At 46.9% G+C, this 72,089-nt stretch overlaps 1 protein-coding gene across 1 annotated transcript; it reads left to right on the forward strand.

The window, feature by feature from the left end:
• Positions 1 to 1,930: 1,930 nt before the first annotated feature.
• RMND5A (required for meiotic nuclear division 5 homolog A) lies at positions 1,931 to 29,251 on the forward strand. The gene is made up of 10 exons (XM_063957137.1): positions 1,931 to 2,597; positions 13,595 to 13,740; positions 14,471 to 14,605; positions 23,780 to 23,880; positions 24,837 to 25,003; positions 25,200 to 25,365; positions 26,088 to 26,190; positions 26,710 to 26,876; positions 26,986 to 27,049; positions 28,425 to 29,251. Exons 1-10 carry the CDS (start codon positions 2,456 to 2,458, stop codon positions 28,509 to 28,511), a joined length of 1,278 nt encoding a protein of 425 aa, XP_063813207.1. The 5' UTR covers positions 1,931 to 2,455; the 3' UTR covers positions 28,512 to 29,251.
• Positions 29,252 to 72,089: the final 42,838 nt, after the last annotated feature.

Here is a 72,089-nt window from a genome sequence, read left to right on the forward strand (position 1 = left end):
CCATGCTAAATATTGTTTCTTATTGTACTTACTGGTCCCAGTATGTACTGTATGCAGGGCCATAACTAGAAGTGCACTGTCCAGAGCACAAAGGCTGAGGGGGTGGCACCATTGCTGCCCCCTGGCACATGTATTTGGTGTGTAGGGTGCCTGAAACAGCAGTACACTCCTGCGCATCCTTCAGACTTGACAGGAGCTCATCATTATAGTCCCAGATGGAACCTTCTACAGCTTTGGTGGTATGGATATACCACCAGACCATTCAGCAGGACCCGCTTGGCAGGAAGGAGAATGCACATGGGCGCCTATGCAGGCGTCCACACATGTGCGGCAGTCCCGTCGCTGCTGAATCCAACCGCCCAGCCGGATGGCAAGACGACGGAATTTCAAGGTGAACACATACATTTCAATGTATGTGTTCACTATTGAAATCCCGTGTGTCACTGGCCGGATCCTGTTCTGCGGGATCCTGCAGAACATGATCCGTGTGCACTCAGGATCCGCACTCCTGACCAAGCGGGTCTCATTCAGCGGGACCCGCTTGGCCGCTATGTGTGCTCGTAGCCCTAAAGGCACTCGCGTATTAACCTGGAGAAGGCATAAGGAAGTGATAAACCAGTGATAAGTGCAAGGTGATAAACGCACCAGCCAATCAGCTCCAATATGTAAATTAACAGTTAGGAGCTGATTGGCTGGTGCATTTATAACTGGTTTATAATTTCCTTATGCCTTCTCCAGGTAAATACAACTGCCCCAATTCCACACAGCCACTTCTACCGAGTTCCATTCACTCCAGAATTTCCCCTTTGGTCCCTGTGTATGATCTGAATAAGATATCAAGAATTAAATTGTCCATATTGAATATGTCCATTGCGTTTCCTAATACAACCTGCAGTGTTGGAAGGGAGGTGCTTCTCAGTCTTGCATCGGTCTGAACTTGTGGACTTTTACTGATCGACATGCATTGCAGTGCATTATGTGGGCTTATGTACAGGGCTGAGTGTCTGATGTCACATGGACGTGACCACATAAAATCACAAGGGCAACTTTAAAAACATTCAATAAACATTTGTCTTGGTAATGGATCCAGAAGTCTGGAAAACTTGACCCTTAAGGTACATCCCAGTAGGTTAGCGTTCCCTGGCTCCAGTCCTCAGGGATCCCTAATAGTGCATGTTTTCCAGGTTTCCTCACAGAATCACAAGGGAAATAATTAGCATCACCTTTAAAACCTTTTTTTGTGTGTCAGTCACTTATGCTCCAGCAAGAAGATATGGAAACCATGCACTTATGGCTCCCTGAGGAATGGAGTTGGGAAACCCTAGAGTGGGTGTTCAATGATGCCTGCATCTGGTTTGACAGGTGGCATGGTACAGTATCTATGCAGTGCTGTGTCACCTATTCTCTGGTATTTTCTATCTAGATACTAGCTTAGAACACGCTATGGAACAATATGGAGGTCCTGGAAAAGCCTCCATACCAAACTTTGGCACAATGAGCCATTCAGATCTGATCGCAGCAGCAAATTTGTTAGCTAATGGGCAAATCCATTTGTACTGCCGGGGAGGGGGGGCAGATATAACATGTATTTTGGCGCTGCGGAACCCTTGTGGCGCCATATAAATAAAAAATAATAGTAGAGGGCTCAAACCTATGTGGCTAAAATGACAACTATGTTGTCACAAAAAAACATGGAAATAGTGTACATATTTTGTATGTATTTATCTTATAATAATGTGATACTAAAGAAAAACAAAAAAGGCTACAACAAAATGTCTCCTATAATGATGACAGGGGGCGTGTCCTAGTAACAGACATATTCCAGTGACGTAATGAGGGCAGCTTCTTAGACCACGCCCAGCAACAAGAACCAGGACCCGGATGTAAAAAAAAAAAAAAACCCAGATAGCTGAAAGCCGCAATGGTCGCTGGGAGCCGGAGGAGAGCGTCCGTTGCGTCATCACATGGAACGTTCCATTACGTGTCCTCACGCAGGGGGGAACCGGTGACGCTCCATGTTGTTGTTGCCGGCGGAGAAGCGGTGACTGGTCTCCGTCACGACGTTTCCCGGGAAGCTGATAACACACCGGGGGCGGCTGGGAGAGCAGCGGGGCCTGTGTGCAAACTGTGTGTGACCATAGGGGGGGTCGCCGTATCCGGCTCCCCCCGCCCGCAGGGTGGTGCGTCCCCGGTACAGCCGCTTACCACCGCACCGATAATAACATAAACAAGCGGCGGCTGTCACTGTGACGGTGGCGCCCGGGGAGTGCACGGAGGAGGAGGCCCGAGCGGAGAGACCGGTGACCGGCGGAGAGGCCGCCCCAGTCCCGCATTGGCGGGGGCCGGACCGGCCCGGGCCGAGGAGCTGCTCCTGCTGCTGTCTGAGGAAGAGGAGGCCCCGGGGCCCCCCCGCCCCGCCACCCCGGGCCCCGCTCCCTCCTCGCAGCCCGCGGACATGGAGCAATGTGTGACGGTGGAGCGGGAGCTGGAGAAGGTGCTGCAGAAGTTCGGGGGGTACGGGCAGCACTGCGAGCGGAGCCTGGAGGAGCTGATCGAGTACACGGGGGGGCTGAGGAGGGAGATCCTGCAGGCGGCCGGTAAGGGTCACGGGGGCCCGGGGCATGGGATGGGGGGTGGTCTGGCAGTATGGTAGACTTATTGGAGGAGTGGTGGGGTTAGCAGTATGGCAGACCGGTTAAGGGGAGGGAAGGGTGGGGGGGCAGTATGGAAGACTGGTTAAGGGGAGGGGGCAGTATGGAAGACCGGTTAAGGGGAGGGGGGGGCAGTATGGCAGACTGGTTAAGGGGAGGGGGGGCAGTATGGCAGACTGGTTAAGGGGAGGGGGGGCAGTATGGCAGGCCGGTTAAGGGGAGAGGGGGCAGTATGGCAGGCCGGTTAAGGGGAGAGGGGGCAGTATGGCAGGCCGGTTAAGGGGAGGGGGGGCAGTATGGCAGGCCGGTTAAGGGGAGGGGGGGCAGTATGGCAGGCCGGTTAAGGGGAGAGGGGGCAGTATGGCAGGCCGGTTAAGGGGAGAGGGGGCAGTATGGCAGGCCGGTTAAGGGGAGAGGGGGCAGTATGACAGGCCGGTTAAGGAGAGAGGGGGCAGTATGGCAGGCCGGTTAAGGGGAGAGGGGGCAGTATGGCAGGCCGGTTAAGGGGAGGGGGGGCAGTATGGCAGACCGGTTAAGGGGAGGGGCAGTATGGCAGACCGGTGGAGGGGGGGGCAGTATGGCAGGCCGGTTAAGGGGAGAGGGGGCAGTATGGCAGGCCGGTTAAGGAGAGAGGGGGTAGTATGGCAGGCCGGTTAAGGAGAGAGGGGGCAGTATGGCAGGCTGGTTAAGGGGAGGGGCAGTATGGCAGACCGGTGGAGGGGGGGGCAGTATGGCAGGCCGGTTAAGGGGAGAGGGGGCAGTATGGCAGGCCGGTTAAGGGGAGAGGGGGCAGTATGGCAGGCCGGTTAAGGAGAGAGGGGGCAGTATGGCAGGCCGGTTAAGGAGAGAGGGGGCAGTATGGCAGGCCGGTTAAGGGGAGGGGGGGCAGTATGGCAGACCGGTTAAGGGGAGGGGCAGTATGGCAGACCGGTGGAGGGGGGGCAGTATGGCAGGCCGGTTAAGGAGAGAGGGGGCAGTATGGCAGGCCGGTTAAGGAGAGAGGGGGCAGTATGGCAGGCCGGTTAAGGGGAGGGGGGGTAGTATGGCAGGCCGATTAAGGGCGGGAACAGTCGGTCGTGATTATTGAAGCGAGTGGTCGTCTTGCGTCCAATCTCTCACGTGTTTATTACTGGTGGGGTCATTCTGTGTAGCCAGCAAGTGGAGGCAGTGATACCGCCCGGCTGGATACATTTTCTGGGGAGAACATGGCACTGAGTAGCTGCTGACAGTGTGACAGATACAATGTGGGCATAGAATCTGCTCTCCAGATAGACTGTTGCTGGCCAGAGACACTGATGGGGGTGAGGTGGTGGGACTGTAGCACAAGACAGACTCTTTATCCTGGGAGCTTGCATCAGGATATACCAGAATGTGTTTTATAATGCCATTCAAATACTCTTTGTACTGGGTCCTGTGTTACAGCCCTGAATGTGCATAATTTCCAATGGGTTTTACTTTTTTTTTTGCTACAGACAGATGTTTGGCTTAATTTCCAAATGCCCATGAGAAACTGAAACGACGATATCTGTGTTTTGTTCTTCACATGTATACTCGCATGCAGTCTGTGATCAACGGTTGATCAAAGCAATGGAGTCAGAATGACAGTGTTGTCTGACCTGGGGCCACGGAGTACGTGTGGATCGTTTTTAGTGTCATTGTGCTGTTTGTGTACTAAATACGTCATAGGTGAAATATGTGGGAATCCACATTGGATCTATAGAATAAAGCTGTGGTTCCCAAGCTCTGCCGTCAAGGAGTATTAACACTGCAGGTTTTAAAGATATCCATGGCATATTGATGGAGGGAATAATTAAGGGTGTAATTCAGACTGCGATCGCTGCTGCGATGCAGTCTGAATTACTATGCGCAGTGCGCACGTGGGGTGGGCGCATGTGCATCTCACTGGTGTGATCGCCTCTGCCTGATTGACAGGCAGAGGCGGACGCAGGGCAGGAGGGGGTGCGCCAACGCCGTTGGAACGGCGTTGGCGGGGCGCGGTCCGGACAACGGAGGTTTGTCCGGGCCGTTGGGGTTGACTGCGGCGGTTGCGTTATGTCACGCAGTTACTGCGGCCCTGGACATGGCGGTTAGCCCCCTGCCAGCGTGCAGGAGCTGCTCTAGCAGGGAGCTAGTTGTCGGGTATAAAAGCATCGCTGCCGTGCAATGCTTTTGTACCTGTGCTGGGGGGGTAGGGCCTGACATGCGGGGTGGACTAGTCCAGTGCTGGGCGTCCGTCCCCCCCCCCCTTCTCCCCGCCCCCCGCATGTCAGAGAAACTGATCGTAGATGTGCTAAATTTATACTGCTCCTTAACGCCCGCTTGTCCATTGGTTTTGGTAGTGAATCGGCTCTACGGCCACCTATTAAACTTGGACCACCCCAAGTTTGCTGTCTCCACCCTTGATCTTAACAGCCCACAGTGCAGTATAAAACCCAGTGTTCAGTGTCATTAACGTGATTAGTCTGCATTCAGCAGGGAACACTTCTCCACCAGGTCATCCAATTATAAGAGCTGATGTAGCCTTTGCTGGGATAATTGGGTTGTGTGCCCTCCCATTTAGTTGCAGATTCAATTCACTAACAGTGAGTCCTGAGGTTTGGTATTCAGGGGCAGATGTATTAAAGGGGGGTACACACGGAGCGACATTTACTTAATTTCTAAGCAGTCTGGCTAGATTGTTTAGAAATTACGTAAACATCGCTCCGTGTGTAGTGGGGCTGGCGACAGCGATGGGCGGCCCTGTGTGGCGCTATCGCCGGCTCTAGATTGAGCATACATGAGATCGCTCACTTCACGGGGTGAAGTGAGTTTTTTGTTTTTCTCCTCCCTCGCTCAGCACACAGAACCCACATTGCGCTGTGTGTTGAGCTTGAGAGATGTGTGCTGAGCAATCTTTGCTAGATTGCTCAGCACACGTTTCCGGGACAAATATTCCCATGTGTACGGGGCTTAAGCCTGGAGAAGTGATAGTGGAAGGTGATAACGCACCTGAAAAACGACAGACAGGAGCTGATTGGCTGGTGCATAAGCACCTTCTACTTTATCACTTCTCCAGACTTAATACATCTGCCCCTCAGAAGTCTGCTTTAATGTGTGTCTCATACCCCTTTCAGACATGCAGCTAAATCCTGGGTTTATTCCTATGGACTTACATCACCCGGGATTACTGCATGTGTGATAGGACACAACCCGGGAGTAAGACCAGGGTCATGGAGCTGAGACCCGGGAATTTGCTGGCTGCTAGACCCGGCATATTCCCTGGTCACATGTCTGAGAAGGATATCAGAGGGAGGAGATGTGTAGTTCAGCTCACAGCTTCAGACTAGATGGTAAGTATACTAATACCCCTTTCACGCTGCCAAAAATAACCTGCGTGAACGTGCAGCCACCCGGGTTTTTGTGCAGTGTGAAAGGGGCCAAAGGAAGTATGGCAGCGAGCAGGGTTCAACACGGGTTCAACCTGGGTCACTGTGCGATGTGAACGGGTTGCGGGATCGATGGGATTTGTTCACCGTATCGCCTCCAGTCTGAAAGGGGTCTCAAGCGGGTCGCACCCGAGAAGGAGCTGTGCACAAGTCCTGGGTGAGACCCACTATCTGCAATGCGAAAAGGGTATTATTTTAGGGTGAGATGTCGGGGGGCAGTGTGGCACCCTGGAAACTCTTGTCCCAATGAATGATAATGCATTTAGAGGTTTTTAAATGGTAAAATCTGGCCAATAAAAACATTTTCTCTAATAGCAGAACCGTTTCTTAAATGATGTGGGACATATACTTTGGGTGCTGTATTGATGAATAAGTGGGATCTGAACTTGTGGATGGTAGTTTTTTTTTTTTTGTCACTTCTTACATACTTGTTGTGGTTGGATGCCCGTCCCACATGATAAACTTGTGGCGCGCTCGCCAATATCTAAATAGATGAATATGCACTAGGCACCATGTACGGTAAATGTATGTTTAATAATGAACTGCCCTCCAGGTGGTCTAATGCATGGCTATAGTAAGGTGTCAAATCGAGTCGGAGTCCAGTGTTTTCGTGTATAGATAACCTGTATGAGGGGAGGAAGGAAATTGGGTTTGGAATGTAATCTGTGTTTGTGTTCCTAAGAGGTATATGCAGGGAAGGATGAGAACCATTTGTTCGCTTGAGAAATCAAATGCAAACCTTATATTGAATGTATGTGATAAATATATCAAAGGAGGATTGTAAATTACCAGTTGGTAATGTGAGCTATATTGTGTCTAGTGCAGGCATGTCCAAACTGTGGCCCTCCAGCTGTTGTGAAACTACATATCCCAACATGCTCTGACACAGTTTTGCTGTCAGAGAATGCTAAAGCTGTGTCAAGGCATGCTGGGATGTGTAGTTTCTCAACAGCTGGAGGGCCGCAGTTTGGACATGCCTGGTCTAGTGACTATATGAAAGGCCTGTGTGCCTCAGAGTGTACGTTTTCTGTGACATCTTAATGTGGCGCTGCTGTAACATTGTATGCTGTTCCCTCTGAGCAATGCTTGCAGGGAGGAAGGGATTTCTGTAAGACTGGGAGCAATAAACATCTTTGCATTCAAGATGACTGTTTCTTCATCTTGTGACCAACAGGAATAGGACACAAGTAGTCCTGTTCTCCGCCTGTCCTGGTTTGAGCCCAGCAAGCTCCACCCTTGATAAGCTACCGTGCAGGGGTGGTCTTCAGTATGCCGACTGACGGGATCCCGGCGCACAGTATACCGGCGCCGGAATCCCGACAGCCGGCATACCGATACTTATTCTCCCTCGTGGGGGGTTCACGACCCCCCTGGAGGGAGAATAAAATAGTGTAGCGCAGCGAGCCCGCAAGGGGCTCATTTGCGCTCGCCACACTGTCGGTAAGCCGGCGGTCGGGCTCCCGGCGCCGGTATGCTGGTCGCCGGGAGCCTGACCGCCGGCATACCATACTGAACCCCCGTGCAAACCTGGTCCAGGTCATCGACCATTAGGGGTCATCCTAAGTCAGTCAAGAGGAATGGCAGAAGTGTTGCAATGCATAAACAGCACCAAGTGGTATTCCGGTGCCGGTGGTAGGAGCCTGAGCAGCACATGGTTGCGGGTGCCACATATTAGGAGCCTGGCAGTGGCAGCAACACTGCGTATTATGTGGTGACGGTAACAAGCGGTTAGTGACTGTAAGAGGAAATTCCCTATTGGCCAGGTCCCATGTGACCCTAACCCAGTCTGTCATCACTGGGTGTATGTAGCCTTTGAGGGCCAGCGTTTGGTCACACTTAAAAGTTGCAAAAAAAACCCCAATGTTTGACACCGTATAACTGCATGTGATACTTTGCATATGGCCACTTAAAGCCTTGTACATAGTTCTGCTCTCCTACTTGTCACTATTTTGGGGTTCAGGAGTTAACACGCGTTTGGTCAAAATATACGAAATGCGTGTTAATGTAATGCCGAACTTCACACTACAGCGCTTGTGGCTAATTACACTTCCCTTTAGAGGGGCACATACATAACCTCATGTTCCAATTAGAGAATCATTGGAGATAGTTTGCAAATTGGAAATATCCCAATTCATTGCAGGCTATTTATTTACAAAGAGCTGTGTTTAAGTGCAGTAACGTAATACAGCTCCTGTCTGATCATTGCAGTGTTAGGATGGGTACACACCGGGCTGATGGTAGCATGCAATAGCTTCCGGTTGGCAGTGCAGCAGGGCTGTCTGGGAGATATCAAATGCGACCTGCTGGAGCGCGCTTTCGCGGGTAGAAATACAACACAATGTAGGCGATGTGTCACCCTGATACGGCAAAACATCCTGACATCGTGCTATTCTGTACCCACCCTAACTTGGAGAATGGGAGCCGTTGTTATAGGTTACTGCACACTTGCAGTAACTTTCGCACATAGTTTATAAACTGTTCTGTATCCCTTCTTTAAGTGGTAAATCTGGTTGACAAAGTACATTACAAATAGCTGCATTGTTGAAATGGGCTAATTTTAGTAAATCTATTGTTCCTTTCTTCCTTCAGTTTAAGGGCTTGTGTTATGAACTTGGCAGTAGTTCAGCATAGTTACCATTGTCTGCGAGTTGTTAATTGTGGCCGGTAACAGAACAATAGCTCGCACTGCTGCATAGCAAATATGTCAGCATTACAATATGTTATTACTGGATGATGGTTCAGGCAGGTCAGGTTTGGCCGTTTCTAAGGCTTCCTTGTTCTTTGATCCTTTGAGGTCAAACAAGTCTCGGGGGAACATTTATGAACTTGTGGCTTTTGCACAACTTTCAATTTTGAGGTCACACCCACCAAAAAGCCTTCTCTTCGTAAATGTATCCTCAGCCTTTATAACCGCACACAAGATGATAGATGTCAGTCCAGATCTTCTGATTGGATCCAACAAACTCCTTTATTGTGACCATTAAAGACTCTGGGACGGATGTATTAAGCCTGGAGAAGTGATAAGTGGAAGGTGATAATGCACCAGCCAGTCAGCTCCTAACTGTCATATTACAAACCCACTCTGTAGCTTGATAGTTAGGAGCTGATTGGCTGGTGCGTTATCACTTTCCACTTATCACTTCTCCAGGCTTGATTCATCTGGCCTTTTTCTTTTCCCCAAGTGTTCTTGCTGATCTCTATTCTGGAGGCCATTACCACTTCTTCCTGTATATTAGATACAGCAACTTGTATTAAACATCTCAACCTTTTGATGCTTCCATTCATTAATAATTCAAGGTCGTGATCGTCTCTCTTCTTGGGGTGAAAGTCCTGGGCTTGATTATTATCCTGGCATGTTAGGAAATGGTTTATGGCCTTTTACAGATGAACTTTTACTCCTTATGAACTTAGCATTATTTGGGTTCCCTGAAGCCTATTGATGACTCTTTGCTGCACGCTTTCTGTTCTACAGCTGTCAAATAAGCCTGCAGCTTTGCATGTTGTCGGCTTATATAGGAGCAAGGGGTCATCACATCCACGGCGGCTCTTAACTGTTCTATGCTCCTATTGTTTTTAGAGATTTGGGTCCATTATGTTAAATCTATAGCCCGGCTTAGGTTCAGTAGTGGACTTTACTGTATTTACAGTGGAGCATTGGCGCTTATTGTCACATCTCGTGTATAGCCTGTGAATCACCACTTTGTAACTAAAGCTGGGTACACATGGTGCGATTTTCCTTGCGGTATGGACTATATAGTCCATATTGCAGGAGAATATAGTGCGTATCGCACCGTGTGTATACAGCTTGCGATGCTGTCTCGCGGCATCGACATCACAAGAAAAAATAGACTGTGTCGGCAGGCCAACATTGACTATATCTGTTGTGCCGGGCTCTGGCCACATCACCTAGTCAATGGTGGGTGCTATGCACATCACACCGTGTGTACACACCTATAGAACATGGGTCTTCAACCTGTGGCCCTCCAGCTGTTGTGGAACTACACATCCCAGCATGCCCTGCTCAGTTTTAGCATTCCTAAATAGCAAAACTGTGGCAGGGCATGCTGGAATGTGCAGTTCCACAGCAGCTGGTGCTCCGCAGGTTGAAGACCCATGTTACAGAATGTAAGCAGCACCCTCTTTCCCGCTTTGTCACTGTGTAATTAGGTAATCTGCAGATTGAATTACGGCTTTCTGTAAATTGTGCTCTTCTATATGCCTGTAGACTCTCTTGTAGTGTGTGTATAGCGCTGCGGATCCCTTGCGGAGTCTGCTAAATAAAGTATAGTAATGACCTGTCCAATCAAAGTAACACCACCTAGGACTAATTGCTGTAGTGTCTGTATGGTGTGGATTTCTAATTAGCAGCCATGTCTGTCTCATGTCAAGAAATGACAAGTCCTCTCCAGACTGCTGCTCATTCCATTTTGATGATGCCAAGCAAGCCGCCCTAAACCGATCCCGCTGGCGTACGATTATTACAGATTCTCTGCCTTTGGCTGCCGCAGTGTCGGCAAGCTTACCCTACCTGTGAGAAGGACAATTCAGTCTAAGGAAGTGCGATTCCCTGTTATAGGTCGGTGAGCTTAGCAGCACATGGGTGCTTTGTGTGCTTGCTTATGCTGATTAGCCACATGGGCTGCATCTGCATGCACATAGCCATCTAATTACTCAATAGGGGTAATTCAGGGTTGATCGCAGCAGCAAATTTGTTAGCAGTTGGGCAAAACCATGTGCACTGCAGGGGGGGGGGGGGCAGATATAACATTTGCAGAAAGAGTTAGATTTGGGTGGGTTATATTGTTTCTGTGCAGGGTAAATACTGGCTACTATATATTTACACTGCAATTTAGATTTCAGTTTGAACACACCCCACCCAAATCTAACTCTCCCTGCACATGATGTATCTCCCCCCCCCGCAGTGCACATGGTTTTGCCCAACTACTAACAAATTTGCTGCGAATTAGGCCCAATATCTGCTGCAGTTGAGGCTCTTTGAATCCATGTAGTTTATCAGCCCTTGTTTGCTACATGTGCTGCACCCACCAATATATTTAAACCTCTTAAGGGCCCTACACACTGCGCGATCTGCCGCCGAGCTGCTCGACGGCGGATATGGCCGACGGGTGACCCGGCGGGGAGGGGGCGGGGTGGGATCGGTGACGGGGGGAGTGAAGTTTCTTCACTCCCCCCCCCCTTCCCCCCCCCCCCCCAGCTCCATAGCAGTGCAGGCAAATATGGACGAGATCGTCCATATTGGCCTACATGCACAAGCGACGGGGCACCAGCGATGAACGATCGCGGGGCCGCACATCGTTCATCGCTGGTGCCTCCGCACTGAAAGATATAAACGGTATCTCTGTCATTAATGAATGAGATCGTTCATATCTTTCACTAATATCGCCCAGTGTGTAGGGCCTATTACACTATCTGGAATAGAAAGTGTCTGTTATGTTGTAAAATAGCCTCTGTGGTTCCCATCTTGATCAGCAAGCGACAACACTCAAGCCTTGTGTGTATGTATCATAGTCAAATTTCACAGGGGTGTGGAGTGCGGTTCTCAAAATTGTTAGAGCTGGGTATACCCACTTACTGTGTTTTCTGTATTCAGTAGGAAGGCACAGCTCTCCCCTTACTACAGATCCAGGTACCCATTATCTTGTGCTGGTTGGGGAACAGAAGTGTTTTGTACTGTAATGGCTCATTAGTGGCTTTTGGTGTATCCTAGGAGAGATGTTGAACTTCCTTCTGTCCTGGGATGAAATCTAGGTCGGGATAAGCAATGCAGCTGCTGCACGCTCGCATCGATTTAGCTTAGGGGTGGACAGAATACGTCCCGCGGGCCGGATGTGGCCTGTGAACCGATCCTGCCTGGCCCGCTGCCTCCCACCAGTGCGCAATGACAAGCAGCCCGACTGGCTGAGCTGCTGAGGAGACCCTAGTAGCTGTCTTGTGGTCGCGTCATGTGATACATCATGTCATCTGGCTTTACATTGGGCGGTGTTGGGGGTGGGGCCAGAGCATGGATGCGGGCAGCAAGCAGCGGGAAGTTTAAAGACACGGCACCAGGCACCTGAATCAGGAAGCGCATAAGGTAGACATTTTTCATTTTTAATGAAACATTCAAAGCATCCATCACTGCCTTCTTGGCAAAACGCAATGCTACCTGTCTGTCCTATCCTTTCTCCCCACAGTACTGTGGCCACTGAAGAACCTAACTGTACTATACCAGAAATGTAGCTCGTTTTCACCCCATTCTAATCGCAATTGTGTCTAGGGAGGGAGGCTGGTAATTTTGTTCAGGTAGGGGGAGTGTGGGGTGTTGGTAATTGTGTCCAAGGGGATTGGGGGTGCTGGTAACAGTAATGTGTAAAATGGGGACTCTACCTGCCATAATGTGTAAAATGGGACTCTACCTGGCGACATGTGTGATAGGGGCTCTACCTGGAGTAATATGTAAAAGGGGTCTCTACCTGGAGTAATATGTGTAAAAGGGACTTTACCTGTAGTAATGTGTGTACATGGCGATACTGTGTAGCGTAATTTGAATAATGGAGACTATTGTGCAGCCTAATATGAATCTGTATTATTTTGTGGCCATGTCCCTATATGTTGGGCGCGTGCCTATGGCGGCCCTCGAATCCTCTTTGGAAAGTGTTAAGTGGCCCCTCAGCTAAAATAATTGTTTAGCTCCTGACCCTCCTGCCAGTAAGAAACGGTTACTAGTAGATGCTGGAGGGCACCACAGGGCTGGAATGAAAGCTTGCCGACATTCCTCCAGGCGGATTGTAATTTGTAGTCTCTAACCTAGGACCTTATTCTAATGGTAACCCATCTATTCATGGGGGCTTGTAGGTCTACAAAACATTGTCGCCTTCTGTGATTAACATGAATGGATAACTACAGCAACTGTCAAATCACGTACATGGCGCCATTATCACATCCCAGCCGCGTTCCTCTTGTACTGTCCTCTTTCAGTATGACTGCTTACACACACTGTAATGGCATGCAGAGATAAGCAGGCAGACAGGTTAGGGAGGAAAGTATAAAGAACTGCCTAAATATAGTATCTGGAGTGTTTACTTTATTCTACTATGCTTTTCCCTGTAGACAAATGTACAGGTGTATTTATCTGACTACTCTGTAGTTTGTGAAGCCAAGATACCCTTGGGTAAGGAGTGCGCTGAACCTATGGAAGATAATGAAAGTAGAAGTAAAGACAGCCTCCTGTCCAGGCCCCGCTCCCTGGAATGGGCTTGTTTAATTTTATCTCCCAGGTCCTTGAAGTCAAAATTGAGACAGCCTTAAGATGAACAGTATGATGGCGAAGGCATGGTAGTTGTCCAAAGCTTGTGAGGTTTTTAAATGTAGTAAGTCTTAAATGCTGGGCTGGCCTGTCTCTGAATATGAGATGAACCCGTATGTTGGCTTCTAGTACACGAGATCTGTAGCCACATAATGTGTAGTATAGCTGCAGTTTGGGCGTAACATTTGCCTTTTTTTTTTTTTTCTCCTCAGTTGATCAAGATGGACAGCTATCCGGAACGTTATCCCTGGTCCTAACGCAGTGCTGTAAGCGGATAAAGGACACTGTACAGAAGCTGGCCTCTGACCACAAAGACATCCATAGCAGCGTGTCCAGGGTGGGAAAGGCCATAGATAAGGTATGTCGGTCATGCTTTATCTCACTGTATGATGGTAGTACAGTACATAGAATAAGTTCTATCAGAGAGAAGGTGGTGTACAGTAAATGACGTTTGGTTATGTATTGTTCTAGGTTAGCTATTTTTACTTCCTAACCTGATGCTGACCCCGCTATAACAGTTGTGCTAGTTCTTCACTTGAAAGTGTCCCCATTAGAGACAGACGTTCTGCATGTTGGAAGGCTAGGACTCTGACAGGGAATTATCAGTAAGCATCAGGCATTGAATTGTGGCCTGTGCCCATCACTCTTGGCACCCATCAACGTGGGAGATTTCTTCATTGTCGTAGGAGGTATTACCCGAAGCCTGCGTCACTGGCACTGCTGTGGGTTCTAATAATTGCAGTGAAACGTTGTCGTTTTGCAGTAAATGTTGGTGTTTTTCTTTTAAACCAAGTCTAAAGAGAAGAGAAGCTTGTAATACACCATTAACGAGCTGTTTAGAATATGCAGAACAGCGGCTACCTTAGATGCCACTGCCAGTGTACAGATTCTATGATTTAGCAACCATAAACACTGGTACCATAATGTGCCAAGTCTTTGAGGTAATGTCTGCGTTTAGTTGGTACTTGTTTGGTCATATGTGCAAGTGCACATAATTGCACTTTATTAAATAAGCGCCTATGCCCTGCAATCTGTTGCACTATGAGCTTCCATCTTTGTTTTACGTCTGCTTGTTCTTGTTTGTTCAGAACTTCGATGCGGACATCAGCAGTGTGGGGATCGATGGCTGCTGGCAGGCGGACAGCCAGCGCATGCTCAACGAGGTGATGGTCGAGCACTTCTTCAGGCAAGGCATGCTGGATGTGGCCGAGGAACTGTGCCAGGTACACGTGATTAGGTTACTACTTACCTGTCCTTCATTTCCAGGGTCTAGTCTTTCTGCATCTGACGGCTCCATGGTTTATGACTTATCTAGAATGCTACGTCACATGCTTAGCGGTGACGAGGACCGGGGAAATTCTGTTTGCGCATGATCTCTGGTCACAGACTGGGGGGGTTTGCACTGTATACCATTTTGCTGCCTCTTGCCATACCAGGATAGATTGTGACGTAGGTTGCATTGAGTTTAGAGAGAGGGTTTATGGGAAATAGAAATAAATGGCCAACCTAGGATGTGGTATAAGAATATACAATCTGTAACTTAAGTCATCTTACTCGTTCATCTCCTAATGTTTACAGAACACGTACAGATGGAACCTTAAGCTAGGTACACACGGAACAATTGCCCACTGTTGATGTAACAATACATTGTTACGCTGAACAATATATATCACATGACCATGCAAAATATCGTGCATGGCTGCATTCCAAAGCATGGTGCTGTTTGCTGGGTCGTCCCCCACAAGCGTGCAGCATGCCCGTCGAGATGACCTGGCAAGCAGACCGTGAATGCGCTCAGTGGTGGGTACACAATAGAGACTGTGCGATATGTCTGTCTGATACGACAGATCGGATGACGTATTGCCTAGTGTGTACCCAGATTTCTCTAACGTCCTAGTGGATGCTGGGGACTCCGTCAGGACCATGGGGAATAGCGGGCTCCGCAGGAGACAGGGCACATCTAAAAAAGCTTTTAGGTCACATGGTGTGTACTGGCTCCTCCCCCCATGACCCTCCTCCAAGCCTCAGTTAGGTTTTTGGGCCCGTCCGAGAGGGTGCAATCTAGGTGGCTCTCTTAAAGAGCTGTTTAGAAAAGTTTTTTTTTAGGTTTCTAATCAGTGATTCCTGCTGGCGACAGGATCACTGCAACGAGGGACTTAGGGGAGAGACTTGCAACTCACCTGCGTGCAGGAGGATTGAAGTCTTAGGCTACTGGACACTGAGCTCCAGAGGGAGTCGGAACACAGGTCAGCCTGGGGTTCGTCCCGGAGCCGCGCCACCGATCCCCCTTACAGACGCTGAAGAACGGCAGAACGGAGGTCCGGAAACAGGCGGCAGAAGACTCCTCAGTCTTCATGAAGGTAGCGCACAGCACTGCAGCTGTGCGCCATTGTTGCTACACGGCTCACTGATCTCGGTCACGGAGGGTGCAGGGCGCTGCTGGGGGCGCCCTGGGCAGCAATATAGATTACCTTAGAGGCAAATAAATACATCACATATAGCCATTAAGGCTATATGTATGTATTTAACCCAGGCCAGTTTTCCTAATAACCGGGAGAAAAGCCCGCCGTGAAAGGGGCGGAGCTTATTCTCCTCAGCACTCAGCGCCATTTTCCTGACCAGCTCCGCTGGTGAGGAAGGCTCCCACTCTCCCCTGCACTACAGAAACAGGGTTAAAGAGAAGGGGGGCATAAATTGGCGATATAATTATATATTAAGAGCCCATATATAGAAACAACACCTTCTAGGGTTGTTATATACATTATGGCGCTTTTGGTGTGCGCTGGCAAACTCTCCCTCTGTCTCCCCAAAGGGCTAGTGGGTCCTGTCCTCTATCAGAGCATTCCCTGTATGTGTGTGCTGTAGGTCGGTACGTGTGTGTCGACATGTATGAGGAAAATGTTGGTGAGGAGACGGAGAAAATTGCCTGTAATGGTGATGTCACTCTCTAGGGAGTCGACACCAGAATGGATGGCTTACTTATGGAATTACGTGATAATGTCAACACGCTGCAAGCCGGTTGACGACATGAGACAGCCGGCGGACAAATTAGTATCGGTCCAGGCGTCTCAGACACCGTCAGGGGCTTGTAAAAACGCCCATTTACCTCAGTCGGTCGACAGACACTGACACGGACACTGACCCCAGTGTCGACGGTGAAGAAACAAACGTATTTTTCCTTTAGGGCCACAAGTTACATGTTAAGGGCAATGAAGGAGGTGTTACGTATTTCTGATACCACAAGTACCACAAATAAGGGTATTTTGTAGGGTGGGAATAAACTACTTGTAGTTTTGCCTGAATCAGATAAATTAAATGAAGTGTGTGATGATACGTGGGGTTCCTCCGACAGAAAGTTATGGGCGGTATACCCTTTTTCCCGCCAGTAGTAAGGGCGAGTTGGAAAACACACCTTAGGGTGGACAAGGCGCTCACACGCTTATAAAAAACATGGCGTTACCGTTTCCAGATACGGCCGCCCTCAAGGAGCCAGCTGATAGGAAGCTGGAAAATATCATAACAGTATATACACACATACTGGTGTTATACTACGACCAGCAATCGCCTCAGCCTGGATGTGCAGCGCTGAGGGGGCTTGGTCGGATTTCCTGACTGAAAATTTTGATACCCTTGACAGGGACAGGATTTTATTGTCTATAGAGCATTTTAAGGATGCATTTCTATATATGTGTGATGCGCAGAGGCATATTTGCATTCTGGCATCAAGAGTAAATGTGATGTACATATCTGCCAGACGAAGACACGACAGTGGTCAGGTGAGGCAGATTCCAGACGGCATATGGAAGTATTGCCGTATAAAGGGGCGGTCCATTGGACCTGGTGGCCATGGCAACAGCTGAAAAATCCACCTTTTGTTACCCCGAGTCACATATTGGCAGAAAAGGACACAGTCTTTTCAGTCTCAGTCCTTTCGTCCCCATACGGGCAGGCGGGCGAAGGCCAGTCATATCTGCCCAGGGGGAGAGGAAAGGGAAGAAGACTGCAGCAAGCAGCTCATTCCCAGGAACAGAAGCTCCTCACGGCTTCTGCCAAGTCCGCAGCATAACGCTGGGGCCGTACAAGCGGACTCAGGTGCGGTAGGGGGTCATCTCAAGAGTTTCAGCAACACTCGCAAGGGAACTCCGGGATCCTACATGTAATATCCCAGGTGTACATTGGAAATTCGAGACGTCTCCCCCTCACACAATTCACAGGCTGTATTCCCAGCAGGTGATAATCAAAGTACCCTTCTTACAACAAGGAAGGGGGTAGTATTCCACACTATATTGTGGTACTGAAGCCAACCGGCTCGGTGAGATCTGAAATATTTGAACACTTACATACAAGCGTTCAAATCAAGATGGAGTCACTCGGAGCAGTGATAGCGAACCAGGAAGAAGGGGACGATATGATGTCACTGGATATCAGGGACGTTTACCTACAGGTCCAAATTTGCCCTTCTCACCAAGGGTACTTCAGGTTCCTGGTACAGAACTGTCACTATCAGTTCAGACGCTGCCGTTTGGATTGTCCACGGCGCCCCGGGTCTTTACCAAGGTAATGGCCGGAATGATGATTTTTCTTAAAAGAAACATGGACGCTTTCCTGATAAGGGCAAGGTCCAGAGAACAGTTGGAGGTCGGAGTAGCACTATCTTAAGTAGTTCTACGACAGCACGAGTGGATTCTAAATATTCCAAAATCGCAGCTTTTTCCGACGACACGTCTACTGTTCCTAGGGAAGATTCTGGACACAGTCCAGAAAAACGTGTTTCTCCCAGTGGAGAAAACCAGGGAGTTATCCGAGCTAATCGGGATCCTCCTAAAACCAGGAAAAGTGTCAGTGCATCATTGCACAAGAGTCCTGGTAAAAATGGTGGCTTATTACGAAGCAATTCCATTCGGCAGATTTCCCGCAAGAACTCTTCAGTGGGATCTGCTGGACAAATGGTCCGGATCGCATCCTCAGATGCATCAGCGGATAACCCTATATCCAAGGAAAAGGGTGTCTCTCCTGTGGTGATTACAGAGTGCTCATCTTCTAGAGGGCCGCAGATTCGGCATTCAGGATTGGATGCCGGTGACCACGGAGGCCAGCCTGAGAGGCTGGGGAACAGTCACACAGGGAAAAAAATTTCCAGGGAAGTGTGATTAAGTCTGGAGAATTCTCTCCGCATAAATAAGCTTAGAGCAATTTTATAATGCTCTAAACTTAGCTAGACCTCTGCTTCAAGGTCAGCCGGTATTGATCCAGTGGGATAACATCACGGCAGTCGCCCACGTAAACAGAAGGGCGGCACAAGAAGCAGGAGGGCAGTGAAAACTGCAAGGATTTTTCGCTAGGCGGAAAATCATGTGATAGCACTGTCAGCAGTGTTCTTTCCGGGAGTGGACGACTGGGAAGCAGACTTCCTCAGCAGGCATGACCTCCACCCGGGAGAGTGGAAACTTCATAGGGAAGTTTTTCAACATGATTGTGGACCGTTGGCAAAGACCAAAGGTGGACATGATGGCGTCCCGCCCGAACAAAAAACGGGACAGGTATTCCGCCAGGTCATGAGACCTTCAGGCGATAGCTGTGGATGTTCTGGTAACACCGTGGGTGCACCAGTCGGTGTATGTGTTCCCTCCTCTGTTTCTCATAACCAGGGTATTGAGAATTATAAGACATAGAGGAGTATGAACTATACTAGTGGCTCCGGATTGGCCAAGAGGGACTTGGTACCCGGAACTTCAAGAAATGCTCACAGAGGACTAAGGGCCTGGGGAGCTAAGAAGGGACTTGATTCAGCAAGTACCATGTCTATTCCAAGACTTACCGCGGCTGCGTTTGACGGCATGGCGGTTGAATGCCGGATCCTGAGGGGAAAAGGCATTCCATAAGAGGTCATACCTACCCTGGTCAAAGCCAGGAAGGAGGTGACCGCACAACGTCATCACCACATGTGAAAATATGTTGCGTGGGTGAGGCCAGGAAGGCTCCACGACAGAAATTCAACTAGGTCGATTTCTACACTTCCTGAAAACAGGAGTGTTTTGGACCTCAAATTGGGGTTCATTAACATTTAAATTTCGGCCCTGTAGACTTTCTTCCAGAAAGAATTGACTTCAGTTCCTGAAGTCCAGATTGTAAAGGATGTATTGCATATACAGCTTTTTTGTGCCCCTAGGGGCACCGTGAGATCTCAACATAGTGTTGGGATTTCTTAAAATCATATTGGTTTGAACCGCTCAAATCTGTGGATTTGAAATATCTCACATGGAAAGTGACCATGCTGTTGACAAATATCTCACATGGGAAGTGACCATGTTGTTAGCCCTGGCCTCGGCCAGGCGATTGTCAGAATGGGCGGCTTTGTCTTACAAAAGCCCATATTAAAATTTTCCATTTGAACAGGACAGAACTGGGACTCGTCTCCAGTTTCTTCATAAAGGGGTGTCAGCGTTTTCACCTGAAACAACCTCTTGTGGTGCCTGCGGCTACTAGGGACTTGGAGGACTCCAAGTTACTAGACGTGGTCAGGGCCCTAAAAATATATATATATATATATATATATATATATATATATATATATATATATATATAATATAATATAATATAATATAATATAATATAATATAATATAATATAATATAATATAATATAATATAATATAATATAATATAATATAATATAATATAATATAATATAATATAATATAATATAATATAATATAATATAATATAATATAATATAATATAATATAATATAATATAATATAATATAATATAATATAATATAATATAATATAATATAATATAATATAATATAATATAATATAATATAATATAATATAATATAATATAATATAATATAATATAATATAATATAATATAATATAATATAATATAATATAATATAATATAATATAATATAATATAATATAATATAATATAATATAATATAATATAATATAATATAATATAATATAATATAATATAATATAATATAATATAATATAATATAATATAATATAATATAATATAATATAATATAATATAATATAATATAATATAATATAATATAATATAATATAATATAATATAATATAATATAATATAATATAATATAATATAATATAATATAATATAATATAATATAATATAATATAATATAATATAATATAATATAATATAATATAATATAATATAATATAATATAATATAATATAATATAATATAATATAATATAATATAATATAATATAATATAATATAATATAATATAATATAATATAATATAATATAATATAATATAATATAATATAATATAATATAATATAATATAATATAATATAATATAATATAATATAATATAATATAATATAATATAATATAATATAATATAATATAATATAATATAATATAATATAATATAATATAATATAATATAATATAATATAATATAATATAATATAATATAATATAATATAATATAATATAATATAATATAATATAATATAATATAATATAATATAATATAATATAATATAATATAATATAATATAATATAATATAATATAATATAATATAATATAATATAATATAATATAATATAATATAATATAATATAATATAATATAATATAATATAATATAATATAATATAATATAATATAATATAATATAATATAATATAATATAATATAATATAATATAATATAATATAATATAATATAATATAATATAATATAATATAATATAATATAATATAATATAATATAATATAATATAATATAATATAATATAATATAATATAATATAATATAATATAATATAATATAATATAATATAATATAATATAATATAATATAATATAATATAATATAATATAATATAATATAATATAATATAATATAATATAATATAATATAATATAATATAATATAATATAATATAATATAATATAATATAATATAATATAATATAATATAATATAATATAATATAATATAATATAATATAATATAATATAATATAATATAATATAATATAATATAATATAATATAATATAATATAATATAATATAATATAATATAATATAATATAATATAATATAATATAATATAATATAATATAATATAATATAATATAATTAATATAATATAATATAATTAATATAATATAATTAATATAATATATAGGACGCTGGAGTCAGAAAGTCTGACTTGCTGTTTATACTGTATACACCCAACAAGCTGGGTGCTCATGCTTCTAAGCAGTCTATTGCACGCTGGATTTGTAGTACAATTCAGCTTGCACATTCTGTGGCAGGCCTGCCACAGACGAAATATGTAGATGCCCATTCCACAAGGAAGGTGGGCTCATCCTGGGCGGCTGCCCGAGGAGTCTCGGCATTACAACTTTGCCGAGCAGCTACGTGGTCAGGGGAGAACACGTTTGTAAAATTTTACAAATTTTGATACTCTGGCTAAGGAGGACCTGGAGTTCTCTCATTCGGTGCTGCAGAGTCATCCGCACTCTCCCGCCCGTTTGGGAGCTTTGGTATAATCCCCATGGTCCTGACGGAGTCCCCAGCATCCACTAGGACGTTAGAGAAAATAAGAATTTACTTACCGGTAATTCTATTTCTCGTAGTCCGTAGTGGATGCTGGGCGCCCATCCCAAGTGCGGATTGTCTGCAATGCTTGTACATAGTTATTGTTACAAAAATCGGGTTATTACTAGCATCCACTAGGACGTTAGAGAAAATAAGAATTTACTTACCGGTAATTCTATTTCTCGTAGTCCGTAGTGGATGCTGGGCGCCCATCCCAAGTGCGGATTGTCTGCAATGCTTGTACATAGTTATTGTTACAAAAATCGGGTTATTACTATTGTTGTGAGCCATCTTTTCGGAGGCTACTTCGTTTTGTTATCATACTGTTAACTGGGTTCAGATCACAAGTTGTACGGTGTGATTGGTGTGGCTGGTATGAGTCTTACCCGGGATTCAAGATCCTTCCTTATTGTGTACGCTCGTCCGGGCACAGTACCTAACTGAGGCTTGGAGGAGGGTCATGGGGGGAGGAGCCAGTACACACCATGTGACCTAAAAGCTTTTTTAGATGTGCCCTGTCTCCTGCGGAGCCCGCTATTCCCCATGGTCCTGACGGAGTCCCCAGCATCCACTACGGACTACGAGAAATAGAATTATCGGTAAGTAAATTCTTATTTTAACTCTATAGCACCAGTATGCCTTCCTGTTATACAGCACAGACACTGAGCCTATTTCACTAGTGATTAGATGATGAGTTGTATACTCTCTAATAAACAGGAACTTTACTCACTACAGAGTTGCTACAAAAAAAGTCACACTTTTTTTTTAAACACATTAAAATCCAGTTTCAGTAGTATGACTCTGTAATGGTACTAGGTGTTTGGTGGGATCCAGCACCCATTCTGTGAGCGAGGCAAACTGGGGACTCTTTAATTCTCCCTCCTGTGAGAATGACTTGTGGCATCTGCTGGATACAATGGGAATTCAGACTGACCTTATAATAAAGAGCTAACTTGCCTTTTTTCTTTTACCTCTTTTATTTTTTGAGTAGAGCTATTTGGCATAATATTTAGGGGATCCGGTCTCAAGGTCGACAATGTTTAGGTTGACCACTCTAGGTCGACAGGGTTTGAGGGTCAAAAGGTCGACATGAATAATAAAAAAAATATAATAATAAATTAATTGATTTTTACTTTTTCATACTTAACGATCCACGCGGACTGCGATTGGTAATAGTAACCTGTGCCGAGTGCAGCGGAGTGAGGCATCTTGCCCGAAGCACGAGCCATGCGAGGGGACACGGTGCACTAATTGGGCTTCCCGGTCACTGTACGGAGAAAACGACACCAAAAACCCCCCATGAAAAACTCATGTCGACCTGTTGACCTAGTGACTGTCGACCTAGACACTGTTGATCTAATGATCTACACCCATATTTAGTTGTGTGTACTATATACCTTTCTTTCAGACTGCTGTCAGTGGGGTTCTCCCCAGCCTCCGAGATCCTGCTGAATTCATTGTTTGTCTAGCATAGAATTACAGAAGATCAACACTGTTTTTAGTATGTCCTGCACTGTAGAGTAGGTGGCATTTCCAGTCACATTTTCCTAACCTTGCACCAAGTTGGCACCCAGAGTCTCCTGTTGGATGCATTTACTATTGTCTGTTACCGATTGACAGACACAGACTGAAGTCCACTCTGCGGTAGGAGTCTAGAGCAGCCCCCGTACAGAGTGTGACTGACACTGTACTATTTTCTCCTGTTACATCGCTGTCCAGTGACCTCTCCTTATATACTATAAGCAGAACCACTTACTTGTATCTCTCATGTCATTTGTATGAATGTGTTCCCGTACCACAGGAAGCCGGTCTCTCTATAGACACAAGCCAAAAAGAACCATTTGTGGAACTTAACCGAATATTAGAGGCATTAAAAGTGCGAGTTCTGCGACCAGCCTTAGAGTGAGTATCCTGCAGACGTCTAACAAAACCAAGTCTAAAAATCGTCTGAGTCCCATATAAAGCTTTCCCTGGTGTCCCCATTTCTAGCGGCAGCCTTTTGTTAGTGACTATCAACCAGGACATTGCTTTATCCCTAGTCTAATGTAACGTGAGAAACATCCCTCCATACAGTGGTCACAGCTAGTGTTATTTCCCATAATACTGGGGGGAGGGGGGGAAGGAGAGGGGTGTTGTTTCAGGGCACAGCAGTGATTGTACACGAATGGCAGCCTCTAATGGAGGGTTACTGAGGGCATCCATGTTTCCAGTCCGCATAGCTCAGTGTGTGTTCTAGGACAGAAATGTTTTCTAATATATTTCTATCTCTAGATGCCTTTCCATAGCCACTCTTTATCATTAGTGGCCTTTTTAAGTTACTGTCCCCTACACCCAGATGAAAATGGTGGTTTTCTGACTTGATAAAAAATGAAACAAAAAAACAGCATATGTCTTAATGCCCACCAGGCGTACACATGCGGTGGTGGCAGCCATATTTGGATCCGAACCAGTGTTCATGGGGATGCAGTCTGTCTGCTAGACCTTAGTGACCTCCAGCTGCTTCACTTTTTCCCTAATGGATAAAAAGTAGTGATGAGCGGATTCGGTTTTACTCGTTTTTTTCTCAAAACGACATCTTATTGGCTCACGGATGTCACGTGTTTTGGATAGCCAATAAGATGCCGTTTTGAGAACCGAGTAAAACCGAATCCGCTCATCACTAATAAAAAGGGTGCGTCTCATTAATATTGCTTCTGGCTTTCATAATGGCTGCCCTCATGGTGTCACCTCTCCCCAGTAAATGAATAGGTTGCATTCCCGCAAGCCCGATACCTCGTTATGTAGAATGGTTGTCCTTTTTTGTTAGAGATTTTTCTAAGGGTTTTTTTATTTATACTTTTGTCCCTCCCCTTCTTCAGGTGGGCGGTGTCGAACAGGGAAATGCTGATGGCACAGAACAGCTCATTGGAGTTCAAGCTACACAGGTTGTACTTCATTAGCTTACTGATGGGCGGAGCGGCCAACCAGAGCGAGGCGCTGCAGTACGCCAAAAACTTCCAGCCTTTTGCTGTAAATCATCAGAAAGGTGATTATTCCTCATGTAAACGCCATCTCTCTGATGTCTGTGGCATTCAGTAGTGTGATATCAGACAGTCGTGTAATCTGTTTTATTCCTCTCTGCACATGTTACTGGGGGAGAGTACTCTTACTAGCTGTACATTGCATGTCGTGATGGTCTTCCTAAGGCTGAGCATTAATCCTGTACTTCTCTGGTTCGCTAGACATTCAGGTACTTATGGGAAGTCTTGTGTACCTGCGGCAGGGTATAGAAAACTCTCCCTACGTTCATCTGCTGGATGCCAACCAGTGGGCGGACATCTGCGACATCTTCACCCGGGACGCCTGCTCTCTACTGGGTCTCTCTGTGGAGTCTCCTCTCAGTGTTAGGTGAGTGTCCTCTTAGTAGCACTGGTGCCTGTAGACCCAGAGCAGATTATTTGCTTAAAAACTACTGTAGGTTGTGATGGGTACTCTCCAATGCACAGTGCGGTTAAACAGCTGCTGTGGAACTACAAGTCTCAGAACACCATGCCAGCTTATGTAGTTAGAGAGAGCACGAAGGTTCATGTTTCCTAAGCCTGGTCTATGGTATAAGTAGCAGAACGGGTTTTCTAAAGCTTGCGGCTGTAAATAGTCGGACAGCAGGGTTTCTTGTCCTCTGCGTGTGGTGGGTAACACTCTGTGCGTTCCAGCAACGGTGGTTCTGCTGTGCGAGTCTGCAAAGAGAACCTTCACTAGGACATGGCAGGATAACGTCCCCTCACAGGCATTGACTGACGAGCCCAATTGCTAGTGTTACATTTGTGGTTATACAGCTTTGAAAGGATAACATTTCATATAGTAAGGCTCACCCACACATCGGTTTGCGGAACCATTTGTCGCCCATATTTGTGAGCAAGGACCAATCACTGGTTCCACTGTTACATGCCAACCATTCGCTGTCTCTGGTGACTATTATTGGGAGTACGGGTATAGAGGGACGTCCCTCAGCGGTATGTAGGGCAAGGGCACCCCAGATTATCTAACACTGTCAGTCTGCAGCCTAAAATAAAGCAACTTTATTGTAAAATATATAATATTCTAATGCTTGTGCATTTGGTCCTGTATAGCTTTTCCGCTGGCTGTGTGGCCCTTCCAGCCCTAATTAATATAAAAGCAGTAATTGAACAACGGCAGTGTACCGGGGTATGGAATCAGAAGGATGAGTTACCGGTGAGTACAATGTGTCCTAGCTATGTGTAATACATGTAGACGAGCCCATCTGTTGCATGAAGTAGGAGCACAAATATTGGCTGCGCTGTGTACGCAGCATTTGTCACGGAGTGAGTGGTTCAGTGGGAACCTGCAGCTCTTCTGTAAACTGTCTATAAATGCAAAGTCCCAGCATGCCTTGCAAAACAAACATGATTTACAGGACAAATGTTCAGCATAAGTAATGTAGGTCCTTCCATACTCGTATGAGTTCTGCTCACTCATTGCACCGTAGGCTCCTGGCCTCGGGGTGGGTGTGGGGCGGGGGGAGCGGCAGGTCATATTTGCTATATTCTCTTTTAGCCTGACTGATGCATGTAATCTCGATGGAATATTATATACTTTGTTACAGTGCAGAAAATACTGTTGGCTGAATGTATGTTGTAAACTTCCTTCAATTGGCAAAGGAACAAAATATTGACTAGAATCCCCATAATTTCAGCATTACAAAGCATATAATTTTATTTTTTCTCTCCTCAGATTGAAGTGGACCTTGGTAAAAAATGCTGGTATCATTCAATATTCGCCTGCCCGATCCTTCGCCAGCAAACCACAGACAATAACCCTCCCATGAAGTTGGTTTGTGGGCATATAATATCCAGAGATGCGCTAAATAAAATGTTGATGGCTATATGGCTTGCTCATCTGTATTCTATTATGCTAAAACTGATGTCACTTGGATTTGCTTCCTAATTTGTTTTAATGATTCGTTTAAATATTAAGAAAATCCTAGTGCTTCATTAATATGTTAATTAGAAAGCGCACAACTTGTGAACCGGTCACCTACATCCAGCTGGGGCCGCTGTATTTTGGCTATAAAGTAAGTAGGCTGAGGCTGGTTATACATTAGATGATATATCGTTGCTGATGCGGATTGGTATGATTTATCGTGCTCCTGCACATCATTGCTGGCTCGTCCTGTCGGTTGTACTGCAATGACGGCCGTGCTGGTGAGTGCGGCTATAAACAAGATATTGTGCACCCACCTGATATATTGTTCAGTGTGTACAGCCGACCGATATATCATTATATCGGTCGTGACATCAGCCGCGAAACACACAGTTTTGGTTTGAACCCGGCCTTATGCCCTACCTCATTTATCAATAAGCTGTGCTGTAATTTTCTGTATATGTTTAGTATATGTACATCTTTTTAGAATGTAGTTTGAAAAGCCACGTAAATCCGCCACATAAATCTGGCCACACAGGACGGTATTCAAGTGATATATCACGCCTAATCTCTTTTTTTTTTAAATTGATCCCTGTTATTGCACGCCGCACCCATAGAAATCAAGTTTAGCTGCATAAAGTGTTGGGCTCCTCGCTACCCCAGGGTAGCGAGCTGAAATGATACCACGCTCGTCAGCAGAAACAGAACGGTAGTGAAAGAGGTGAAAAGAATTGAATAAAGCCCCCTTGGTGTCACTGTGATGTAGCTATTGAATTGATGTCTCCTGTACACATCCGGTGAACCATTACAGCTATGGTCTCTTCTGAGAAGTACATTTATGTAAAGAAAAAGAAAGCAGGCAATAGCTTTATATAGAAAGAGTGCGTTTTTACTAGAATTTAATAGGATTATGTTGTATTTGTGATGATTAAATCTCAGGGGGAGGTTCCATTCTAAGTTGTAGTTGTGAAATGCCTGCTGGGAGCTCGGATCAAGGCACTCTTGTGGCTAGTAACATCCATAAGTTTCCCTCGCACCCCAGGTATATGTGCGCTGCAGGGGAATTAGAGATGTTGGGATACTGTTCTCAGCACAGTGGCACATCTTGAGTTATTTAATCTCCTCTCTAAACGATTTGATTGTGGCGCGCGCCACCTGCTGGCCGTCTGAAGGAATTGGCGACTATCAGAGCTATTCAATTGTTGATCCGATAAATGTCCATTAGCAGCGGCAGACACAGGTTTTTTTTTTTTTTTTTTTTTTTTTCCTCCTTGCAACCCCGGAGGTGCGACGATAAAAGGTGTTAAAGGCCTGTATTTTGGGCGTCCAAACCCAGACTTTGGACAGCCAATCAAGCTTTTTAGATGGGTTTAGCCGCTTTGCTTGGCTAAACCCAGAGCTGACATGCGCCTTAACTAGCAATGGGTGTCTGATCACAGCAAGAATTGAATAGTTCCGATAGACGCCCATTGCTAAAGACTCCCAGCGTCTCATAGTGCGTGAAACGTTAGTAAATGTTCTTACAGTGTTTTCTTGAACCTTTTTGCAGATTAAAATGCCCGTATTGTCCTATGGAGCAGAGTCCGGGAGATGCCAAGCAAATCTTCTTCTGAATACGTTGGCTGGTTCTGTGACATTCTGAGGCCTCGCTGGGTTTTTAGTGCATCTGAAGATAGCTGGGAAGAGTGTTTTTTTTTGTTTCATTTTTCTTTTCCCATATTCCTATTGAATACAGAAGACTAAGCTCTGAGCTTGGTAGAGCCAGCTCCAAAGAGACACTACCAGCCAGTATAATCCTGACCATAAAACAAATCCGTCGCCAGGGTTGAAGTTGTGCGTCCCAAGGACTATCCAGTAACTTATTCTGTGTGTCTGACCGCGCACCAGCACCGGTCAAACAATGCAGGTTTTTGTACTAACAAAGCAAGAGATGATGTGTACTTTTTATTGTCACATCCCATGCCCCTCCCCCCATCATATTATTATTCTACCCTCATCATCTGATTGCTAAATGTTAATACTGAGCAATGTCGTGAGTTCTATTCCCTTGTATGGTGTATATAACGAAGCCGTTCTACAGAGGTGTCCGGTAAAGACTCAGTCGATAGAAAGTGTATTTTTTGCTAAGAGAAATTGCTGTAATATCGCAAGGGTTTCCTTTGAAAGATTTTGTCCCCCACCCTGCTGTCCTCAGTACAAGAGACATGTAAATAAACAAACCCCATGTCTATAATTTAAATAAGAGTGAGGAGCTATTTGCTGCTAGAATATAATGGGGAGTTATATTGTGCTTTTATTAAATAAGAAATGTTTGTGTGATCAGAATATTCAATAAAAAAATAAAATTGAAATACCTAGGCGTGTTTGGTTTCATTAGATTGCTTGCATGCAGACAAAAGGTCAGGCTTTTAATGAGCAGGACATAATGAAATGTCTATTTCTCTGACGTCCTAGTGGATGCTGGGTACTCCGTAAGGACCATGGGGAAATAGACGGGCTCCGCATGAGACTGGGCATTCTTAAAAGAAAGATTAGGTACTATATCTGGTGTGCACTGGCTCCTCCCTCTATGCCCCTCCTCCAGACCTCAGTTAGAATCTGTGCCCGGCCAGAGCTGGATGCACCTAGTGGGCTCTCCTGAGCTTACTAGAAAAGAAAGTATTTGTTAGGTTTTTTATTTTCAGTGAGATCTGCTGGCAACAGACTCACTGCTACGAGGGACTGAGGGGAGAGAAGCAAACCTACCTGCTTGCAGCTAGCTTGTGCTTCTTAGGCTACTGGACACCATTAGCTCCAGAGGGATCGAACACAGGGCCCGACCTCGATCGTCCGTTCCCGGAGCCGCGCCGCCGTCCCCCTTGCAAAGCCAGAAGACGGAAGAACCAGGAGAAAATCGGCGGCTGAAGACTCCGGTCTTCAATAAGGTAGCGCACAGCACTGCAGCTGTGCGCCATTGCTCCCACAGCACACCACACGCTCCGGTCACTGGTGGGTGCAGGGCGCTGGGGGGGGCGCCCTGGGCTGCAATATGTAAACCTTTTTGGCAAAATGCACATAATACAGTTATAAACTGTATATGTGCCTAATCCCCCGCCATAAATATTATTAAAAAAGCGGGAGAAGTCTGCCGCTGAAGGGGCGGGGCGATCTTCCTCAGCACAGCCAGCGCCATTTTCTCTTCACAGCTCCGCTGGAAGGACGCTCCCCAGGCTCTCCCCTGCAGTATACACTACGAGAAGGGTAAAAAAGAGAGGAGGGGGGGCACATAAATTTAGGCGCAAAAGGTGATATAAGCAGCTATTGGGGGAAAATTCACTTTGTGTTAGTGTAAATCCCTCTGTTATATAGCGCTCTGGTGTGTGCTGGCATACTCTCTCTCTGTCTCCCCAAAGGACTTTGTGGGGTCCTGTCCTCAGTCAGAGCATTCCCTGTGTGTGTGTGCGGTGTGTCGGTACGGCTGTGTCGACATGTTTGATGAGGACGCTTACGTGGAGGCGGAGCAGGAGCCGATAAGGGTGATGTCGCCCCCTGCGGGGCCGACACCAGAGTGGATGGATATGTGGAAGGTATTAACGACAGTGTCAACTCCTTGCATAAAAGGTTCGATGACGTAACCGCTTTGGGACAGCCGGCATCTCAGCCCGCGCCTGCCCAAGCGTCTCAGAGGCCATCAGGGGCTCAAAAACGCCCGCTACCTCAGATGGCAGACACGGATGTCGACACGGAGTCTGACTCCAGTGTAGACGAGGATGAGACAAATGTACAATCCACAAGGGCCATCCGATGCATGATTACGGCAATGAAAAATGTGTTGCACATTTCTGACATTAACCCGGTTACCACTAAAAAGGGTATTATGTTTGGGGAGAAAAAGCAGCCAGTGACTTTTCCCCCATCTGATGAGTTAAATGAATTGTGTGAAGAAGCGTGGTGTTCCCCAGATAAGAAATTAGTGATTTCTAAGAGGTTACTAATGGCGTACCCTTTCCCGCCAACAGACAGGTTGCGTTGGGAAACATCCCCTAGGGTGGACAAGGCGCTCACACGCTTATCAAAAAAGGTGGCACTGCCGTCTCAGGATACGGCCGCCTTAAAGGAGCCTGCAGATAGAAAGCAGGAGGCTATCCTGAAGTCTGTATACACACTCAGGTACTATACTGAGACCTACTATTGCTTCAGCATGGATGTGTAGTGCTGCAGCAGCATGGTCTGATTCCCTGTCAGATAACATTGATTCCCTTGACAGGGATACTATGTTGCTAACCATAGAGCATATTAAAGACGTAGTCTTATATATGAGGGATGCACAGAGGGACATTTGCCGACTGGCATCTAGAATTAATGCAATGTTCATTTCTGCCAGGAGAGTATTATGGACTCGGCAGTGGACAGGTGATGCTGATTCTAAAAGGCACATGGAAGTTTTGCCTTATAAAGGTGAGGAATTGTTTGGGGACGGTCTCTCGGACCTCGTATCCACAGCAACAGCTGGGAAGTCGACTTTTTTACCTCAGGTTCCCTCACAGCCTAAGAAAGCACCGTATTATCAAGTACAGTCCTTTCGGCCTCAGAAAGGCAAGCGGGTCAGAGGCGCGTCCTTTCTGCCCAGAGGCAGGGGTAGAGGGAAAAAGCTGCACCAGACAGCCAGTTCCCAGGAACAAAAATCCTCCCCTGCTTCCACTAAGTCCACCGCATGACGCTGGGGCTCCACAGGTGGAGCCAGGTGCGGAGGGGGCCCGTCTCCGGAACTTCAGCAACCAGTGGGTTCGCTCACAGGTGGATCTCTGGGTTCTACAAGTGGTATCTCAGGGATACAAGCTGGAGTTCGAGGCGTCTCCCCCTCGCCGTTACCTCCAAATCAGCCTTGCCAGCTGCTCCCAAGGAAAGGGAGGTAGTACTGGCGGCAATTCACAAGCTGTACCTTCAGCAGGTGATAATCAAAGTTCCCCTCCTTCAACAGGGACGGGGTTACTATTCCACAATGTTTGTGGTACCGAAACCAGACGGTTCGGTGAGACCCATTCTAAATTTGAAATCCTTGAACACTTATATAAGGAAGTTCAAGTTCAAAATGGAATCGCTCAGGGCGGTTATTGCAAGCCTGGAAGAGGGGGATTTTATGGTGTCACTGGACATCAAGGATGCTTGCATACATGTCCCCATTTACCCACCTCACCAGGAGTACCTCAGGTTTGTGGTACAGGACTGCCATTACCAATTCCAGACGTTGCCGTTTGGTCTGTCCACGGCACCGAGGGTATTTACCAAGGTAATGGCCGAAATGATGATACTCCTTCGAAAGAAGGGAGTTATAATTATCCCGTACTTGGACGATCTCCTTATAAAGGCAAGGTCCAAGAAGCAGTTGTTGGTCGGAGTAGCACTATCTCGGGAAGTGCTACAACAGCACGGCTGGATTCTGAATATCCCAAAGTCGCAGCTGGTTCCTACGACGCGTCTGCTGTTCTTGGGCATGATTCTGGACACAGAACAGAAGAAGGTGTTTCTCCCGGAGGAGAAGGCCAAGGAGTTGTCATCTCTGGTCAGAGACCTCCTGAAACCAAAACAGGTGTCGGTGCATCACTGCATGCGAGTCCTGGGAAAGATGGTAGCTTCTTACGAAGCAATTCCCTTCGGCAGGTTCCATGCAAGAATCTTTCAGTGGGATCTGTTAGACAAGTGGTCCGGATCGCATCTTCAGATACATCGGCTGATCACCCTGTCCCCGAGGGCCAGGGTGTCTCTGCTGTGGTGGCTGCAGAGTGCTCATCTTCTCGAGGGCCGCAGATTCGGCATTCAGGACTGGGTCCTGGTGACCACGGATGCAAGCCTCCGAGGTTGGGGGGCAGTCACTCAGGGAAGAAACTTCCAAGGACAATGGTCGAGTCAGGAGACTTCCCTACACATAAATATTCTGGAACTAAGGGCCATTTACAATGCCCTAAGTCGAGCAGAACCCCTGCTTCAAAACCAGCCGGTGCTGATTCCGTCAGACAACATCACGGCTGTCGCCCATGTAAACCGACAGGGCGGCACAAGAAGCAGGATGGCGATGGCAGAAGCCACAAGGATTCTCCGATGGGCGGAGAATCACGTGCTAGCACTGTCAGCAGTGTTCATTCCGGGAGTGGACAACTGGGAAGCAGACTTCCTCAGCAGGCACGACCTCCACCCGGGAGAGTGGGGACTTCATCCAGAAGTCTTCCAGCTGATTGTAAATCGTTGGGAAAGGCCACAGGTGGACATGATGGCGTCCCGCCTCAACAGAAAGCTAAAAAGATATTGCGCCAGGTCAAGGGACCCTCAGGCGATAGCTGTGGACGTTCTAGTGACACCGTGGGTGTACCAGTCGGTTTATGTGTTCCCTCCTCTTCCTCTCATACCAAAGGTACTGAGGATAATAAGAAAGAGAGGAGTAAGAACTATACTCGTCGTTCCGGATTGGCCAAGAAGAACTTGGTACCCGGAACTACAAGAAATGATCTCAGAGGACCCTTGGCCTCTGCCGCTCCGACAGGACCTGCTACAGCAGGGGCCCTGTCTGTTCCAAGACTTACCGCGGCTGCGTTTGACGGCATGGCGGTTGAACGCCAGATCCTAATGGAAAAGGGCATTCCAGTTGAAGTCATTCCTACGCTGATAAAAGCTAGGAAGGATGTGACAGCAAAACATTATCACCGCATATGGCGAAAATATGTTACTTGGTGTGAGGCCATGAAGGCCCCAACAGAGGAATTTCAGCTGGGTCGATTTCTGCACTTCCTACAGTCAGGAGTGACTATGGGCCTAAAATTGGGATCCATTAAATTCCAGATTTCGGCCCTGTCTATTTTCTTTCAAAAAGAACTGGCTTCACTGCCTGAAGTTCAGACGTTTGTTAAGGGAGTGCTGCATATTCAGCCCCCTTTTGTGCCTCCAGTGGCACCTTGGGATCTCAACGTAGTGTTGGATTTCCTAAAATCACATTGGTTTGAGCCACTTCAGACCGTGGAGTTGAAGTATCTCACGTGGAAGGTAGTCATGCTGTTGGCCTTAGCTAGGCGTGTGTCAGAATTGGCGGCTTTGTCCTGTAAAAGCCCATATCTGATTTTCCATATGGACAGGGCAGAATTGAGGACTCGTCCCCAATTTCTCCCAAAGGTGGTATCAGCGTTTCCTTTGAACCAACCTATTGTGGTGCCTGCGGCTACTCGGGACTTGGAGGATTCCAAGTTGCTGGACGTAGTCCGGGCCCTGAAAATCTATGTTTCCAGGACGGCTAGAGTCAGAAAAACTGACTCGCTGTTTATCCTGCATGCACCCAACAAGCTGGGTGCTCCTGCTTCAAAGCAGACTATTGCTCGCTGTATCTGTAGCACGATTCAACTTGCACATTCTGCGGCTGGACTGCCGCATCCTAAATCGGTAAAAGCCCATTCCACGAGGAAGGTGGGCTCTTCTTGGGCGGCTGCCCAAGGGGTCTCGGCTTTACAACTTTGCCGAGCTGCTACTTGGTCGGTATCAAACACTTTTGCGAAATTCTACAAGTTTGATACCCTGGCTGAGGAGGACCTTGAGTTTGCTCATTCGGTGCTGCAGAGTCATCCGCACTCTCCCGCCCGCTTGAGAGCTTTGGTATAATCCCCATGGTCCTTACGGAGTACCCAGCATCCACTAGGACGTCAGAGAAAATAAGAATTTACTTACCGGTAATTCTATTTCTCGTAGTCCGTAGTGGATGCTGGGAGCCCGTCCCAAGTGCGGACTTTCTGCAATACTTGTATATAGTTATTGCTTAACTATAGGGTTATTGTTCTGAGCCATCTGTTGAATGAGGCTCAGTTGTTGTTCATACTGTTAACTGGGTATAGTTATCACAAGTTGTACGGTGTGATTGGTGTGGCTGGTATGAGTCTTACCCTGGATTCCAAATCCTTTCCTAGTAATGTCAGCTCAGCACAGTTTCCCTAACTGAGGTCTGGAGGAGGGGCATAGAGGGAGGAGCCAGTGCACACCAGATGTAGTACCTAATCTTTCTTTTAAGAGTGCCCAGTCTCCTGCGGAGCCCGTCTATTCCCCATGGACCTTACGGAGTACCCAGCATCCACTACGGACTACGAGAAATAGAATTACCGGTGAGTAAATTCTTATTTTCTCTAACGTCCTAAGTGGATGCTGGGACTCCGTAAGGACCATGGGGAATAGCGGCTCCGCAGGAGACTGGGCACAAAAGTAAAAGCTTGAACTAGCTGGTGTGCACTGGCTCCTCCCCCTATGACCCTCCTCCAAGCCTCAGTTAGATTTTTGTGCCCGAACGAGAAGGGTGCATGCTAGGTGGCTCTCCTGAGCTGCTTAGAGTAAAAGTTTATTTTAGGTTTTTTATTTTCAGTGAGTCCTGCTGGCAACAGGCTCACTGCATCGTGGGACTAAGGGGAGAAGAAACGAACTCGCCTGCGTGCAGAGTGGATTGGGTTTCTTAGGCTACTGGACATTAGCTCCAGAGGGACGATCACAGGTTCAGCCTGGATGGGTCCCGGAGCCGCGCCGCCGGCCCCCTTACAGAGCCAGAAGAACGAAGAGGTCCGGTGAAATCGGCGGCAGAAGACGTTCCTGTCTTCAACTAAGGTAGCGCACAGCACTGCAGCTGTGCGCCATTGCTCTCAGCACACTTCACACTCCGGTCACTGAGGGTGCGGGGCGCTGGGGGGGAGCGCCCTGAGACGCAATAAAAACAGAAATACCTTAGGATGGCAAAAGAAATACATCACATATAGCTCCTGGGCTATATGGATGTATTTAACCCCTGCCAGTTTTCCAGAAAAAAGCAGGAGATAAGGCCGTCGTGAAGGGGCGGAGCCTATCTCCTCAGCACACAAGCGCCATTTTCCCTCACAGTTCCGCTGGAAGGACGGCTCCCTGACTTTCCCCTGCAGTCCCTACAGAATCAGGGTAAAAACGAGAGAGGGGGGGCACTATTGGCAGCTAAATTATAAACAGCAGCTATAAAAGGGAGTAACACTTATATAAGGTTATCCCTATTGATATATATATATATAGCGCTCTGGTGTGTGCTGGCAAACTCTCCCTCTGTCTCCCCAAAGGGCTAGTGGGGTCCTGTCCTCTATCAGAGCATTCCCTGTGTGTGTGCTGGGTGTCGGTACGATTGTGTCGACATGTATGAGGAGGAAAATGATGTGGAAGCAGAGCAATTGCCTGTATTAGTGATGTCACCCCCTAGGGAGTCGACACCTGACTGGATGGTTGTATTTAAAGAACTACGTGACAATGTCGGCACTTTACAAAAAACTGTTGACGACATGAGACAGCCGACAAATCAATTAGTGCCTGTCCAGGCGTCTCAGACACCGTCAGGGGCGATAAAACGCCCGTTACCTCAGTGGGTCGACACAGACCCAGACACGGATACTGAGTCCAGTGTCGACGGTGAGGAGACAAACGTAATGTCCAGTAGGGCCACACGTTACATGATCACGGCAATGAAGGAGGCATTGAACATTTCTGACACTACAAGTACCACAAAGAAGGGTATTATGTGGGGAGTGAAAAAACTACCAGTAGCTTTTCCTGAGTCAGATGAATTAAATGAGGTGTGTGATAAAGCGTGGGTTTCCCCCGATAAATTATTGGCACTATACCCTTTCCCGCCAGAGGTTAGGGCACGTTGGGAAACACCCCCTAGAGTAGATAAAGCGCTCACACGTTTATCTAAACAAGTAGCGTTACCGTCTCCGGATACGGCCGCCCTCAAAGAACCAGCGGATAGAAGGCTGGAAAATATCCTGAAGGGTATATACACACATACTGGTGTTATACTGCGACCAGCAATCGCATCAGCCTGGATGTGCAGTGCTGGAGTTGCGTGGTCGGATTCCCTGACTGAAAATATTGATACCCTGGATAGGGACAGTATATTACTAACTATAGAGCATTTGAAGGATGCATTACTATATATGCGTGATGCACAGAGGGATATTTGCACCCTGGCATCAAGAGTGAGTGCTATGTCCATTTCTGCCAGAAGAGCGTTATGGACGTGACAGTGGTCAGGGGATGCGGATTCCAAACGACATATGGAAGTATTGCCGTTTAAAGGGGAGGAGTTATTTGGGGCCGGTCTATCGGACCTGGTGGCCACGGCAACGGCCGGAAAGTCCACCTTTTTACCCCAGGTCACCTCTCAGCAGAAAAAGACACCGTCTTTTCAAACTCAGTCCTTTCGTCCCCATAAGTACAGGCGGGCAAAAGGCCACTCATTTCTGCCCCGGGGCAGAGGAAGAGGAAAAAGACTGCACCAGGCAGCCTCTTCACAGGAGCAGAAGCCCTCCTCTGCTTCTGCCAAGTCTTCAGCATGACGCTGGGGCTTTACAAGCGGACTCGGACACGGTGGGGGCCCGTCTCAAAAATTTCAACGCGCAGTGGGCTCACTCGCAAGTGGACCCCTGGATTCTGCAGGTAGTATCACAGGGGTACAAACTGGAATTCGAGACGTCTCCCCCTCGCCGGTTCCTGAAGTCTGCTCTACCAAAGTCTCCCTCCGACAGGGAGGCAGTTTTGGAAGCCATTCACAAGCTGTATTCCCAGAAGGTGATAATCAAGGTACCTCTCCTACAACAGGGAAAGGGGTATTATTCCACGCTGTTTGTGGTACCGAAGCCGGACGGCTCGGTGAGACCAATTTTAAATCTAAAATCCTTGAACACTTACATAAAGAGGTTCAAATTCAAGATGGAGTCACTCAGAGCAGTGATAGCAAACCTGGAAGAAGGGGACTATATGGTGTCTCTGGACATCAAAGATGCTTATCTCCACGTCCCAATCTACCCTTCTCACCAAGGGTACCTCAGGTTTGTAGTACAAAACTGTCATTATCAGTTTCAGACGCTGCCGTTCGGATTGTCCACGGCACCTCGGGTCTTTACCAAGGTAATGGCCGAAATGATGATTCTTCTTCGAAGAAAAGGCGTTTTAATTATCCCTTACTTGGACGATCTCCTGATAAGGGCAAGGTCCAGGGAACAGTTAGAAGTCGGAGTAGCACTATCTCAGTTAGTGTTACGTCAGCACGGGTGGATTCTAAATATTCCAAAATCGCAGCTGATTCCAACGACACGTCTCCTGTTCCTAGGAATGATTCTGGACACAGTCCAGAAAAAGGTGTTTTTCTCCCAGAGGAGAAGGCCAGGGAGTTATCCGAGCTAGTCAGGAATCTCCTAAAACCAGGACAGGTGTCAGTGCATCAGTGCACGAGGGTCCTGGGAAAAATGGTGGCTTCTTACGAAGCGATTCCATTCGGAAGATTCCATGCAAGAACGTTTCAGTGGGATCTTCTGGACAAATGGTCCGGATCGCATCTTCAGATGCATCAGCGGATAACCCTGTCGCCAAGGACAAGGGTGTCTCTTCTGTGGTGGCTGCAGAGTGCTCATCTACTAGAGGGCCGCAGATTCGGCATTCAGGATTGGATCCTGGTGACCACAGATGCCAGCCTGAGAGGCTGGGGAGCAGTCACACAGGGACAAAATTTCCAGGGCTTGTGGTCAAGCATGGAAACATCTCTTCATATAAACATTCTGGAACTAAGGGCCATTTACAATGCCCTAACTCAAGCAAAACCCCTGCTTCAGGGTCAGGCGGTATTGATCCAATCGGACAACATCACGTCAGTCGCCCACGTAAACAGACAGGGCGGCACGAGAAGCAGGAGGGCGATGGCAGAAGCTGCAAGGATTCTTCGCTGGGCGGAGAATCATGTGATAGCACTGTCAGCAGTGTTCATTCCGGGAGTGGACAACTGGGAAGCGGACTTCCTCAGCAGACACGACCTTCACCCGGGGGAGTGGGGACTTCATCCAGAAGTCTTCCAAGAGATGGTAAACCGTTGGGAAAAACCAAAGGTGGACATGATGGCGTCCCGTCTCAACAAAAAACTAGACAGATATTGCGCCAGGTCAAGGGACCCTCAGGCAATAGCGGTGGACGCTCTGGTAACACCATGGGTGTACCAGTCAGTGTATGTGTTCCCTCCTCTGCCTCTCATACCAAAAGTACTGAGAATCATAAAAAGGAGAGGAGTAAGAACTATACTCGTGGTTCCGGATTGGCCAAGAAGGACTTGGTACCCGGAACTTCAAGAGATGCTCACGGAGGACCCGTGGCCTCTACGTCTAAGAAAGGACCTGCTCCAGCAGGGACCTTGTCTGTTCCAAGACTTACCGCGGCTGCGTTTGACGGCATGGCGGTTGAATGCCGGATCCTGAAGGAAAAAGGCATTCCAGAAGAAGTCATCCCTACCCTGATAAAGGCCAGGAAGGATGTAACCGCGAAACATTATCACCGCATTTGGCGAAAATATGTTGCGTGGTGTGAGGCCAAAGAGGCCCCTACAGAGGAATTTCAACTGGGTCGCTTCCTACATTTCCTGCAAACAGGACTGTCTATGGGCCTAAAATTAGGGTCCATTAAGGTTCAAATTTCGGCCCTGTCGATTTTCTTTACAAAAAGAACTGGCTTCTGTGCCTGAAGTCCAGACGTTTGTCAAAGGGGTACTGCATATACAGCCTCCTTTTGTGCCCCCGGTGGCACCTTGGGATCTCAATGTGGTTTTGGGGTTCCTAAAATCACATTGGTTTGAACCACTCACCACTGTGGAATTAAAATATCTCACATGGAAGGTGGTAATGCTGTTAGCCCTGGCTTCAGCCAGGCGTGTCTCAGAATTGGCGGCTTTATCTTATAAAAGCCCTTACCTGATTTTTCACACGGATAGGGCAGAATTGAGGACTCGTCCTCAATTTCTCCCAAAGGTGGTTTCAGCGTTTCACGTGAACCAGCCTATTGTGGTGCCTGCGGCTACTAGGGACTTGGAGGACTCCAAGTTACTGGACGTAGTCAGGGCCCTGAAAATATATATTTCCAGGACGGCTGGAGTCAGGAAATCTGACTCGCTGTTTATCTTGTATGCACCCAACAAGCTGGGTGCTCCTGCTTCTAAGCAGACGATTGCTCGTTGGATTTGTAGTACAATTCAGCTTGCATATTCTGTGGCAGGCCTGCCACAGCCAAAATCTGTAAAAGCCCATTCCACAAGGAAGGTGGGCTCATCTTGGGCGGCTGCCCGAGGGGTCTCTGCTTACAACTTTGCCGAGCAGCTACTTGGTCAGGGGCAAACACGTTTGCTAAATTCTACAAATTTGATACCCTGGCTGAGGAGGACCTGGAGTTCTCTCATTCGGTGCTGCAGAGTCATCCGCACTCTCCCGCCCGTTTGGGAGCTTTGGTATAATCCCCATGGTCCTTACGGAGTCCCAGCATCCACTTAGGACGTTAGAGAAAATAAGAATTTACTTACCGATAATTCTATTTCTCATAGTCCGTAGTGGATGCTGGGCGCCCATCCCAAGTGCGGATTGTCTGCAATACTTGTATATAGTTATTGTTACAAAATTCGGGTTATTATTGTTGTGAGCCATCTTTTCAGAGGCTCCTTCGTTTATCATACTGTTAACTGGGTTCAGATCACAGGTTGTACGGTGTGATTGGTGTGGCTGGTATGAGTCTTACCCGGGATTCAATATCCTTCCTTATTATGTACGCTCGTCCGGGCACAGTATCCTAACTGAGGCTTGGAGGAGGGTCATAGGGGGAGGAGCCAGTGCACACCAGCTAGTTCAAGCTTTTACTTTTGTGCCCAGTCTTCTGCGGAGCCGCTATTCCCCATGGTCCTTACGGAGTCCCAGCATCCACTATGGACTATGAGACATAGAATTATCGGTAAGTAAATTCTTATTTTCTGACAACTATGGGTTTTGTAGACTAATGTAGGGGGGAATCCAATTGCAAGTGGTAAATTTTAAAAACCCTGTTACGCAGATTTACGCTAACAATAATATTGAACATGGATTTTTGGAAAACTGTGATTAAATCAGTTTCTTACATCTCCATGACGCAGAAATTTCAGAGTATCTCCGGAATAACCCTTTTCCTCTAACGTCCTAGTGGATGCTGGGGACTCCGTAAGGACCATGGGAATAGACGGGCTCCGCAGGAGACATGGGCACTTTAAGAAAGAATTTAGATTCTGGTGTGCTCTGGCTTCTCCCTCTATGTCCCTCCTCCAGACCTCAGTTTGAATCTGTGCCCGGACGAGCTGGGTGCTGTTCAGTGAGCTCTCCTGAGCTTGCTGTAAGAAAGTATTTTGTTAGGTTTTATTATTTTCAGGGAGCTCTGCTGGCAACAGACTCCCTGCATCGTGGGACTGAGGGGAGAGAAGCAGCCCTACTCTCTGCAGATAGGTCCTGCTTCTTAGGCTACTGGACACCATTAGCTCCAGAGGGATCGTACACAGGATCTCACCCTCGTCGTCCGATCCCGGAGCCGCGCCGCCGTCCCCCTCGCAGAGCCGGAAGACAGAAGCCAGATGAAAGAAGCAAGAAGACTTCGAAATCGGCGGCAGAAGACTCCAGTCTTCACTGAGGTAGCGCACTGCAGCTGTGCGCCATTGCTCCCACACTACACCCACATACTCCGGTCACTGTAAGGGTGCAGGGCGGGGGGGGGGGGGGGGGGGGGCGGCGCCCTGGGCAGCAATTAGAGACCTATTTGGCAAAAGTTTGCATATATACAGTTGGGCACTGTATATATGTATGAGCCCCCGCCAAGAATTGTACATTAAAGCGGGACAGAAGCCCGCCGTCGAGGGGGCGGGGCTTCTTCCTCAGCACTCACCAGCGCCATGTTTTTTCTCCATAGCACCGCTGAGGGGAAGCTCCCCAGCCTCTCCCCTGCAGTTACACGGTAGAAGAGGGTAAAAAGAGAGGGGGGGGGGGGGGGGGCACATAATTAGGCGCAAAAATCAATATAAACAGCAGCTACTGGGTTAACATTAAGTTACTGTGTTATTCCTGGGTTAATAGCGCTGGGGTGTGTGCTGGCATACTCTCTCTCTGTCTCTCCAAAGGGCTTTATGGGGGAATTGTCTTCAGATGAGCATTCCCTGAGTGTGTGTTGTGTCGGTACGTGTGTCGACATGTCTGAGGTAAAAGGCTCCCCTAAGGAGGAGATGGAGCAAATGTGTGTGTGAGGGTGTCTCCATCGACAATGCCGACACCTGTTTGGATATGTGTAATTAAGTGCTAAGGTGAATTTACTGCACAAAAGATTAGAGAACAGACAGGGAATCTACCCATGTCTGTCCCTATGTTGCAGAGACCTTCAGAGTCTCTCAATGATCACTATCCAAAATAATAGACACTGATATCGACACGGAGTCGGACTCCAGTGTCGACTACGATAATGCAGCCAAAATGGCAGAAAAGTATTCAATATGATTATTGTAATAAAAGATGATTTGCATATCACTGATGACTTATCTGTCCCTGACACAAGGGTACACATGTTTAAGGGGAAGAAAGCTGAGGTAAATTTCCCTCCTCTCATGATGAAAAAGAGCGGGAATCTCCAGACAAGAGACTGCAGCTTCCCACAAAGAATTCTCAGGGATTATCCTTTCCCTACTAGGGCCAGGATACGATGGGAATCTTCCCCTAGGGTGTCATGTTTGCCCAAAAGGTAGCGCTGACTTAACAGCTATCCTCAGGGATCCTGCAGATAGCTTGCACATTCTTGTACACTACTCAGACCGGCGATTGTGTCGGCATGGGTTTATAGCACTGTAGCAGTGTGGACAGGTACCTTATCAGCAGAGATTGAGACCCTAGTATGTGTGTGTGTATGTATGTATGTATATATATATATATGTATATATATATATATATATATATATATATATATATATATATATATATATATATATATATATATATATATATATATATATCCTGAAGATGGGGGTAACACCCCGAAACGTTGATGATATGCAATAAAACGACACAGATATTCTGAAATCTATTTGCTGTCCTGGAGTGCCGCTACTGTTGGTGTGTATATATTGAGATATATATATATATATATATATATATATTAAAGATGCTGTCTTAAGATATATATATATATATATATTATATATATATATATATATAATATATATTATATATATATATATATATATTATATACATATATATATATATATATATATATATATATATATATATATATATATATATATATATATATATAATCTATATCATGCCCAAAGAGACATTAGTCTACTGGGTTCTAGAGTCAAAGCTATGTCGATTTCTGCTTGACGTGTCCTGTAGAATATGCAATGGACAGATGATAGCGACTTAAGAGGCATATGGAAGGCTGAGGATTGTGTGGAGAAGGGTTTTCGGACCTGGTCTCCACAGCTATAGCTGGTAATTCTGATATTTTGCCTTATATTCCTGCACAGCCTAGGAAAGCACGACATTATCAAATGCAGCCTTTCAAACACAAAGAAACAAAGTCCAAGGTGCGTCCTTTCTTGCCAGAGGCGGGGGCAGAGGAAAGAAGCTGCACAACACAGCTAGTTCCCAGGAACAGAAGTCCTCCCCGGCCTCTACAAAATCCACCGCATGTTGCTGGGGCTCCACAGGCGGAGCTAGGCCCGGTGGGGGCACGCCTTCGTAAGTTCAGCCACAAGTGGGTTCACTCCCTATTGGATCCCTGGGCAATAGATATTGTGTCTCAGGGATACAAGCTGGACTTTGAGGAGATGCCCCCTAACCGACGGCCCTGCTGGCTTCCCCCCACGAGAGGGAAATAGTGTTAATTGTATCTTCAACAGGTGGTGGTCAAGGTTCCCCTCCTTCAACAAGGAGGGGGTTATGATTCGACCATGTTGTAGTCCCGAAGCCGGACGGTTCGGTCAGACCCATATTGAATTTAAAATCCCTGAACATATATCTGAAAAGGTTCAAGTTCAAGATGGAATCGCTAACAGCGGTCATCGCAAGCCTGAAAGGGGGAGATTTTATGGTGTCTCTGGACATAAAGGATGCATACCTTCATGTCCCCATTTATCCACCTCATCAGGTGTACCTCAGAATTGCGGTACGGGATTGTCATTACCAATTTCAGACGTTGCCGTTTGGTCTCTCCACGGCCCCGAAAATATTCACCAAGGTAATGGCGGAAATGATGGTGCTCCTGCGGAAGCAAGGTGTCACTATTATCCCGTACTTGGACGATCTCCTCATAAAAGCAAGATCAAGAGAGCAGTTGCTGAACAGCGTATCGCTTTCTCTGGAAGTGTAACGGCAACACGGCTGGATTCTATATATTCCAAAGTCACAGTTGGTTCCTACAGCTCATCTGCTTCTCCTAGGCATGATCCTAGACACAGACCAGAAAAGGGTTTATCTCCCGATAGAGAGAGCTCAGGAGCTCATGGCACTGGTCAGGAATCTATTAAAACCAAAACAGGTGTCAGTGCATCACTGCACTCGAGTCCTGGAAAGGAAGTTGGCATCATACGAGGCCATTCCCTTCGGCAGGTTCCATGCGAGGACCTTCCAATGGGACTTACTGGACAAGTGGTCCGGATCACATCTTCAGATGCATCGGTTAATCACCATGTCCCCCAGGGCCAGGGTGTCACTCCTGTGGTGGCTGCAGAGTTCTCACCTTCTCGAGGGACGCAGATTCGGAATTCAGGACTGGGTCCTGGTGACCACGGACGCTAGCCTCCGAGGGTGGGGAGCAGTCACACAGGGAAGAAATTTCCAAGGTCTGTGGTCAAGTCAAGAGACTTGCCTTCACATCAACATCCTGGAACTAAGGGCCGTATACAGCGCCCTACGTCAAGCGGAGCACTTGCTTCGAGACCAACCGGTTCTGATTCAGTCAGACAACATCACCGCAGTGGCTCATGTGACCCGCCAAGGCGGCACAAGGAGCAGAGTGGCGATGGCAGAAGCCACCAGAATTCTTCGCTGGGCAGAGAATCACGTAAGCACTCTGTCAGCAGTGTTCATCCCGGGAGTGGACAACTGGGAAGCAGACTTCCTCAGCAGACACGACCTTCACCCGGGAGAGTGGGGACTTCATCAGGAAGTCTTCACACAGATCACATATCGGTGGGAACTGCCACAGGTGGACATGATGGCATCCCGCCTCAACAAAAAACTACAGAGGTATTGCGCCAGGTCAAGAGACCCTCAAGCAATAGCGGTAGACGCCCTGGTGACACCGTGGGTGTTCCAGTCGGTCTATGTATTTCCTCCTCTTCCTCTCATACCAAGGTGCTGAGGCTAATAAGAAAAAGAGGAGTGAGAACAATCCTCATTGTTCCAGATTGGCCACGAAGGACCTGGTATCCAGATCTGCAAGAAATGCTCACAGAGGACCCGTGGCCTCTTCCTCTAAGACAGGACCTGTTGCAACAGGCGCGCTGTCTGTTCCAAGACTTACCGCGGCTGCGTTTGACGGCATGGCGGTTGAACACTGGATCCTAGCAGAAAAGGGCATTCCGGACGAGGTCATTCCTACGCTGATAAAGGCTAGGAAGGACGTGACCGCTAAACATTATCACCGTATATGGCGAAAATGTTTCTTGGTGTGAGGCCAGGAATGCTCCTACAGAAGAATTCCAGCTGAGCCGTTTCCTCCACTTCCTACAGTCGGGAGTGAATTTGGGCCTGAAATTGGGCTCCATTAAGGTCCAGATTTCGGCCCTATCCATTTTCTTTCAAAAAGAGTTTGCTTCTCTACAAGAAGTTCAGATGTTTGTAAAGGGAGTGCTGCATATTCAGCCTCCTTTTGTGCCTCCAGTGGCACCTTGGGATCTTAACGTAGTGTTAAGTTTCCTGAAATAACACTGGTTTGAACCACTTAAAACGGTGTAGTTAAAATATCTCACGTGGAAGGTGGTCATGCTATTAGCCTTGGCTTCGGCTAGGCGTGGGTCAGAATTAGCGGCTTTGTCACATAAAAGCCCCTATCTGGTTTTCCATATGGATAGAGCAGAATTGCGGACCTGTCCACAATTTCTGCCAAAAGTGGTGTCATCTCTTCATATGAACCAACCTATTGTGGTGCCTGTGGCTACTACTGACTTGGAGGATTCCGAGTTACTTGATGTGGTCAGGGCTTTGAAGGTCTATGTAGCCAGAAGGTTAGGGTCAGGAAATCAGAGTCTTTGTTTATCCTGTATGCTTCCAACAAGCTTGGTGCTCCTGCTTCAAAGCAAACTATTGCTCGCTGGATCTGTTACACGATTCAGCAGGCTCATTCTGCGGCTGGATTGCCGCTGCCAAAATCAGTTAAGGCCCATTCCACTAGGAAGGTGGGCTCTTCTTGGGCGGCTGCCCGAGGGGTCTCGGCATTACAGCTGTGCCGAGCGGCTACTTGGTCAGGTTCAAACACTTTTGCAAAGTTCTACAAGTTTGATACCCTGGCTGAGGAGGACCTTGTGTTTGCTCATTCGGTGCTGCAGAGTCATCCGCACTCTCCCGCCCGTTTGGGAGCTTTGGTATAATCCCCATGGTCCTTACGGAGTCCCCAGCATCCACTAGGACGTTAGAAAAAATAAGATTTTACTTACCGGTAAATCTATTTCTCGTAGTCCGTAGTGGATGCTGGGCGCCCGTCCCAAGTGCGGACTTCTTCTGCAATACTTGTATATAGTTATTGCTGCAATAAGGGCTATGTTATTGTTGCATCAGGGTTGAACTTATGCTCTGTTGTTGTTCTTACTGTTGACTGGGTAAGTTTATCACAAGTTATACGGTGTGGCTGGTTTGAGTCTTGCCCTGGATTTCCAAAATCCTTTCCTTGTACTGTCGGCTCTTCCGGGCACAGTTTCTCTGAGGTCTGGAGGAAGGACATAGAGGGAGGAGCCAGAGCACACCAGAATCTAAATTCTTTCTTAAAGTGCCCTTGTCTCCTGCGGAGCCCGTCTGCGGAGCCCGTCTATTCCCATGGTCCTTACGGAGTCCCCAGCATCCACTACGGACTACGAGAAATAGATTTACCGGTAAGTAAAATCTTATTTTCTCTAACGTCCTAGTGGATGCTGGGGACTCCGTCAGGACCATGGGGGATAGCGGCTCCGCAGGAGACAGGGCACAAAAGCAAGCTTTTAGGATCACATGGTGTGTACTGGCTCCTCCCCCTATGACCCTCCTCCAAGCCTCAGTTAGGTTTTTGTGCCCGTCCGAGAAGGGTGCAATCTAGGTGGCTCTCTTAAAGAGTTGCTTAGAAAAAGTTTTTAGGTTCTTTATTTTCAGTGAGTCCTGCTGGCAACAGGCTCACTGCATCGAGGGACTTAGGGGAGAGAATTTCAACTCACCTGCGTGCAGGATGGATTGGATTCTTAGGCTACTGGACACCATTAGCTTCAGAGGGAGTCGGAACACAGGTCTCGCCCTGGGGTTCGTCCCGGAGCCGCGCCGCCGACCCCCTTGCAGATGCTGAAGATTGAAGAGGTCCGGAACCAGGCGGCAGAAGACTTTTCAGTCTTCCTCAGGTAGCGCACAGCACTGCAGCTGTGCGCCATTGTCTGTCAGCACACTTCCCACAGCGATCACGGAGGGTGCAGGGCGCGGGGGGGGGGCGCCCTGGCAGCAATGTAGAATACCTGTATGGTGAAAAATACATCACATATAGCCCTTGAGGCTATATGGATGTATTTAACCCCTGCCAGACTTCACAATTTCCGGAGAAGAAGCCCGCCGAAAAGGGGGCGGGGCCTATTCTCCTCAGCACACAGCGCCATTTTCCCTCACAGAAAGGCTGAGGGGAAGGCTCCCAGGCTCTCCCCTGCACTGCACTACAGAAACAGGGTTAAAACAGAGAGGGGGGGCACTGATTTGGCGATATACATATATATTAAATGCTATATGGGAGGAACACTTATATAAGGGTTGTCCCTGTATAATTATAGCATTTTGGTGTGTGCTGGCAAACTCTCCCTCTGTCTCCCCAAAGGGCTAGTGGGTCCTGTCCTCTATCAGAGCATTCCCTATGTGTGTGCTGTATGTCGGTACGTGTGTGTCGACATGTATGAGGAAAATGTTGGTGAGGAGACGGAGCAAATTGCCTGTAATGGTGATGTCACTCTCTAGGGAGTCGACACCGGAATGGATGGCTTACTTATGGAATTACGTGATAATGTCAACACGCTGCAAGTGGGTTGACGACATGAGACGGCCGGCGAACAAATTAGTACCGGTCCAGGCGTCTCAGACACCGTCAGGGGCTTGTAAAAACGCCCATTTACCTCAGTCGGTCGACATAGACCCAGACACGGACACTGATTTCAGTGTCGACGGTGAAGAAACAAACGTATTTTCCTTTAGGGCCACACGTTAAGGGCAATGAAGGAGGTGTTACATATTTCTGATACTCCAAGTACCACAAAGAAGGGTATTATGTGTGAGGTGAAAAAACTACCTGTAGTTTTTCCTGAATCAGATAAATTAAATGAAGTGTGTGATGATGCGTGGGTTTCCCCCGATAGAAAATTATTGGCGGTATACCCTTTCCCGCCAGAAGTTAAGGCGCATTGGGAAACACCCCTCAGGGTGGATAAGGCGCTCACATGCTTATCAGAAAAATATCCTAAAAAGTATACACACACATGCTGGTGTTATACTGTGACCAGCGATCGCCTCAGCCTGGATGTACAGAGCTGAGGTGGCTTGGTCGGATTCCCTGACTAAAAATATTGATACCCTTGACAGGGACAGTATTTTATTGACTATAGAGCATTTAAAGGATGCATTTCTATATATACGAGATGCGCAGAGGGATATTTGCACTCTGGCATCAAGAGTAAATGCGATGTCCATATCTGCAAGAAGATGTTATGGACACGACAGTGGTCAGGGGATGCAGATTCCAAACGGCACAAAGATGTATTGCCGTATAAAAGGGGAGGAGTTATTTGGGGTCGGTCCATGGGACCTGGTGGCCACGGCAACTGCTGGAAGATCCACCGTTTTTTACCCTAAGTCAAATCTCTGCAGAAAAAGACACCGTCTTTTCAGCCTCAGTCTTTTCGTCCCTATAAGATATCTGCCCAGGGATAGAGGAAAGGGAAGAAGACTGCAGCAGGCAGTCCATTCCCAGTAACAGAAGCCCTCCACCGCTTCTACTAAGTTCTCAGCATGACGCTGGGACCGTACAGGACCCCTGGATCCTACAAGTAGTATCAAAGGGGCACAGATTGGAATGTCGAGGCGTTTCCCCCCTCGCAGGTTCCTGTAGTCTGCTGTACCAATGTCCCCCTCCGACAGGGAGGCAGTATTGAAAACAATTCACAAGCTGTATTCCCAGCAGGTGATAATAAAATTACCCCTCCTACAACAAGGAAAGGGGTATTGTTCCACACTATAGGGTGGTACTGAAGCCAGAAGGCTAGGTGAGACCGATTCTAAATCTGAAAAATTTGAACACTTACAAGGGTTCAAATCCAGATGGAGTCACTCAGAGCAGTGATAGCGAACTGGGAACAAGGGGACTATATGGTGTCCCGGGACATCAGGGATGCTTACCTCCATGTCCCAAAATTTGCTTTTCTCACCAAGGGTACCTCAGGTTCGTGGTACAGAACTGTCACTATCCGTTTCAGACGATGCCGTTGAAGTGTCCAAGGCACCCCGGGTCTTTACCAAGGTAATGACCGAAATGAGGATTCGTCTTCAAAGGGATGACCTCCTGAGAAGAACAAGGTCCAGAGAACAGTTGGAGGTCGGAGTAGCACTATCTCAAGTAGTTCTACGACAGCACGGGTGGATTCTAAATATTCCAAAACCGCAGTTGTTCCGACGACACGTCTGCTGGTCCTAGGGATGATTCTGGACACAGTCCAGGAAAAGGGTGTTTCTCCCAGAGGAGAAAGCCAGGGAGTTATCCGAGCTAATCGGGATCCTCCTAAAACCAGGAAAAGTGTCAGTGCATCATTGCACAAGAGTCCTGGTAAAAAATGGTGGCTTATTACGAAGCGCTTCCATTCGGCAGATTTCACGCAAGAACTCTTCAGTGGGATCTGCTGGACAAATGGTCCGGATCGCATCTTCAGATGCATCAGCGGATAACCCTATATCCAAGGACAAGGGTGTCTCTCCTGTGGTGATTACAGAGTGCTCATCTTCTAGAGGGCCGCAGATTCGGCATTCAGGATTGGATGCTGGTAACCACGGAGGCCAGCCTGAGAGGCTGGGGAGCAGTCACACAGGGAAAAAATTTCCAGGAAGTGTGATCAAGTCTGGAGAATTCTCTCCACATAAATATACTGGAGCTAAGAGCAAATTTGTAATGCTATAAGCTTAGCAAGGCCTCTGCTTCAAGGTCAGCCGGTATTGATCCAGTGGGATAACATCACGGCAGTCGCCCACGTAAACAGATAGGGCGGCACAAGAAGCAGGAGGGCAGTGGTCAAAACTGCAAGGATTTTTCGCTAGACGGAAAATCATGTGATAGCACTGTCAGCAGTGTTCATTCCGGGAGTGGACGACTGGGAAGCAGACTTCCTCAGCAGGCACGACCTCCACCCGGGAGAGTGGGAACTTCATCGGGAAGTTTTCCGCATGATTGTGAACCGTTGGGAAAGACCAAAGGTGGAAATGATGGCGTCCCGCCCGAACAAAAAACGGGACAGGTATTGCGCCAGGTCACAAGACCTTCAGGCGATAGCTGTGGACGTCCTGGTAACACCGTGGGTGTAACAGTCGGTGTATGTGTTCCCTCTTCTGCTTCTCATAACCAAGGTATTGAGAATTATAAGACGTAGAGGAGTAAGAACTATACTCGTGGCTCCGGATTGGCCAAGAGGGACTTGGTACCCGGAACTTCAAGAGATGCTCACAGAGGACTAATGGCCTCGGGAGCTAAGATGGGATTTGCTTTCAGCAAGAACCATGTCTGTTCCAAGAGGAACCGTGGCATCTGCCTCTAAGAAAGGACCTGCTCCAGCAGGGACCTTGTCTGTTCCAAGACTTACCGCGACTGCGTTTGACGGCATGGCGGTTGAACACCGGATCCTAAGGGAAAAGGCATTCCGGAAGAGGTCATACCTACCCTGGTCAAAGCCAGGAAGGAGGTGACCGCACAACGTTATCACCACATGTGGTGAAAATATGTTGCGTGGGTGAGGCCAGGAAGGCCCCACGAAAAAATTTCAACTAGGTCGATTTCTGCACTTCCTGAAAACAGGAGTGTCTATGAGCCTCAAATTGGGGTCCATTAAGGTTCAAGTTTCGGCCCTGTAGATTTTCTTCCAGAAAAAATTGGCTTCAGTTCCTGAAGTCCAGACGTTTGTCAGGGGAGTATTGCATATACAGCCCCTTGTGTGCCTCCAGTGGCACCGTGGGATCTCAACGTAGTGTTGGGATTCCTCAAATCATATTGGTTTGAACCGATCAAATCTGTGGATTTGAAATATCTCACATGGAAAGGGACCATGTTGTGGCCCTGGCCTCGGCCAGGCGATTGTCAGAATTGGGGGCTTTGTCTTAAAAAAAAAAAAAGCTCATATATGTTTTTCCATTCGGACAGGGCAGAACTGCGGACTCGTCCCCAGTTTCTTCCTAAGGTAGTGTCAGCGTTTCGCCTGAAACAACATATTGTGGTGCCTGCGGCTACTAGGGACTTGGAGGACTCCAAGTTGCTAGACGTTGTCGGGGCCCTAAAAATAGATATATACATATATATATATATATATATATATATATATATATATATATATATTTCCAGGACGGCTGGAGTCAGAAAGTCTGACTTGCTGTTTATATTGTATGCACCCCAAAAGATGGGTGCTCCTGCTTCTAAGCAGACTATTGCTCGTTGGATTTGTAGTACAATTCAGCTTGCACAGTCTGTGGCAGGCCTGCCACAGCCAAAATCTGTCAATGCCCATTCCACAAGGAAGGTGGGCTCATCTTGGGCGGATGCCCGAGGGGGTCTCGGCTTTAAAATTTTGCCGAGCAGCTACGTGGTCAGGGGGGGAACACGTTTGTAAAATTCTACAAATTTGATACCCTGGCTGAGGAGGACCTGGAGTTCTCTCATTCGGTGCTGCAGAGTCACCCGCACTCTCCCGCCCGTTTGGGAGCTTTGGTATAATCCCCATGGTCCTGACGGAGTCCCCAGCATCCACTAGGACGTTAGAGAAAATAAGATTTTACTTACCGATAAATCTATTTCTCGTAGTCCGTAGTGGATGCTGGGCGCCCATCCCAAGTGCGGATTGTCTGCATTACTTGTACATAGTTATTGTTACAAAAATCGGGTTATTATTGTTGTGAGCCATCTTTTTTAGAGGCTACTTCATTGTTATCATACTGTTAACTGGGTTCAGATCACAAGTTGTACGGTGTGATTGGTGTGGCTGGTTTGGGTCTTACCCGGGATTCAAGATCCTTCCTTATTGTGTACGCTCGTCCGGGCACAGTACCTAACTGTGGCTTGGAGGAGGGTCATAGGGGGAGGAGCCAGTACACACCATGTGATCCTAAACGCTTGCTTTTGTGCCCTGTCTCCTGCGGAGCCGCTATCCCCCATGGTCCTGACGGAGTCCCCAGCATCCACTACGGACTACGAGAAATAGATTTATCGGTAAGTAAAATCTTATTTTCTTTTTCATCCACTAGGAGTCACTGGAGTACTCTTGGGATATGGACGGTGCGATAGCAGGGATAGACACATTTAAATATTTAAATGTGTAACCCTCCTTCCCCTTCCATACTCACAAGATGCCTGTGTTTTTTGTGCCTTCACCAGGTAAGGTTGCATCCTGGAGTCATTCCAGGGTTTTAATTTCTGCTGCGGGGTACACTGGGCTCCACAGGGAATGAGATTGGGTGTAGAGTAGGATCTTGATCCGAGGCACCAACAGGCTCAAAGCTTTGTCTGTTCCCAGAATGCCTAGCGCCGCCTCCTCTATAACCCCGCCTCCATGCACAGGAGCTCAGTTTTGTAGTTGGTGCCATGCAGTAAGCAGGCACTTAACAGGGGGGCTGCTCCAGCCCTGAAAGATATAGTATTAATATAGACACTATAGTATCTTGATAAAACATAACAATGTAACCACATCAATTGACTTTAACCATTCTATGTGCCGGCACTCTGCTAAATGCTAGTGCAATCCCAATTAGAAGGACTGGGAGGGAACTTGATATTCCTAAGAATACCGTTTGTGTCAAAGTCCTGATTGAATATAAATCACTGTAGATTCCACATACTGTAATAGTACAATGTTACCACATGGTTAATTTCAAATGCATGATACACACCTGCAGAGCTTCTGCGTGCAGGTGTGGGGAACACCTGCAGCTAATTATAATGCAAGAAATGGAATCTCCCATTGGTGGACATCTCTCTTAAATACTGGTGATTCCTGAGTATTTGTTATACCTTCTGAAGAAACCGGCATTTCCCTACGCCGAAGAAACGCGTTAAGGTGGGAGCCACATCATTATTGACGGATCAGCCTTACCAACTTGCAACATCTGGTACGCACCGTTAGTGCCTCACATCTTTGCCGTGTCCCAGGACTTGCAGTCCGCTTCGCGGCTGTCATCTGCTGTCCTCCACTCTCACTGCCGCCTGCAACATCACTTTCTCAGCACGGGATCTTCCGTTGCCTGTACGGCCGCCCCGTCTGCTATCCATCTGCCTGCGTTACCCTTGTGCTATAGGGTCCGGTAGTGTTCTGCAGCATTCGTCCGGATTAAGGACACAGTGGGGTATGTAAATTTACTGGTGAAAACCACTGCAAAACTCAGTCGGGCTTACTTATTCTTATATGGCTCAAGAGTGGAGAGACATTGTTGTCTAATTAGGCTATATTCTGGGACAAATATATTCCATACTAAAAAAGACCATCCTGTTTCTAACAGTCCACACCGCATTTATATCACACAGTATGTGGAATCTACAGTGATTTATATTCAATCAGGACTTTTGGACACAAACAGTATTCTTAGGAATATCAAGTTCCCTCCCAGTCCTTCTAATTGGGATTGCACTAGCATTTAGCAGAGTGCCGGCACATAGAATGGTTGAAGTCAATTGATGTGGTTACATTGTTATGTTTTATCAAGATACTACAGTGTCTATATTAATACTATAATAAATTGTTTATTTTTATATATGCGCTCCCTTGTATAGTTGCATTCTATATAGTTTTATTTTTGGTTAGATGTCAGTCAGACATCTCCTGCTGCAGCTCCATCACCTCCCCCAGCGGCGCTGTACACTCCCGCGATAAAGAAAGATATTAGCGCTTAAGGTCACAAATGCAAAAGTGGATCACATTCAGTTCACAATTTATTGAAAAGATAAAATGCAATGCATAATAGTGGTTGGTTACCACATAGAAAAATGCTGATAAAAATACTAGTGATAAAATTGTGTAGCTCCCAGTACTGGTTTAGCCTATTGGAAATTGGTAGAAAACATGGACCTGTTCCTATAATAGTCCCCTTAGAAGGAAAAGTTCAATGTCCCAAGTGGATTCAATAGTTACCACCAACGTGTCACGAGGCAATTAAGCGAATCTGCGTCCGCAAAGGTGCTGTTTCCTCAGAAGATGGTAAAGAGATGGCTTTCCACGGTATTAGGGAAATCCTTGTATCCAAAGGAAATGTTCAACGGGGACTTGGTCCAGGTCCAGAGGTTCCAAAGGTGTGGGAGAATACACAGATAGGCAGGCTACACCGGTGTAGCCTGCCTATCTGTGTATTCTCCCACACCTTTGGAACCTCTGGACCTGGACCAAGTCCCCGTTGAACATTTCCTTTGGATACAAGGATTTCCCTAATACCGTGGAAAGCCATCTCTTTACCATCTTCCGAGGAAACAGCACCTTTGCGGACGCAGATTCGCTTAATTGCCTCGTGACACGTTGGTGGTAACTATTGAATCCACTTGGGACATTGAACTTTTCCTTCTAAGGGGACTATTATAGGAACAGGTCCATGTTTTCTACCAATTTCCAATAGGCTAAACCAGTACTGGGAGCTACACAATTTTATCACTAGTATTTTTATCAGCATTTTTCTATGTGGTAACCAACCACTATTATGCATTGCATTTTATCTTTTCAATAAATTGTGAACTGAATGTGATCCACTTTTGCATTTGTGACCTTAAGCGCTAATATCTTTCTTTATTGCTTGTATTAATTGGGGTCTGACCAACCCGTGTTTATATACAGCTGCTGTGGTGAACCTCACATCAAGCGCCTGAGAGTAGAAACACTTTTATAGTGTTCCCTTTCTTTGTACACTCCCGCGCCCTGGTTGCCGGGTACCTACAGCGGAGGCTCTGGTTTTCTTCATTGTTAGTCACACACACGACCGCTGCTCTCCCAGATCGCGTGGCCGCACTACAGGGAGTAGGTAAGGGGTCCCCTGAACGGGACCCGCTGTTAATTGCGATCCCGCGCGCGCTGGCGTGGACACTGGTAGTACAGGGACCCCACTAGACCACCAGGGCATGGGCACAGGTCGGTCTTCACTTTTATATAACCGTTTTACTAAGCCCCCAGTACCTGGTGGTGAAGTCCAGCAGGGGGGTAAGGCTTTGACCTGTAACCCCTCCCCCAGCCCCAGGGTGCCATTTAGAGTAAATGTTCCCGCCCTGGAGCTGCATCTCTCACTCCCTGTCAGCGTTTGGGCGCCATTATAGCAAGCGGAGCTGATCCTGGGACTGTTTGGGCAAATCCTCCTCTGTAAAGCCGCCTGCATGTCAGCGCTGTGCATTTTACAGGACACTTAAGTAATCTACATGTCTGCTGACAGTGTTATTTAAGAAAAAGTGCATTTAGTCAGGGTTATTTAGTAACATAGTAACTAAGGTTGAAAAAAGACAATTGTCCATAGAGTTCAACCTATTTGTGGTCTCCTATGCAGTCTTATTATAGGATTAGTTATTTTTATGTTAGGACTAGTATATTAACTATAAGTGCCTACGCACCATAACCCTGAATATTTCTCTAACGTCCTAGTGGATGTTGGGGACTCCGTAAGGACCATGGGGAATAGACGGGCTCCGCAGGAGACTGGGCACTCTAAAGAAAGATTAGGTACTATCTGGTGTGCACTGGCTCCTCCCTCTATGCCCCTCCTCCAGATCTCAGTTAGAATCTGTGCCCGGCCAGAGCTGGATGCACCTAGTGGGCTCTCCTGAGCCTGCTAGTAAAAGAAAGTATTTGTTAGGTTTATTATTTTTAGTGAGCTTCTGCTGGCAACAGACTCACTGCTACGAGGGACTGAGGGGAGAGAAGCAAACCTACCTGTCTACAGCTAGGTTGCGCTTCTTAGGCTACTGGACACCATTAGCTCCAGAGGGGTCGAACACAGGCACCTGTCCTCGATCGTCCGTTCCCGGAGCCGCGCCGCCGTCCCCCTCGCAGAGCCAGAAGAACAGAAGCTTGAAGACGGCGAAAACGGCGGCTGAAGACTCCTGTCTTCATTTAAGGTAGCGCACAGCACCGCAGCTGTGCGCCATTGCTCCCAGCACACTTTCATACTCCGGTCACTGTAGGGTGCAGGGCGCTGGGGGGAGGGCGCCCTGGGCAGCAATTGAAGTACCTTTTTGGCATAACATACATATATACAGTCAGGCACTGTATATATGTAAAAACCCCCGCCATTTTTTTCACACAGAAGCGGGACAGAAGCCCGCCGCTGAGGGGGCAGGGCCTTCTTCCTCAGCACACCAGCGCCATTTTCTCTTCACAGCTCCGCTGGAAGGACGCTCCCCAGGCTCTCCCCTGCAGTATCCAGGTACAAGAAGGGTAAAAAAGAGAGGGGGGGGGGACATAAATTTAGGCGCAAAAGACATAAAATCGGCAGCTATTGGGTAATCACTTATTATAGTGAATATCCCTGGGTTATATAGCGCTGTGGTGTGTGCTGGCATACTCTCCCTCTGTCTCCCCAAAGGCCTTTGTGGGGTCCTGTCCTCAGTCAGAGCATTCCCTGTGTGTGTGCTGTGTGTCGGTACGGCTGTGTCGACATGTTTGATGAGGAGGTTTACGTGGAGGCGGAGCAAGTGCGGATAAATGTGGTGTCGCCGCCGTCGGGGCCGACACCTGATTGGGTGGATATGTGGGAGGTCTTAAATGATAATGTGAGCTCCTTGCATAAAAGGTTTGATGACGCTGCAGCCTTGGGACAGCCGGGGTCTCAACCCGGGCCTGCACAGGCGACTCAGAGGCCGTCAGGGTCTCATAAACGCCCACTATCTCAGATGGTTGACACAGATGCCGACACGGAGTCCGACTCCAGTGTCGACGATGATGAGGCACAATTACAGCCTAAGATGACCAAGGCCATCCGCTACATGATTATTGCAATGAAAGATGTATTGCACATTTCAGAGGTTAACCCTGTCCCTGACAAGAGGGTGTATATGTTTGGGGAGAAAAAGCAGGCAGTGACTTTTCCCCCGTCACATGAATTAAATGAGTTATGTGAAGAAGCGTGGAGTTCCCCTGATAAGAAAGTGGTGATTTCCAAAAAATTACTGCTGGCGTACCCTTTCCCGCCAACGGACAGGTTACGTTGGGAATCCTCCCCTAGGGTAGACAAGGCGCTGACATGCTTATCTAAGAAGGTGGCCCTGCCGTCTCAGGATACGGCCGCCCTAAAGGATCCTGCGGATAGGAAGCAGGAAGCTATCTTGAAGTCAGTGTATACACACTCTGGTACTCTACTGAGACCAGCTATTGCTTCAGCCTGGATGTGTAGCGCTGTAGCAGCATGGACAGATACTCTGTCAGAGGACATAGATGCCCTGGACAGGGATACTGTCTTGCTAACCCTGGGCCATATAAAAGACGCCGTCTTATATATGCGGGATGCCCAGAGGGACATTTGCCTGCTGGGTTCTAGAATTAATGCAATGTCCATTTCTGCCAGGAGGGTCTTATGGACTCGGCAATGGACAGGGGATGCTGATTCTAAAAAACACATGGAGGTTTTGCCTTATAAGGGTGAGGAATTGTTTGGGGACGGCCTCTCGGACCTTGTGTCCACAGCGACAGCTGGAAAGTCGACTTTCTTGCCTCAGGTTTCCTCACAGCCTAAGAAAGCACCATATTATCAAATGCAGTCCTTTCGTTCTCAGAGAAGCAAGAACGTCAGAGGTGCATCCTTTCTTGCCAGAGGCAGGGGTAGAGGAAAGAAGCTGCACCATGCAGCTAGTTCCCAGGAACAAAAGTCCTCCCCGGCTTCCACTAAGTCCACCGCATGACGCTGGGGCTCCACAGGCGGAGCCAGGAGCGGTGGGGGCGCGTCTCCGAAAATTCAGCAAACAGTGGGTTCGCTCACAGGTGGATCCTTGGGCTATACAAATTGTATCTCAGGGATACAAGCTGGAGTTCGAAGTGACTCCCCCTCACCGTTACCTAAAATCAGCCTTGCCAGCTTCCCCCACGGAAAGGGAGGTAGTCCTGGCGGCAATTCACAAGCTGTACCTCCAGCAAGTGATAATAATGGTCCCCCTCCTTCAACAGGGAAGGGGTTACTATTCCACACTGTTTGTGGTACCGAAACCGGACGGTTCGGTAAGACCCATTCTGAATTTAAAATCCTTGAACACTTATATGAAAAAATTCAAGTTCAAAATGGAATCGCTCAGAGCGGTCATTGCAAGCCTGGAAGAGGGGGATTTTATGGTATCTCTGGACATCAAGGATGCTTACTTGCATGTCCCCATTTATCCTCCTCACCAGGAGTACCTCAGGTTTGTGGTGCAGGACTGTCATTACCAATTCCAGACGTTGCAGTTTGGTCTGTCCACGGCACCGAGAGTATTTACCAAGGTAATGGCCGAAATGATGGTACTCCTTCGGAAGCAAGGAGTTACGGTTATCCCGTACTTGGACGATCTCCTCATAAGGGCGAGGTCCAGGGAGCAGTTGTTGATCAGCGTAGCACACTCTCAGGAGGTGTTGCAACAGCACGGCTGGATTCTGAATATTCCAAAGTCGCAGCTGATTCCTACGACGCGTTTGCCCTTCCTGGGTATGATTCTGGACACAGAACAGAAGAAGGTGTTTCTCCCGGAGGAGAAGGCCCAGGAGTTAGTGACTCTGGTCAGGAACCTCCTAAAACCAAAACAGGTGTCGGTGCATCACTGCACCCGAGTCCTGGGAAAGATGGTGGCCTCATACGAAGCCATAACCTTCGGCAGGTTCCATGCGAGGATCTTTCAGTGGGATCTGTTGGACAAGTGGTCCGGATCGCATCTTCAGATGCATCGGCTGATCACCCTGTCCCCGAGGGCCAGGGTGTCTCTTCTGTGGTGGCTGCAGAGTGCTCATCTTCTCGAGGGCCGCAGATTCGGCATACAGGACTGGGTCCTGGTGACCATGGATGCAAGCCTCCGCGGATGGGGGGCAGTCACTCAGGGAAGAAATTTCCAAGGGCTGTGGTCAAGTCAGGAGACTTGTCTGCACATAAATATACTGGAACTAAGGGCCATATACAACGCCCTGAGTCAAGCGGAGCCCCTGCTTCGAGACCAACCAGTGCTGATTCAGTCAGACAACATCACGGCGGTCGCCCATGTAAACAGCCAGGGCGGCACAAGAAGCAGGGTGGCGATGGCAGAAGCCACAAAGATTCTTCGTTGGGCGGAGATTTACGTACAAGCACTGTCAGCAGTGTTCATTCCGGGAGTGGACAACTGGGAAGCAGACTTCCTCAGCAGACACGACCTCCACCCGGGAGAGTGGGGACTTCATCAAGAAGTCTTCACACAGATTGCAAATCGATGGGAACTGCCACAGGTGGACACGATGGCGTCCCGCCTCAACAAAAAGCTAAAAAGATATTGCGCCAGGTCAAGGGACCCTCAGGCGATAGCTGTGGACGCGCTAGTGACACCCTGGGTGTTCCAGTCGGTATATGTGTTCCCTCCTCTTCCTCTCATACCCAAGGTACTGAGAATAGTAAGAAAAAGAGGAGTGAGTACAATACTCATCGTTCCGGATTGGCCAAGAAGGACTTGGTACCCAGAACTACAAGAGATGATCACAGAGGACCCATGGCCTCTGCCTCTGAGACAGGTCCTGTTGCAACAGGGGCCCTGTCTGTTCCAAGACTTGCTGCGTTTGACGGCATGGCGGTTGAACGCCGGATCCTGACGGAAAAGGGCATCCCGGATTAAGTGATTCCTACGCTGATAAAAGCTAGGAAGGATGTAACAGCTAAGCATTATCACCGTATATGGCGAAGATATGTTGCTTGCTGTGAGGCCAGGATGGCCCCTACAGAGGAATTCCAGCTGGGTCGATTTCTGCACTTCCTACAGTCAGGTGTGACTATGGGCCTGAAATTAGGGTCCATAAAGTTCCAGATTTCGGCCCTATCCATTTTCTTTCAAAAAGAACTGGCTTCACTGCCTGAGGTTCAGACGTTTGTAAAGGGAGTGATGCATATTCAGCCCCCTTTTGTGCCACCAGTGGCACCTTGGGATCTTAACGTTGTCCCACTGGTTTGAACCACTTAAGACCGTGGAACTAAAGTATCTCACGTGGAAAATGGTCATGCTGTTGGCCTTAGCATCGGCGAGGCGGGTATCAGAATTGGCGGCTTTGTCATGTAAAAGCCCTTATTTGATCTTCCATATGGACAGGGCAGAATTGCGGACTCGTCCCCAATTTCTCCCAAAGGTGGTATCATCGTTTCATTTGAACCAACCTATTGTGGTCCCTGCTGCTACTCGGGACTTGGAGGACTCCAAGTTGCTGGACGTAGTCCGGGCTTTGAAAATATGTTTCCAGAACGGCTGGAGTCAGGAAGACTGACTCGCTGTTTATTCTGTATGCACCCAATAAGCTGGGTGCTCCTGCTTCAAAGCAAACTATTGCTCGCTGGATCTGTAGCACGATTCAGCTGGCTCATTCTGCGGCTGGTTTGCCGCATCCAAAATCAGTGAAAGCCCATTCCACAAGGAAGGTGGGCTCTTCTTGGGCGGCTGCCCGAGGGGGCTCGGCTTTACAGCTTTGCCGAGCGGCTACTTGGTCGGGTTCAAACACTTTTGCAAAGTTCTACAAGTTTGATACCCTGGCTGAGGAGGACCTTGTGTTTGCTCATTCGGTGCTGCAGAGTCATCCGCACTCTCCCGCCCGTTTGGGAGCTTTGGTATAATCCCCATGGTCCTTTCGGAGTCCCCAGCATCCACTAGGACGTTAGAGAAAATAAGAATTTACTCACCGGTAATTCTATTTCTCGTAGTCCGTAGTGGATGCTGGGCGCCCGTCCCAAGTGCGGACTTTCTGCAATACGTGTATATAGTTATTGCTTAATAAAGGGTTATTGTTATGAGCCATCCGTTGAGTGATGCTCAGTTGTTGTTCATACTGTTAACTGGGTAAGGTTATCACGAGTTGTACGGTGTGATTGGTGTGGCTGGTATGAGTCTTACCCTGGATTCCAAAATCCTTTCCTTGTAATGTCAGCTCTTCCGGGCACAGTTTCCCTAACTGAGGTCTGGAGGAGGGGCATAGAGGGAGGAGCCAGTGCACACCAGATAGTACCTAATCTTTCTTTAGAGTGCCCAGTCTCCTGCGGAGCCCGTCTATTCCCCATGGTCCTTACGGAGTCCCCAGCATCCACTACGGACTACGAGAAATAGAATTACCGGTGAGTAAATTCTTATTTTTTATCCAATAGGAATTTATCTAACCCATTCTTAAAGGTGTTGTCTGAGTCCGCCATTACTACTCTCTCAGGCAGGGAATTCCAAACACGTATTGTCCTTACTGTGAAAATCTTTTCGCCTCAATGTGCGGAAACTCCTCTCCTCTAACCTAAGCGAGTGACCACGTGTCCTCTGTGCTGATCTTCTAGAAAACGGGTCCCTCCCAAGCTCTGTGTATTGACCCCCTATATAGTTGTAGATGTTGATTATGTCCCCTCTTGGTCTCCTCTTTTCCAATGTAAACATGCCTAGCCTTGCAAGCCTTTCCTCGTATTCCAGCGTCTCCATACCCTTGAATAGTTTGGTCGCCCGGCCTCTGAACTTTTTCTAGCTCCAGGATATCCTTTTTGTAATGATGGTGCCCAAAATTGCACACAGTATTCAAAACGTGGCCTCACTAGTGATTTATATAATGGGAGTATAATACTCTCGTCCCTTGCATCAATTCCCCGTTTTATGCATGCTAATATTTTATTGGCCTTCTTTGCTGCACTCCTACTTTGGGTACTGCTGCTTAATTTATCTATGTGAACCCCTAGGTCTTTTTCCAGTACAGAATCCCCTAATATTACCCCATTTAGTATGTAGGTGTTACTTTTGGTCTTGCCCCCGCAGTGCATTACCTTACACTTGTCTGTGTTGAACCTCATTCTCCATTTCTCTAACGTCCTAGTGGATGCTGGGAACTCCGAAAGGACCATGGGGAATAGCGGCTCCGCAGGAGACTGGGCACAACTAAAAGAAAGCTTTTAGACTACCTGGTGTGCACTGGCTCCTCCCACTATGACCCTCCTCCAAGCCTCAGTTAGATTTCTGTGCCCGGCCGAGCTGGAAGCACACTAGGGGCTCTCCTGAGCTCCTAGAAAGAAAGTTTATTTTAGGTTTTTTATTTTACAGTGAGACCTGCTGGCAACAGGCTCACTGCATCGAGGGACTAAGGGGAGAAGAAGCGAACCTACCTGCTTGCAGCTAGCTTGGGCTTCTTAGGCTACTGGACACCATTAGCTCCAGAGGGATCGACCGCATGGAACTGGCCTTGGTGTTCATTCCCGGAGCCGCGCCGCCGTCCCCCTTACAGAGCCAGAAGCAAGAAGAGGTCCGGAAAATCGGCGGCAGAAGACATCAGTCTTCACCAAGGTAGCGCACAGCACTGCAGCTGTGCGCCATTGCTCCTCATGCACACTTCACACTCCGGTCACTGAGGGTGCAGGGCGCTGGGGGGGCGCCCTGAGCAGCAATAAAAACACCTTGGCTGGCAAATATATCACAATATATAGCCCCAGAGGCTATATATGTGATAAATACCCCTGCCAGAATCCATAAAAAATCGGGAGAAAAGTCAGCGGAAAAAGGGGCGGAGCTATCTCCCTCAGCACACTGGCGCCATTTTCTCTTCACAGTGCAGCTGGAAGACAGCTCCCCAGGCTCTCCCCTGTAGTTTGCAGGCTCAAAGGGTTAAAAAGAGAGGGGGGGGGGGGCACTAAATTTAGGCGCAATATTGTATATACAAGCAGCTATTGGGAAAAAAATCACCCAATATAGTGTTAATCCCTAAATTATATAGCGCTCTGGTGTGTGCTGGCATACTCTCTCTCTGTCTCCCCAAAGGGCTGTGTGGGGTCCTGTCCTCAGTCAGAGCATTCCCTGTGTGTGTGCGGTGTGTCGGTACGGCTGTGTCGACACGTTTGATGAGGAGGCTTATGTGATGGCAGAGCAGATGCCGATAAATGTGATGTCGCCCCCTGTGGGGCCGACACCAGAGTGGATGGATAGGTGGAAGGTATAAACCGACAGTGTCAACTCCTTACATAAAAGGCTGGATGACGTAACAGCTATGGGACAGCCGGCTTCTCAGCCCGCGCCTGCCCAGGCGTCTCAAAGGTCATCAGGGGCTCAAAAACGCCCGCTCCCTCAGATGGCAGACACAGATGTCGACACGGAGTCGGACTCCAGTGTCGACGAGGTTGAGACATATACACAGTCCACTAGGAACATCCGTTACATGATCCCGGCAATAAAAAAATGTTACACATTTTTGACATTAACCCAAGTACCACTAAAAAAAAAAAAAAAAAAAAAAAAAGGGTTTTATGTTTGGGGAGAAAAAGCAGGCAGTGTTTTGTTCCCCCATCAAGTGAGTGAATGAAGTGTGAAAAAGCGTGGGTTCCCCCGATAAGAAACTGGTAATTTCTAAAATGTTACTGAGGGCGTACCCTTTCCCGCCAGAGGATAAGTTACGCTGGGAGATATCCCCTAGGGTGGATAAGGCGCTCACACGTTTGTCAAAAAAGGTGGCACTGCCGTCTTCGGATACGGCCACTTTGAAGGTACCTGCTGATAAAAAGCAGGAGGCTATCCTGAAGTCTGTATTTACACACTCAGGTACTAGACTGAGACCTGCAGATAGTGCTGCTGCAGCGTGGTCTGTAACCCTGTCAAACAGGGATACTATTTTGCGAACATAAGACGTCGTCTTATATATGAGGGATGCACAGAGGGATATTTTACCGGCTGGCATCCAGAATTAATGCAATGTCCATTCTGTCAGGAGGGTATTAGAGACCCGACACTGGACAGGTGATGCTGACTTTAAAAGGCACATAGAGCCTTATAAGGGTGAGGAATTGTTTGGGGATGGTCTCTGGGACCTCGTATCCACAGCAACAGCTGGGAAGAAATTTTTTTTACCTCAGGTTTCCTCACAGCCTAAGAAAGCAATGTATTATCAGGTACAGTCCTTTCGGCTTCAGAAAAGCAAGCGGGTAAAAGGCGCTTCCTTTCTGCACAGAGACGAGGGAAGAGGGAAAAAGCTGCACCAGTCAGCCAGTTCCCAGGATCAAAATTCTTCCCCCGCTTCCTCTGAGTCCACCGCATGACGCGGGGGCTCCACAGGCGTAGCCAGGTACGGTGGGGGGCCGCCTCAAAAATGTCAGCGATCAGTGGGCTCGCTCACAGGTGGATCCCTGGATCCTTCAAGTAGTATCTCAGGTGTACAAGCTGGAATTCGAGGCGTCCCCCCCCCCCCCCCCCCCCCGCCGTTTCCTCAAATCTGCCTTGCTGACAACTCCCTCAGGCAGGGAGGCTGTGCTAGAGGCAATTCACAAGCTGTATTCCCAGCAGGTGATAGTCAAGGTGCCCCTACTTCAACAAGGACGGGGTTACTATTCCACACTGTTTGTGGTACCGAAACCGGACGGTTCAGTGAGACCCATTTTAAATTTGAAATCCTTGAACACATACATAAAAAAATTCAAGTTCAAGATGGAATAGCTCAGGGCGGTTATTGCAAGCCTGGAGGAGGGGGATTACATGGTATCCCTGGACATCAAGGAGGCTTACCTACATGTCCCCATTTACCATCCTCACCAGGAGTACCTCAGATTTGTGGTACAGGATTGCCATTACCAATTCCAAACACTGCCGTTTGGACTGTCCACGGCACCGAGGGTCTTTACCAAGGTAGTGGCAGAAATGATGATACTCCTTCGAAAAAGGGAGTTTTAATTATCCCGTACTTGGACGATCTCCTTATAAAGGCGAGGTCCAAGGAGCAGTTGTTGGTCGGAGTAGCACTATTTCGGGAAGTGCTACAACAGCACGGATGGATTCTATACATTCCAAAGTCACAGCTGGTTCCTACCACACGCCTACTGTTCCTGGGGATGGTTCTGGACACAGAACAGAAAAAAGTGTTTCTCCCGGAGGAGAAGGCCAAGGAGCTGTCATCTCTAGTCAGAGGCCTCCTAAAACCAAAACAGGTGTCGGTGCATCACTGCACGCGGATCCTGGGAAAGATGGTAGCTTCTTACGAAGCAATTCCATTCGGCAGGTTTCATGCAAGAACCTTTCAGTGGGACCTGTTGGACAAGTGGTCCGGATCGCATCTTCAGATGCATCGGCTGATAACCCTGTCTCCAAGGACAAGGGTGTCTCTGCTGTGGTGGCTGCAGAGTGCTCATCTTCTCGAGGGCCGCAGATTCGGCATACAGGACTGGGTCCTGGTAACCACGGATGCCAGCCTTCGAGGCTGGGGGGCAGTCACACAGGGAAGAAATTTCCAAGGACTTTGGTCAAGTCAGGAGTCGTCCCTACACATAAATATTCTGGAACTGAGGGCCATTTACAATGCCCTAAGTCTGGCAAGGCCTCTGCTTCAAAACCAGCCGGTACTGATCCAATCAGACAACATCACGGCAGTCGCCCATGTAAACCGACAGGGCGGCACAAGAAGCAGGATGGCGATGGCAGAAGCCACAAGGATTCTCCGATGGGCGGAAAATCACGTCTTAGCACTGTCAGCAGTGTTCATTCCGGGAGTGGACAACTGGGAAGCAGACTTCCTCAGCAGACACGACCTACACCCGGGAGAGTGGGGACTTCATCCAGAAGTCTGCCAACTGTTGGTAAACCGTTGGGAAAGGCCACAGGTGGACATGATGGCGTCCCGCCTAAACAAAAAACTAGATATTGCGCCAGGTCAAGGGACCCTCAGGCAATAGCTGTGGACGCTGTAGTGACACCGTGGGTGTACCAGTCGGTTTATGTATTCCCTCCTCTGCCTCTCATACCAAAGGTACTGAGAATAATAAGAAAACGAGGAGTAAGAACGATACTCGTGGTTCCGGATGGGCCAAGAAGAGCTTGGTACCCAGAACTTCAAGAAATGATATCAGAGGACCCATGGCCTCTACCGCTCAGACAGGATCTGCTACAGCAGGGGCCCTGTCTGTTCCAAGACTTACCGCGGCTGCGTTTGACGGCATGGCAGTTGAATTCCGGATCCTAAAGGAAAAGGGCATTCCGGACGAAGTCATTCCTACGCTGATAAAAGCCAGGAAAGAAGTAACCGCAAACCATTATCACCGTATTTGGCGAAAATATGTTGCGTGGTGTGAGGCCAGGAAGGCCCCAACAGAGGAATTTCAGCTGGGTCGTTTTCTGCACTTCCTACAGTCAGGAGTGACTATGGGCCTAAACTTGGGTTCCATTAAGGTCCAGATTTCGGCTCTGTCGATTTTCTTCCAGAAAGAACTGGCTTCACTGCCTGGAGTTCAGACATTTGTAAAGGGAGTGCTACATATTCAGCCCCCTTTTGTGCCTCCTGTGGCACCTTGGGATCTCAACGTGGTGTGAGTTTCCTAAAATCACATTGGTTTGAGACACTTAAACCTGTGGATTTGAAATATCTCACGTGGAAAGTGGTCATGTTATTGGCCTTGGCTTCGGCTAGGCGTGTGTCAGAATGGGCGGCTTTGTCATGTAAAAGCCCTTATCTGATTTTCCATATGGATAGGGCAGAATTGAGGACTCGTCCCCAGTTTCTCCCTAAGGTGGTATCAGCTTTTCACTTGAACCAACCTATTGTAGTGCCTGCGGCTACTAGGGACTTGGAAGATTCCAAGTTACTGGATGTAGTCAGGGCCTTAAAAAAAAAAAAAAATATTTCCAGGACGGCTGGAGTCAGGAAAACTGACTCGCTTTTTATCCTGTAGGCCCCCAACAAAATAGGTGCTCCTGCTTCTAAGCAGACTATTGCTCGCTGAATTTGTAGCACAATTCAGCTGGAGCATTCTGCGGCTGGATTGCCGCATCCTAAATCAGTAAAAGCCCATTCCACGAGGAAAGTGGGCTCATCTTGGGCGGCTGCCCGAGGGGTCTCGGCTTTACAACTTTGCCGAGCTGCAACTTGGTCAGGGGCAAACACGTTTGCTAAATTCTACAAATTTGATACCCTGGCTGAGGAAGACTTTGAGTTCTCTCATTCGGTGCTGCAGAGTCATCCGCACTCTCCCGCCCGTTTGGGAGCTTTGGTATAATCCCCATGGTCCTTTCGGAGTTCCCAGCATCCACTAGGACGTTAGAGAAAATAAGATTTTACTCACCGGTAAATCTATTTCTCATAGTCCGTAGTGGATGCTGGGCGCCCATCCCAAGTGCGGATTGTCTGCAATACTTGTATATAGTTATTGTTAACTAAAGGGTTATTGTTATGAGCCATCTGTTGAGAGGCTCAGTTATGTTTCATACTGTTAACTGGATATGGTATCACGAGTTATACGGTGTGATTGGTGTGGCTGGTATGAGTCTTACCCGGGATTCAAAATCCTTCCTTATTGTGTCAGCTCTTCCGGGCACAGTATCCTAACTGAGGCTTGGAGGAGGGTCATAGTGGGAGGAGCCAGTGCACACCAGGTAGTCTAAAAGCTTTCTTTTAGTTGTGCCCAGTCTCCTGCGGAGCCGCTATTCCCCATGGTCCTTTCGGAGTTCCCAGCATCCACTACGGACTACGAGAAATAGATTTACCGGTGAGTAAAATCTTATTTTTGCTGCCCATGCTTCCAGTTTAGTTAAGTCGTTCTGAAGAGACTCGGCATCCCCCTCCGTATTTATAACCTTACACAATTTGGTATCGTCTTCGAAAATTGACACCATGCTCTCTAGACCTACTGTTAGGTCGTTGATGAAAATGTTGAATAAAAGTGGTCCGAGTACAGACCCTTGTGGCACACCACTTAGTGCTTTAATCCAATTTGAAAATGATCCATTGACCAAAAAGCGCTGCTCCCTATTATCTAACCAATTACTGACCCAAGTGCATATTGTGCTCCCTAGCCCTATTTCTTGTAGCTTATAGATAAGACGCATGTGTGGTATTGCGTCCAAAGCTTTAACAAAGTCTAAAGATTACATCCACTTCCTTACCCTGATCAAGGATCGCACTTACGGTTTCATAAAAGCCAAGTAAGTTGGTCTGGCATGATCTGTCCTTCACAAATCCATGTTGGTTCCTTTTAATGACCTTATTTGCTTCAAGGAACTTTTGAATACTGTCCCTTAGAATACCTTCCAATACTTTCCCCACTATAGATGTAAGACTAACTGGTCTATAATTACCTGGTTCAGCTTTGCTCCCCTTTTTGAATATCGTCATTACATCCGCTATACGCCAATCTTTGGGAACCATACCCGATTTAACTGAATCCATGAAGATCAAAAATAGAGGTCTTGCTAGTTCAGCGTGCAGCTCCATAAGAACCCTTGGGTGAATTCCATCGGGACCAGGTGACTTATTAATCTTTAACTTTTTTAATCGGTCACAGACTACCTCTTCACATAAATAAGCATTTAGCAGTGGGAAATTATCTTTGTTGAGATTTTGTGTTAGACCCAGCATTTGGTCCTTTCTGGTAAATACTGTTGAAAAAAACTTGTTTAGTTTGCTATGTCATTATCATTTTTGATTAAGACTCCCCTCTTGTCCTTTAAAGGGCATATACTCTCCTTCTTTAGTCTCTTGCTGTTGAAGTACTTAAAAATAATTTTGGGATTCGCTTTGCTTTCCTTTGCTTCTAGTTTTTCAGTTTCTACTTTAGCTGCTCTTATTCCTTTTTTGCCTATTTTGTGTGAATGCCAAATTGCTTTCTCACAAATATTTAAAATGCCCGCTCTAATATATATTGTAAATGCCTGCACCTCTTATTACCATATCCCATGAATGTGCGCTATATATCGCAAAACACTGCATCCCATAAGAGAAAACAATACACCCACACATTATCTGAGTTCCAAAGCTAATTGATGTATATATTTGTTATTAAAAGGATATGGATTCGATATATTACAAAGTACAGTATACCTATAGTTACATGGTTACAACTCACACAGTAAGCAGTTAAAACATACAGTTAGTCAGTTACATACAGTTACAGGCCAGCATACAATACCATTATCCTTAAGTTATATAAATTCGTCTTTCCATATCACTCTTTCTCTCTCTAAATAAATGCAGGAACTGGTCTGCCAGCAACTCCTTCATCCTCTGGTACCGAAAAAGCAACTGCCCTACTGTGTGGTCAGCAATGTGTTATCTAGTTTCTGGGGGAGGGGACTCACTCATTCATGATGAGTCACTAGTCTCTTTGTATATGCTGAACAGGTTCAGCCTTGGGGACGTCCAAAGGGGCTGGCCTGAGCTTCCTGTCCACTACCTGTTTGGAATATCTATTGTTCTAATAAAAGTGATTTTAGCTTACATACATTTAATCATAATTATTTGTTGCAATGTCCTACAACTTTATAACAAGTATCAAATGAATCTACACATTAATCTGGTTGCTTTAATAGTAAATATGACCGGTCTATCTTGTTTCGTTCAAATAATACACATACATGACATTACTTCATTATATATAATTTTAAATCATCATGATGTCTGGCGCTTGATATTATTATAGTTATGTACTGTATGAAATAAGTGTCGAATCCATCTCTGTGGCATGTCCGTGTAAATGCGTGTGTTACCATATATGGCTGTGCTCGCTGCGCGTATTTGCAAGTATAGCGACTTATATGTGTGTAGTTTGTATGTTCTTTTTATGTTATATTTTTGACTTCGACAGTCCACCCTTTGGCAGCAAACAATAACTGCCATCAATTATTAACATAAGAAAAAAATATTTCATACAATAATCGGTGACCTAGACCCAAGTATGTATGCATTTCGCAAATCAGACACTTGTCTATATTTGGGGAAGACAGGGAGGAGGACGAGACATCCTCTATATGCACTCTGCGGTCACGGGACCACTGGTTGGGTGTGGGACAACATTCAACCTATAGAGTATGCTGGGACAGTGTTTTGGCCTATAATGTCTGATTTGCGACGAACATTTCACACATACATGTACCTACGTCTTTGTACACTGATGTTTGGATTCGATTGAGGTTCTGCTGGGTAGATGAAGAACACACAAACAAATCGTGACCGTGACATATAACATTTTCATGATCTACATATTCCTATCATTTTCTGAACAATGTTTCCATTTCTGGAACGTATGCTAGGCCTGTTTAATCATTGAACAAGGATAAGTAGTGTCCTTCCTAAATAACATAAACCTTCAGAGTTCGGGGAGAGCCACTCAAAAACCTTTTTTCCACATATATTAATGAGCTCTTTATCTGCAATGTGTGAATAGCCATTGTCTTATTGTTCCTGATTACCTTTGAACTTCATAACTACTAGAACTTTGATTTTTCTCTGACTTTAACAAACTAGTCGGCTAATCCTGGGATCCTATAAGGAAATCACTCCTTCCTCCAGAACCAGTTCCCGTCCCACACCCGACTCCTCATAAAAAAAAAAAAAACTCGCAAAAATAGAATATCCTGAAAGAAAATGTTTGTCAGCGGGAAAGAGAGAAAAGAGAAATAGAACAAAACAACTCTTGTACATAACAAATCAATTACAATGACTGGTCTTTCTGCAGTCCTTTATTACGCTCAGGTAGTGTTCAACAGTGCCGCCTCTCAGTCTTCGCGGAACAGTGATATGAGGTTCTCTTTGCCTTGCTCTTTGAACACACAGTTCACTTTGCTCTCCACCTTGCTCTTTGAACACACAGTTCACTTGGAACACACAGTTACCAAACTACACAAACTCGATGAATGTGAGCAATAAACTACTTTGTCACGAGTTCTCTCCGGGTCAGCGACCTTCTTGCAGTGGGACGAGTGGACCCAAGTCTCTCTTTCGGTGACCTTTAGTGCTGTCAACAAAACTTGGTATGGTCCTTCCCACCTGTCTATTAGGCAACCTGAGCGTAAGAACAATCACACAGTCTCTTTGTTCACAATCAAGACAATTAGTGTTTGGCATACCGAAATCGACAGTTTCAAGTTCTTTTGTCAAGTTCTCAAATGCTGGCTCATCTCAATAAGGTACTGTACTGTCACCTCATTGGTGTATTTCTGATCATTGTGCGGATCAATCATGACATGAGGTTGTCTTCCAAAAACAACCAAAAAAACACATACAAAAACAAAGTTCGAAGAGGGTGATTTGTTGAGTGAAGATCTGGGAGTGGTTCCGAAGCTACATAATACTAGTGGCAGTATCTATGATCACAATAGTACAATTTCAAGCTTTGCTCCTACTTCTAGGGGTACCATTATCTACACACAAATTTCTGCGCAATTTTTCTTTGCGGTAAACACGGCAGCATCCGTGGCGGCAGGAAATGCCTCTACCCAGTTTGAGGAAACATCAGTGCACACCAGTACATAACAATAATTCCTAAAGGGTGTTAACTGTACGAAGTCGATTTGTATTTCCTGAAAAGATCCATCTGCAGGAGGGATATGGGATGGCTCTGTTGGTATTGCTTTACCAATATTCTTCCTCAAGCAAGCAAGGCAGGTCATTGCTCTCTTACCTGCATGAGAATAGAATCCTGGCGCACACCAGTAGGCTCTCATCAGCCTGCACCTACCCTCTTTGCCTAGATGAGTCAGACCGTGTGCCACCTCAGCTAGACTTGGAAGGTATGCTCTGGGGGCTACTGGCTTACCGTGTCCACCTGCCCACAGTCTTGAGGACTCCTGGCCATACCCCTTTGTCCTCCAGACTGCCTTTTCCTGTAGGGTACACAATTTTTTTTGTATCTTAAATTAACTATTGTGTGTTTGCAATGTAGAGTACCATGAGCATAACTCAAAAAAAAAAAAAAAAAAATATCTCTAGAGGAGAGAGAGAAAAAGAAAATGAAAAAGAAAATGTCAGGTTTGCCATTCACCAACAGGCATATCAGT

This window comes from Pseudophryne corroboree, chromosome 1 (assembly GCF_028390025.1).
Source record: "Pseudophryne corroboree isolate aPseCor3 chromosome 1, aPseCor3.hap2, whole genome shotgun sequence".
In the NCBI taxonomy this organism is placed as follows: domain Eukaryota; kingdom Metazoa; phylum Chordata; class Amphibia; order Anura; family Myobatrachidae; genus Pseudophryne; species Pseudophryne corroboree.

Bases quoted from the DNA above. Each gene is read 5' to 3' on its own strand.
- RMND5A (XM_063957137.1), top strand. From the start codon at position 2,456: ATGGAGCAATGTGTGACGGTGGAGCGGGAGCTGGAGAAGGTGCTGCAG. The intron at 2,598-13,594 runs GTAAGGGTCACG...TTTTCTCCTCAG, and splicing joins GGAGATCCTGCAGGCGGCCG to TTGATCAAGATGGACAGCTA. The intron at 13,741-14,470 runs GTATGTCGGTCA...TTGTTTGTTCAG, and splicing joins TGGGAAAGGCCATAGATAAG to AACTTCGATGCGGACATCAG.